At 38.6% G+C, this 70,190-nt stretch overlaps 7 protein-coding genes across 8 annotated transcripts; 4 read left to right on the top strand and 3 right to left on the bottom strand.

Annotated features, from left to right (window-relative positions):
* The first annotated feature begins 2,231 nt into the window (after window positions 1-2,231).
* LOC146675280 (uncharacterized) lies at window positions 2,232-5,523 on the top strand. Its single transcript, XM_085400363.1, has 4 exons — window positions 2,232-2,896; window positions 3,101-3,249; window positions 3,407-3,460; window positions 3,624-5,523. The coding sequence occupies exons 1-4, from the start codon at window positions 2,806-2,808 to the stop codon at window positions 3,834-3,836; spliced, it is 507 nt and encodes a 168-aa protein (XP_085256489.1). The 5' UTR covers window positions 2,232-2,805; the 3' UTR covers window positions 3,837-5,523.
* Window positions 5,524-15,350: 9,827 nt separating this feature from the next.
* On the top strand, window positions 15,351-17,130 carry LOC146675279 (uncharacterized). 2 transcript variants are annotated; one of them, XM_085400367.1, is made up of 3 exons: window positions 15,351-15,721; window positions 15,808-15,925; window positions 16,057-17,124. In XM_085400367.1, the coding sequence occupies exons 1-3, from the start codon at window positions 15,620-15,622 to the stop codon at window positions 16,215-16,217; spliced, it is 381 nt and encodes a 126-aa protein (XP_085256493.1). In that variant the 5' UTR covers window positions 15,351-15,619; the 3' UTR covers window positions 16,218-17,124. The 2 variants fall into 2 exon arrangements, 1 of the variants encoding a protein (XP_085256493.1); XR_014910259.1 differs by having other exon boundaries at window positions 15,831-17,130.
* Window positions 17,131-17,749: 619 nt separating this feature from the next.
* Window positions 17,750-20,685, top strand: LOC146675278 (uncharacterized). Its single transcript, XM_085400362.1, has 7 exons — window positions 17,750-17,978; window positions 18,590-18,624; window positions 18,760-18,896; window positions 19,050-19,097; window positions 19,499-19,576; window positions 19,720-19,773; window positions 19,863-20,685. Exons 3-7 carry the CDS (start codon window positions 18,762-18,764, stop codon window positions 20,058-20,060), a joined length of 513 nt encoding a protein of 170 aa, XP_085256488.1. The 5' UTR covers window positions 17,750-17,978; window positions 18,590-18,624; window positions 18,760-18,761; the 3' UTR covers window positions 20,061-20,685.
* Window positions 20,686-43,169: 22,484 nt separating this feature from the next.
* LOC146675277 (uncharacterized) lies at window positions 43,170-44,689 on the bottom strand. Its single transcript, XM_085400357.1, has 3 exons — window positions 44,482-44,689; window positions 44,055-44,337; window positions 43,170-43,927 (listed from the first exon to the last, which is right to left on the bottom strand). Exons 1-3 carry the CDS (start codon window positions 44,571-44,573, stop codon window positions 43,256-43,258), a joined length of 1,047 nt encoding a protein of 348 aa, XP_085256483.1. The 5' UTR covers window positions 44,574-44,689; the 3' UTR covers window positions 43,170-43,255.
* A 12,800-nt stretch (window positions 44,690-57,489) lies between these two features.
* Window positions 57,490-58,643, bottom strand: LOC146675276 (uncharacterized). Its single transcript, XM_085400366.1, has 5 exons — window positions 58,524-58,643; window positions 58,345-58,395; window positions 58,071-58,148; window positions 57,923-57,976; window positions 57,490-57,746 (listed from the first exon to the last, which is right to left on the bottom strand). Exons 1-5 carry the CDS (start codon window positions 58,641-58,643, stop codon window positions 57,558-57,560), a joined length of 492 nt encoding a protein of 163 aa, XP_085256492.1. The 3' UTR covers window positions 57,490-57,557.
* A 3,602-nt stretch (window positions 58,644-62,245) lies between these two features.
* LOC146675275 (uncharacterized) lies at window positions 62,246-63,420 on the bottom strand. The gene is made up of 4 exons (XM_085400365.1): window positions 63,350-63,420; window positions 63,110-63,245; window positions 62,928-62,981; window positions 62,246-62,750 (listed from the first exon to the last, which is right to left on the bottom strand). Exons 2-4 carry the CDS (start codon window positions 63,236-63,238, stop codon window positions 62,502-62,504), a joined length of 432 nt encoding a protein of 143 aa, XP_085256491.1. The 5' UTR covers window positions 63,239-63,245; window positions 63,350-63,420; the 3' UTR covers window positions 62,246-62,501.
* Window positions 63,421-66,143: 2,723 nt separating this feature from the next.
* LOC146675274 (uncharacterized) lies at window positions 66,144-67,086 on the top strand. Its single transcript, XM_085400364.1, has 3 exons — window positions 66,144-66,258; window positions 66,363-66,416; window positions 66,523-67,086. The coding sequence occupies exons 1-3, from the start codon at window positions 66,154-66,156 to the stop codon at window positions 66,808-66,810; spliced, it is 447 nt and encodes a 148-aa protein (XP_085256490.1). The 5' UTR covers window positions 66,144-66,153; the 3' UTR covers window positions 66,811-67,086.
* The last annotated feature ends 3,104 nt before the right edge of the window (window positions 67,087-70,190 follow it).

The following is a 70,190-nucleotide window of genomic DNA, read 5'->3' as shown; positions in this document are numbered from 1 at the left end:
TTTGCATTTAGACTGTTGCTGTTTAATTTTTTAAATTGTTACCTTGTTATGTCATGAATAAGGTTTACCTGCCTGGGGGTTGATGGATCAGCTGGACAAAGGACCCCCTGAAGATCCTCTACCTAATCACATGAGCCAGTGAGTTTCGGGTGAGCTCATTGTGAAACCTAGCCCCACCCTATCATTTGATTTCCTGAGTGGGCGTTAAGGCGTCTGGGAAGGGATCTCAAAACTGAATTATAGATGGCAGATGCCTTCCATCTATATGCTGGCCCATGTCTACGGGACTGATTTCTGCTAATAATGCCCATTGTATGGACTGATAACATCCAAAGCAAGTGAAAGTCACCCAATCGCTAGCTGTACCATTACCCAGCATACATCATCCCTCCATCAATGCAATAAACGATACAAAAAAATAGCCTGTATTTAATTTATCTACTGTATCTGCTGTTTCTCATGTAGTTGTTTACATTATATAATTCATCGTGTTCAGTATATATCACTACAATGTGATTTCGGAAATATATAAATATACGGACAACAGGCTCTTCCGCGGCAATCTCTTGTAATCAAAAAACAACGTTTAGGGAGCTCTATAGTATTCAATAAGAAGACCCTGCACGTCAATTCTTGATATGAGGGGGGTACCCGACGCGTCGATAAGTGAAGCAGAGGGACCCTGACCATGCGTCACACATTTGACGAGTTAGGAGTGAGAACGTGTTGTATATATAGTTAAATTTATATCGTCTATTTTTATAGTCAGTGATAATTATACTTTCATTTTATTTTAGTTTAAAATTTATTTCTTTATTCTTTTTCATCACAACTACTGAAATTTACACCCTTTTTCAGACATACATATTTTATTAATATTTGTCCTGACACTTACTTCTGATAAGCATGCCTTTTTGGTTTTAGACGGAGATGGTAATGTACATATTGTATCACTTTATACACACAGTATCTGATCTAATCTAGCCAGTATTTGTATCACTATGAGAGCTGCATAAAGCCTTGGCTTGTGATCAAAACTTGACAGACCGGCTGTTCAACAAGGCAATACTGTGACTGTTCAAATATGTCAGCCCAAAAGAGTAAAGCATTGCATGTTGTTATAAATGTGTCCATCAATTTCAGTTTCATTTTTGGAATGTACTGTAGTATTTGTACTTACAGCAAATGAAGAGTTGTTTGTTTCCTATAAAAACAAGTGTAGAAGAAAAAGACAATTTAATACAGTTAATCGCTGTTGTGTAAATATCCACTTGTAATTTCTTTTTATATTGGAGTCTTTTTCTGCTCGGTGTGCTACATAATTTAGGCATGAAATTCTTTTGTTAGTACATAGTGATAAACAGCAGCCTTGGGGGAAAATCCTAAGGTTAAGGAATAAACTCAAAAACAAGTATTCCTTAAATCATATATTTTCTGTCCTCTTTGGTTGTGTGGTTCAGTGGCAGATGTTCAATAAATAAGATAGAAAGACACCATTAGAGTCTCTCAGTCCTTATTTGTTGTAGATTTCCAAAATATTTATTGGCTTTGTTGGCAGGATCATTCCTTGTGACTCCTTCTGGGTTACGTGTCAGACAGTGATCTGATATGAAGTCCAGTGCTGGCGGTCAGGTTGAGGTGACTGCAGTGGTCCAGTGTGGAGTCCTAGCCAACACTAGTGTCACCTATGGGTTTCCACCACCCTCTGTCATTGTTTATCACCTGCCATCTCAGGCTCCTCGTCACTGTCGTCAGTCCCAAGCCTCTACAGGGTCTCCACCATTTGCTTCAGCAGGTTTATGCTCGGTAACTCTCTGCTCTTAAGGTTGAATCCTTCTGAATCAACTGACTTTTGATTTTTGGAGTGTTTCTCACTTTGATGGACAGTTCAGGAAAGTGTGATCTCAAAAGGTATTGTCATTAGTTTGAGGATCCCATGCACAATATGTGCATACCCATATGGAAAAGATATATATAAATCGTATAAAGTTTGTATCTGTCTTGTGTGAAACTTGTATGAAAAGCATACAAGAGTGAAAACAGATATAAGATCCCTTAAAAAAGTATATAAATGAAACTTGTATGTTTTGGATACTTACTAAAACAATATATGAAAGTAATGAGAAAGTGGTCACTTTCATGAGTAACTCATATAAGCCTTATATGATTCACTATATCAAGTAGGCCACATCTTATCCAAGTCTTTTATAAGTTTTTTTCTATTTCTTTTCCATATGGGTATGGTGTGACCCTTTTTTTCACCTTCTACGTTCTACTGTTTTAGGGTTTTATGTATAGTGACAATTTTTTTATAAGCAGAAAGGGACTTCTGAGTATCTTTGTATTTTAATCAACAATGTCATTTTTCTTTTTGTGATATCTCCAGTCATTTTTATTACTAAAACCAAGTGAGTCACTTGGGGCGAGGGCATATCCAAAGTGAAAGAGTGAATGAGGAAAAACCAGTTGTGCAATCAAGCAGGGATGCCAGGAATCTGCACCTGTCAGTAACTGGTTGAATGAGTTGGAATGCCACACACTCAGAAGACCTAAAAAATACTGTATACTTATCTATTTAAAAAAAAAATCCAAGTTGTGACTGAGGCATTTTCACGTGTCTCAAGTGACACTACTGATGTAATATTCCTGTAAAGTGAAACACGCAAATATCTGTGAAACAAAAATGAAAGCCTGAGGTATGAAGGTGAGCTAAACACCTCAGCCTACATATCGGGAACAACAAGGAAACACACCTTAAAACCCACATTCATACATGCAGACGCATACGTGGCAGAGTTGAGCAAAATGGGAGGTGGAAACAGGAGAATGTATAAAAGCGCACTGCGATGTCCCATCTCTTCATGTGTTCATTCACCAGCTTCTTTTTACATCACAGGTAAGTTCAGAAATTAAAACTCATATCAAAGATGATTCTAAGAAATTGAACAAATTTATTCAAAACTGTTAAAATGTGTTGTATTGCAGTTCTTGTTGTACATTTTTAAATTTAACATTATAATGACATTTGAATATAAAAATCTTCAGTTTGTAACCTTACTATTTAACTTACTGTGCTTTACACTGTACAATTTCATCTTAGAGGCAGATTTACTCCAAACAGTGATGGCAGCAGTTCTAGCCTCAAGCAGGGGACTGACTGTTTCCAGCAGCACCAAAGGCCTGTTCCTCATCTTCACCCTGTTGTCTCTGATTTGTCTTTCAAGTGCCTTGATAGACAAGGACCAACTGGTAAACTGTCTTTTACGATCTCTTCACTGTAATTTCCAAGTTGATAGACTATAACTTAATTTTTTTTTGTGCATTTGTTGCATTATGCATTATATTAACTTCAGCCATACGAATCTCCCAAACTGTAACCATGTCAATGTTTACTTTGGTTTTTCAGGAAAAATTCAAAGACAGCTATCAGAAATCACACCAGCAGCTAGAAAAACTGAAGGTCAGTACATGTTTCTCACATACTTAACAAACATTGTCTAATTATACTGGTGCATTAGGAGCTGTAATAAGTGACTCAAGTACATATATGACAAAATATAATGTGGCAAGAGTAAACTGAGTTTGTGGAATGTTATGAAATTAATTAAATGTTCTCCTATCAGATTGTGTTGAAACAACTTGTGACTGACTCCAAACAAAAAGTGACTGTGTTCAAACAACAAACGGACTTCATTACAGAGATGCTGAAGGAAACCGAGGCTTACATTGATAGAGAGGAAGAGCAGTTGGGAAGAAAAATAGAAGAAATTGAAAAAGATCTACAAAAACAGAAGAAATTTATTGAATTCCTTGAGGAACAGCAAACTGAACTGTAACATCCGTCTCAGTGATTTCCTTTTTCTCTGATGTTGCATCTGTTTAGTTCCCTTATCATACAGTACTTGTTTAAGTTTGGTTGAACTTTTTTAAAAGTGTCCCCCTTCTTTACAATTTTACATAAACTAGGAGTTTACTATTAGCTATCATTTTCAGGAGGATTTTATATGTTAATGATAAATAGGGCTGTGCGATATGACCAAAATCTCATATCCCAACATGAGAATTCTATTGTCCCGATAACGATATAAATCACAAAAATGTAACATTTTCTGTCAATTCTGTGAATCTCGGGCAGCTCGTCTGGCGGGAAGTGTTTCCAGCTGCGCGTCATGTAGCTGGAGTCGAGTGTTTTAACCGATGCGTGAAACTATACATTTAGCCCTTCAAATCAGCTGTGATGGATCATGGACACATCTAAAACCTCCAGGAGGCCTGGAGTTGCCTACCCCTGGGGCCCGTTCTTCGTACGTCGCTTACTACATCCAAGACCAAATCATCGCGCTAACCGTGAGTTCGCTAATCCGGTTCTCCGAACACACCTGCTGTTGACGATTAGTACAGTTGGATGAAGTAATGTGAGATCACTGGGTGTCGTAAAAGGGGCTACGCATCGATAGTAGAAACATTGATCGGCAACCCTTTGATTGGTCGGCGAAAATGTCGAAGGAGCGCGTTCGGTATTTTTCGGCAGCAGAGCAAGAACTCTTGAGTGAGGGATTTCAGGAGTTTCAGAGTTTAATCAGAACGCAAGGGAACACTGCAAAGGCTGCAAAAGCAAGGAGAGAGGGCTGGCAGAAAGTTGCTGACAAATTAAACTCGTAAGTAATTTCATATCACACTATATTATCCAATATTATATTACATTATATTATATTATATTATGTTATATTATATCCCCTTTCACATTGGAGCCACAACAGGACCCACTAGAACATGGGAACAAGTAAAAGTGAAATATAAGAATATTCTACAGAATGGTAATATTTATCACTTATATTGCTTTTCGTCTCTTGGAAAGAGACCCTGGAATAATCTGTTTGTTTGTTCATAACAGCAACCAAGAAAAGGGCAGAGCAGAAGAAGACAGGTGGTGGTCCTGCACCCCTCGTCAACAAGTTGGTTAAGTAAATAATACCCTCACGGGAAAATCGATATCTCTCTATGAGCACACTGTCGCGCTGAGCTAAAGGATCCTGTCTATCCCGCAATATACGCTGAATTCTGAGGACTCTCCTTATCAATCTTGCACCTTCCGCAATGGGTGGCTCGCGTATACGGACAGGACATGGCTGCGACAGGCTTCCCAAATCCACCTTCGCTTTTATAGCCGTGGTCTCCCATCTTGATTGCACAAAGTAATTTACTATTACTACTCTAAAATATGAATTACATCTGAAATAATCAAATACATGTAATAGAATGTTAATAGTACATTTCCCTTTTTTAGGATATGACCTGTATGTATCTGTGTGAAATCAATAAAAGGATCAAGTGCTGCATTATCTTTAGTTACATTGATAATATTTATTTATGGTGAAACAGTGGTGGAATATCGCTGTTGCTTTCATATAAATGAAGCAGACATACCTGCGTGGCCGCGATCTAATCCTGTTTACATAAAGTAAACCTGCTCCCGAGCAGGTTTACGCTTACGGCTCTGTTGCTATGACAGCAAGTCCCGGATGAGCTTCGGGGAACTGAACGATCCAGGATCACACGAAATCGTCAACAATCAAATCCAGCTTACTTAGCGAGGTACGAAGAACGGGCCCCTGGTCTAACATTATTTAATCCTTGCATCCATGACTTTGCCCATGGTGTGTTTGATCTTGGCAGCTTGTTCACCCCTAGGTGGCACTATGTCCTTCACTGCCACCATCCTCGTTCCCTGCTTGCATCTATGTTCCTTCTATCACAACTCTGGGATTTTGTCGGGAGAATGCAAAGCTGCAGAAACACTGAACTCTTTTAAGTCTAAAATTAAAACTCATTATTTAGACTTGCTTATGAGTTACTGATCCTATTATGGCTCTCTACCTGTTTGTTTTAATTTTTTCATATAAATTATTGTCTTGATTATTGTTTTATTGTAAATGCTTTTTTGTAAATGTTTTCTTGTATTTTACTTTTATGGTGTTTTATGTGTTTTATTTTAATCATGTAAAGCACCTTGAATTGCCTTGTGCTGAAAGTGTGCTATACAAATAAAACTGCCTTGCCTTTGTTATTCTATTAAAATTTTTCTGAGGGCTTTGTTGTCCTCTCGCTTGACTTTGAATTCAAGGATTCAGACAGACATTTCACTGCTTCTTACAAAGTATTTACAAACATGCTGCTTTAATTACACATGCTCATAACAAACCTAAACGTGGGATGAATTATATGAGGTATACCAACATGTGTGTAACTTATTTCAAGTGTTATAATATTTTTCAATGGGAGTTTGATTATAAGATATACTTCAAAACACTCACATAACTTTACTCCAGTGATTGCCTTTTCTGTGAGTGAGGCACTCTATATAATTACTTCCCAATGATTTAGTAGATATATGAATTAAACAATGATGAACAATAATTATTTCCCAAACATTACACACAAATACTAGGAAACTGACTGTGACACACACACACCTACACACACACCTAGTTATTGGTTTTTAAAGTTATTTGTTAATCAAATGTGAAACCCTGAGCTTCAAAGGCAAATATGGAAGAAGTCTTATACATAGATACGAGAAAACATAGTGCAACACACCTAGAAACAAATTACCCAAGCACACACACAGGAGAGCCAGTATTGGAGTGCCAGTGTAATCTATTAAAGCATATTGTGATGCCACCTCTTCATTTTTTAAAAATGTATTACATTCCTTCTTGAGTGATTTTGCACTAATATTCGAGTCAACAAATACTGTGATTTACAACAAAAACCAAAAAAAGCTGCTGATTTTTTAATTTAATTATTTGTATGTATGTGTAGTTCTATTTATATGTATTATATTAAAACTTATGTGATGTGTATGTTTAAAATAACTCATTACTGACAGGCAGAGGTAAGAAGTAACAAAGTACAAATATTTTGTCTGTAATTGAGTAGTTATTTTTTTAGCAACTTTTTACTTTTACTCCCCTCATTTCAAAATAAATCTCTGTATGTTCTACTCCTTACATTTACAAAACAAAAAACTTTTTGAAAGCAATTTCACCACCATCATGTGTCAAATAAATTTCTCAGCTTCAACAATAAGTTGATTCTTCAGATGATGTGGCAGCAGTAAATGGGCTAGGGTGTTTTTTAAGCATTCGCGTTTTGCATTTTCACATAGAATTCCTGTGAAGTAAAACAGGCAAATATCTGTGAAACAAAAGTGAAAGCCTGACGTAAAAATGCAAGCAAAAATAATAGTTTTATCACCTCAGTTGACATAATACGAACAACACTGGAACACACCCACACACATGGAGGAAATGGGAGGTGGAAACAGCAGTGTATATTTAAAAGGACAAAGGAGCTCTGGTCATTTATTCATTCACCAGATTCTTTTCACGTTACAGGTAAGTCTGAAAATTAAAACTGATCATCTCATAGTTTATTTTAAGACTTTTAGAAAATGATTTGAAAATTTTACAAAATGTGTTGCAGTTCAGTAGTTTCAGCATTTCTTTGTAAGTTGTGTGTTCTTTACACATCTTGATGTTTTAAATCTTTTGATTTAAAATAATAATGAAGCTAGAATTTAAAACTCTCCAGTCTGGAAACGTATTATTCACCTCTTTTTCCTAACACTTGTACATTTTCTTTTTAGAAACAGATTTAAACAGAACAGTGATGGCAGCAGCAGCTTTAGCCTCAAGCAGTGGAGTGACTGTTTCCCGCACCACCAAAGGCCTGTTTCTCATGTTCACCCTGCTGTGTCTGGTTTGCCTTTCAAGTGCCCTGATAGACAAGGACCAACTGGTACATTCAACATTGCTCAGTCAGCAATTTTACACTTAAGGACCACTAGTTTTTGCTTAATATTCAGTGACTTTATTGAAGTAATTTGCAAGTCAACAGACTTTGCGAGTGACCACAAATACGTTTTCTTATGAAATGTGTTGGGTTTTTTTCATTTCTTTATATGTTATTCAGACTTTTTGACATTTCTATCTGATTATAACAAAAGAAACAGTACAAAAATAAGCAAAACAACAACACAAAACTGTTATATTTCAGACAGAAATGGTGTAGGCCATTTGTGCACCAAAGCAGCAATGTAACAGAAAACAGTGTTTCATAATAACACTAATATCATTAGTATTTGTTACATTATGCAGTATTTTATAACTTCAGCCATACATCTATTGAACAATAACCATCTCAATGGTCACTTTGGATTTTCAGGAACAACTCAGAGAAACCTATCAGAAAACACGACAACAAATAGAAAAACTGAAGGTCAGTACATGTTTCTCACATACTTGCCAAACATTGTCTAAGAGTAGTGGTGTATTAGAGAGCTGTAAAAGTGATTTGTTTACATATTAAAAAAATTATAATGTGGCAGTAGTAAACTGAATTTGTGTAATGTTATTAAAGTGATTAAATGTTGTCCTATTAGGCTGAGCATGAGGAAGAGGTGGCCTCCACTACAGAGCTGATGAATGAATACATGAGCTTTATGGACCCGATGATCGCACTGATGAAGAAAACCATGCAAGCATCACATGATGCTGATTTTCTTGAGGAACAGGAAGCTGATTTGTAACTTAAATGTCAGTCTTTTTTCTTTTTCTCTCCTTTTCTCTAATAGAATCTATTTAGTTCCCCTGTCATATAGTACTTTGTAAAACTATGGTTTAACTTTTTCTGTCATCCTTCATTACAGTTTGACATAAAGTAACCTAGGATTTTGCTATTAGCTACAACTGTTCAGAGGATATTATGGGAGTACATCTGTGGTACTCCCATCTTTTTCTGACATGTCTTGTTTTCAGAAGTGGAAGCAATGTTTATATAAATTGACACATAATAAAGACATATACCGAATTTTAGTATTGTTTGTTGTCAAAATATCTACAGTGGTGTGAAAAAGTGTTTGTCCCCTTCCTCATTTACTAGTGTTTTAGCACATTAGAATATTTGTCACACTTAACTGTAGCTGTTTCAGATCATCAAAAAAAAAAAAAAAATTAGACAAATGCCACTTGAATAAATGGTCAAATGATTTAAATGATGACTCCTTTAATTAAGGAAGAAAAGTAATCCAAACCAGCCTGGTCCTGTGTGAAAAAGTAATTGCCCGTCTTGTTAAATCGTGATTTAACTGTGATTAAATTAGTTTAGTTTCACTAAACATACTCAGGCCTGATTGCTGGCAGACCAGTTGAATCAAGAAATCATTTGAACAGTACTACTCTGATAAAGTGAAGCAGGCTAAAAGATCCCAAAAAGTACCGCATCGTGCCATGATCTAAAGAAACAAACTTCACACGTCTCATGTCAGAGTTCATGATTCAGGAATAAGAAACAGACTAAAAAAACTCAAAAAAATGCAAAGGCTTGTGTCACATTTGTGAGACACTGTATCTCTCGCAAAAATAAACAACTTTTTCTTTTATGTAATATCCCTAGCAACTAAAATGCATGTAATCTATTTACAAATTATGTAACATATAATCCAAATTGTCCATTCATCCATTCGCTTCCACTTATCCTGTTCAGGGTTGCTGGAGCCTATCCCAGCTGTCATAGGGCAAGAGTCAGGGTACACCCTGGACAGGTCACCAGTCGAACACACAAAGACAGACAACTATTTGCACTCACTTTCAATTTAGATTAATCAATTAACCTATCCTCACTAAGCACACATCTTTGCACAGTGAGAGGAAGCTGGAGTAATCCCACACAAACACAAGGAGAACATGCAAATTCCACACAGAAAGACCCCAGCCTGATGGTGGAATTGAACTCGGGACCTTCTTGCTGTGCAGCAACAGTGCTAACCACCGTGCCACCCAAATTGCTTGTCCACTTTTGAAATATCTAAACAATGCATTTATCATTTAGTGCATTCTAAAGTTAACTTATACTAGTAGAGTTTTTTAAAAAGTTTATTTTTCCAAACCACGTGTGAAACCCTGTGCTTTGAGTTATTGTATGTCACTTGTTTTCCATGTTGAAACTATTTCAACTATTTCTGCCACTGTAACAAACACACACACGCGGGGGGGATTGAAGATCAGAACAGAAAAGAGAGTAAGGATGAGCCAGCACTGGAGGACCACTCACATTGTGTGTGCCATAGGTTTGAGTCAGTCTGCTATCATCTCTCATCTGTTATCTCAGGATGGTGGTGTATGAGAAGAGTCTGTTTGTTGTTTTCACAGAGTAGTTGAAGTTGACGGTAGTTGAAGTTATTTAATCAAATATTGATATCTAGTGTCACTGAATTTATGTAATTTTGCTACACAAAATATTGCAATTCTACATATTTGTAACCCTTCACCCTGTTATTTACATGTCATTATTTTTTTCTTTCTACTCTGTCTCCTTTTACTCTCTTTGATTCTTTTAATTTCTTTCTCTTCTTTCTTCTTGCTTTCCCCTCAAGCCTCAGTGGTCTGATCAGATTGCTTAAGCTAACATAGATTTAGATTTGCAATCTGTTGCGGATTTCAGTTTTTCAAAGACGTGTAAGACAATTTAAAGAAACCTTCATTTATTCACAGAACAGATGCATTTATCTAATCATGTACAGAATATCTTAACAATTTCTTAAAAAGAAGACAAACCCTATAATTTATACCAGTTTCTATTATCTAATATAGAAGACAAAACTTAGTTATTCATGTATAGACCATTTTCATAGCTGACATATAGAAAAGACAAAAACAGGAATGTATTTATGGTGTAGAGATTTCAGAAAAAAGATTCTGTTTGGGAGCAGTTCACTTTCATGCCTTACCAGGACAATTGAACCTATGCCAGGTCAAGATGTCTGTCATTAGTTTTGTCTGTCGTTGACATAACTAACAGAATATCAACATAAAGTAAATGTTTTTATTTTGTATTATTTTATTTTACATTTACATTATTTATATTTTCAAATATTGTGATAGTTGTATTTAAATTGTATGAATGTATTCACTACAAGTTTTCAAACCTCCAAAAATAATTCATAGTTTTAAAGGAAGTTCTAGTAAAAGGGGTGCAGCAAAACTCGTCCAAAACTCAAACATGGCAATGGTGGACAAGCGGGGCTAAAAACTTTTAAATATTACTGTTTCTGGGTCACAAAATAAACTTTTAAGTTATTTTCAAGCGAGAATGTAGCTGTGTAAGCTTCAAATATCTGCACGATTTACCAAGATATCATATATTTCCAAACGTGCTCCGACATTTTCGGAGACGTATGTGACCCACCAGCTCCACAGCAGATAGCGAGGGCGAGGATCACTAGAGCCGACGAGAACAGCGGACTCCCGGCACATCGTTTTCAACTACTCAGGTTAAACAAACCCCAAACCCCAGCAGCTGTCTATTGTATTGAGTGTCCATTAAAATAAAAATAAAAGTGTTCTAACATCTCACCTGCTTGTTTTTATTAAGACATACAAGTACACTATTTTTATTAATAGAGATTTCGCTATTGAGGTTAAACATGATTTATAAGTCACTTCTAAATGTTAATGTTAGGTTTATTTCAGTGTTTTATTTGTTCCTGAGTAAATCAGTTTGGCTGTGATTAAAGTTAAGCTTCATAACATATTTCTTACAGTTAAATTAAGAGGGGACAGCAGTAAAAACTCCGGACTTGTGACATCATCAAGTACGTTGGTGTTCCAATTATACAAATCGCGAGTCCGTGCTCGTGTTCTCGGTAAGTCCGTTCTCGCCGAGAACGCGAGTACGTACTTGCATACTTAGAATTGCGAAAGGGCCAGTGAGTGATTGAGTGATTCGTTTGCTCTATGATTCAGTACAGAACGGAGGGAGTGAGTAGCTCAAATGTGCTGTTAGCATGTTAGCAGAGCGATGCTACTGTGAACCAAGGAGCTATTGTCTTGATGTGAGCTTCTACTCAGGGTATTTTCTTCCAGTTCAGAGCAGAAGTTTTTTTGTTAAGATACTGGATGTTGTGTTTTTCTCCACAATTTTAATTATAAGCTAGGTATATTGCTGCTAACAGCAACAGGGATGAGTCAGTGAGTCAGTTGGGCTTGTGAATCATGATTCATGAGTCAGTAAAGTGATTCTCGAGTATTGAAAGATTTGTTCATGATTCGCGCATCACTAGTATACTGCATGATGCTGTAGATGCAGCAGCAGCAACAGTTGGAGATGTAGTAGACACACTGGCATCTTTATTACTATTCTGCCCCTCTGTTGTTGCTTTACTGGGTTCCTTTGGCTGGCGCATTTCTCAGGTTTCCCAATAGTGGGCAGTATTACCCCTTCAGTTTGTGGTTTCTTCTTTAGTTATTTGGTGTGCACTACACTACCCCCTTTGGTGATGTGTTGTAAGCAGCAGGCAAAGTTCACGCAGGCAGTGTGAGAAAATCAGTGTTGCCAACTCAGCGACTTTGTCGCTATATTTAGCGAGTTTTCAGACCCCTTAAAAAAAGACGTGAAAGCGCGTATCGCTTTTACTCTCAACAAGCAGCGGGTGCTGTAACGCAGTCAGTTCTTCTTTTACTCTTATGCTGTTTTGTGGATCACAAGGTTTAAAACTACTTATAAACACACACACACAAAGTAACTCCACCAGAGCGCCTATTTCGGGTCACTTTTGCCGGTCCAAGCCCGGGTAAAGGAGCAGGGTTGGAATTGTGACATTAAAAAAAACAATAATTGCTAAAAGAAATTTAATTTGTAGTTCTAAATAAACTCTAAATGCATTTAGGACGTTTTTTACTCACTTTATGTCTCTTCCACGATGTTATTTCTCTCTGCAACAACATAGGTTACAATTAGATTAGCATGACCAATTATGCAAATTAGGCGATGACGTCATTTAGCGACTTCTAGCGACTTTTAGGACAACCAATAGCAATTTTCCTTACTGAGGAGTTGGCAACACTGGAGAAAATGCATGGAGCAGAAAACAAGCTGCACAACTTTAAGCCCAGTTTACATCGTTGGGGAGTTTGTTGAGCCATAATCTGTAAGTAAGCAATGTCTAGCTTTATTTTCTGTATGATTTGTCACTTTCATGTTACTTAAAAGGTTATTTGAACGTATAAAGGAAAGATGTTTATGGTGAATGTAAAGCATAAGAAAAGCTATGTTGCTAACTTGTTTTTGGTTACAAAATATGTCAATACTTATGCTTACGTATTATTTTACTGTATGTTCACAGTCTTACAAATTAAAAGAGGAAAAAACGGTCTTCAGTTAAAGACACAAAGACAAAGCGATGTGTCTTGTTGTTCCTGGAACCATCTCCTCTTATGTTAAGCTCGCTGCATAGGGTGAATAGCCATACATTCACCTGAGGGCAGCAGAATTACTATCACACTCAACTGACTGCGTTTTATCTTCCCAATGCACTGATGGGTGGACAGTTCTCAGGTGCCTGTGCAGGCTGTTTGTGGAGCCGGCTCTATATGATAACCTTTTCTTGCAGACTGTACATTCTGCCTATGTATTGTCAATAAAATTGAAATGGTTCCAGATTTTGCTTCTTTTCTTGGTGTCAATCATTTTCTTTACTATATCTTTCTAATGTGATGATGTTGTCTTTTGGAAAAAATCAGAAACACAGCTCCAAATAACGTGAAGATTCATCAGCCAGATTAAGTGTTTACTGAAAATTGACAGGGATAGTGGACATCATCATCACAATTCCAATCAATCCTTTCCACACAGAGAAGCATAAACACACTCGACTATCATTAATCAAATATAACACGCATATACAAACACGATTTGTAATTCAGTTTACAATAGGGCTAATTCGCTCAGTCAGCAAGTGGCGGTATCCTCGTACACTGAGGAGTCTTCTGTTTTGTTTAACTGCCATTAAACAAAACAGAAGAAGAGAACATCTGCACATGCGCGGTACGGATAGTACGAGTAGACCTAATCCGTAACTATCTTTTTTTTGTCTACATTATATTGAAATGTTTCATTATTGCAAACGTTTTAAGAGATACTGTTAATGTCTTACCAGATAATCTGACCCGTAACTATCGTAAAATGCTTCGAGCGGAAGTAGATGCCTTTCGCACATGTGTAGCAGGTTTGCAGAGGTTGCTCTTTCTGAGCAACACTCTGCTGAGTGACCTCCGACCCGGAAGCTCCTCCTCGTGAGAGCTGTCCCTCCGACAGCTGATTCGGGCACTTCAGCTGTTTCTAATTAGACTCTAATAAGACTACTTAAGCCAGGGTTGAGTGATGGTCAGCGCTGGAGTATCGCACCAAGCCTGGTAGTGACTCAAGCATATAGTTGTGTCTGTCGCAAACAAAACGGCTCTTAGGGACAGATTTTGAAGTGAACAACGGGAGCCGGCTCCGTGTTTCCTTTTTTTTTTTTTTTCTTTCTCTCACCCTCTCTCTTTCTTACTTTTTTTTGCTTCACACCGCACGTGAGTCTTGTGTTTGCGCTGAGCAGAGGGTCGCAAACACAGCCTTATGTTTGCCCACTCGCAGTACCACAGAAACAGAGCAGGAGGGAGAGGGAGAGAAAGAGAGCCAGGGGCAACAACAAGAGACAACATCATCACATTAGAAAGTTATAGTAAAGAAAATGATTGACACCAAGAAAAGAAGCAAAATCTGGAACCATTTCAATTTTATTGACAATACATAGGCAGAATGTACAGTCTGCAAGAAAAGGTTATCATATAGAGCCGGCTCCACAAACAGCCTGCACAGGCACCTGAGAACTGTCCACCCATCAGTGCATTGGGAAGATAAAACGCAGTCAGTTGAGTTTGATAGTAATAAAGATGCCTATTGCAACTGTTGCTGCTGCTGCATCTACAGCATCTTGCGCTATATCACCACCACCACCTATACCAAACCAGAGCTCTATTAGTTTTTGCAGAGGTCTGTGACCTCAGCAAGACAGAACTCAATTGATGAAGACCTGGCAAAGATGATTGCACTTGATTTCAAACTATTTCAGCTCTGGGTGTTAAAGGATTCAGAAAGTTTATTCATGCACTGTGTAAGGAAGAGGACTCCCTTACTGCATTTATTTATATTGTATTGTCTGTATAGCACTTTAGAGCACACCTTTCACTTTATTAAAAGCACCTTATCAAGCACTTTATGAGCATTGCACTTTAAGCATGGATTTGCACACAAGAAGTTTAAATATTTATTGACTATTTATTGGGAATTTTAAAATCAGTTGGTAGCCTTGTTTCAGATCCTGCACAGCTGCTCCTCGTCAAGGAATGTGGTGGTTGTCTGTCAGGAGAGAAGAATGGTGATTGAGATTGTGATTAAGGTTTACCAATAAGGAAAACTAATGCAAATGTGTGTGTGAAATCTAGGGATAAAAGTAGTGATGTGACGTTCTGTATCGAGGCTTCGGAGCGTGTGTCGAGTAATGGAGGGGGCGTTTCCGCGAAGCGCGTATCGAGGCTTGCTTCATTTATGGGAGGAGCTGAAAATGATGACGTCCGAAGCCTCGCTGCCCGGCTGTACCACGTGACTGGTTCATGAAGTGGTTCGAACTTTGCCGCGAGATATGACAGCGATATAAACCCCTCAGACTTCATTCAAAAATGTGGGTGTTTGATGGAGAGTTGCGGTTAGTGAGAGTTTGGAGACCGTTTGGAGGTTTATGAGAGTGAGGAGAGAAAGTCAGGAGAGAATGGAGCCAGCTAAGAAGAGGAGGATGTCCTCCCCTGTGTGGGAACATTTTGATCTTATTCCTCCCAACAAGGTATGTAAATTTCTACAGAAGATGTATTTTCATGATACTGATGGTGCAATACAATTTATGTTGAGCTGTCTTGACTTTTGTACAAGGTGAAGTGTTTTCTATGTGCCAGGGAGCTGGGATATAACAACAACACCTCATCCATGCTTAGGCACTACAGAGCTTTGCATGAGAATAAGGGGAACACCGATTGTGGAGCAAGACCAGGTGAGCCATCAAATGCAATGATAATATAGGATGCAGTAATGTTACTAAATGATATAACAATATTATACAACTGTTATAAGTTACGTGTGTGATATTTATATTTGTGCTTTATCTTTATTGTCTTTCCTCAGGAGAACAATCTCAAATAGATGAAGACCTGGTTAGCATGGTGATTGAGGACTCCCAGCCATTTAGCATTGTGGAGGACAAAGGATTCAAAAGATTTGTTAAATCATTAAATCCTAGCTATGTTCTCCCCACTAAAAAGGTCATAAAAGCAGTGAAAATTTAGTTTTTACAGAATAAAATGTGAACAGGCAGGACTGAGGCTCAAAGCCTCAGTGTGTAGCTGTCCATACCTCAACGTTACAAAAGCACAACCACTGTCCACACCCCAACCACACCTCACCTCACAGTAAATGATCATTTCCATTTCAAGCATTTCCAAATAATCATTTCCCATACTGCCACTATAAATATACACAGTATACTGCCATCACTACAATATACATGTTTTACACACTCCTTTTGTTGTTGACATTTACAGGCTGTGTGCAAAATGCCACACTCTTCAAATTCATGCCAGCTATTATTTTTACGTCCAGTAGGTGTCCTGCTAGAGCAAATGAAGCTTCATGAAGCTTCGCGTTGGGGTGAACCAATTGGATGAAAAGCTTCAGTGCTTCATGGGGCTTCATCTGCCCATCACTAGATAAAAGTGGTGCAAATAAGTGTTTGTAAGTTAATGATTACTCACCTTTCTTGCCTGTGTCCTCTTCAAGGTGTTTGGGCAAATGTTTCCCCGGGGGTCCAGACACCATTTAAAGGTTCCGGGAGAGACCATTGGTAAAGAGAGTGTGGTGAATCTTTTTGTGCTTGGGTTTCTGGGTTTTTATAATATTGGGTTTGGTGTAACATTAAAGTGTGAAGTATTTATTAATATGTAAATGTGAAAATGTATTTATGTATTTATTTATTCTTATTGATATATTGTATACTGTGGTGGAAGGTTGGGATTTAAGAATTTACCTGAGAGTGGAATAATGGTTAAGTCTGTGACAGCTGAACATATTTAAGGCTGCCAGTTGTCATTAGAGGATGGATTTTTGTGCTGTGAAGAAGCTCGACAAGTTAATTGTTTTAAGGAGAGCTGTATAGCAAATAAATACTTTGTTCCACTACACTTGCCTTGGTCTGTCTCACTGTGTTTCCAGCCGCTAAGGGCTGCCCTGTTACACACTGAATCCTATGTATGCAATTACAAGCAGGAAAACACTCTCCCAAAAATCATCCCACGCCTATGTGACAGAGAACGTGCATCTTCTTTTTTGTTTTGCATATTGATTTATATTTTATTGTGTTGTGGTTTGCAGTGTTTTGTGTTGTTTTCCTTGAAATTTGTTTAAAAGGAAAAGGCTGAATTAAATTAGTTAAAATAGTTAAAAGTAGAAATGTAAATAGTTGTTTTTTGTATTTTATGTGTATTTTGTGTTTTTTGTACTTTATAATTTATTTTATACATTTTATGTGGAGTGAATGAGTAAAAGTATATAATAAACATAAATAAATAAAAAACTTTTTTTACATTAGTAATTCATTGTCTGCACAATTTTATATTGCTGTTGATAATAAATTAATTAAAGCAACAAAGTCGAAAGAGCCAGGTTAGGGTTTTCTTTTTTTGGATAGGCGAGCCGAAAGAGCCGGTTCTCTAAAAAGAGCTGGAATTCCCATCACTACAAGCGTATTGTTGGGTAATTGCTAGCGAGCTGAGCTGAGCTAACTGTGTTTGTGTTTGCTGTCTTCAGGAGGAAGGGCGAGACGGAGAGACTGGAGGAGAGATTCACGGAGTTTGGGGAATTTATTGTACACTGACGCATTGCCACACACCACGGGAAAAGGGAGTGCCACGAAGCAAGATTTGCACTGTGGATTGTTGTTTACTCATTTCTTCACAGTAAACAATAGCACTGATCTACTGTACCGAGGGGTCCGAGTCTGGGTCCGCTAACCACTTCTGACTAGTACAACACATCAGATCGTCGCAAAGCAGGTAAGATCAGTAACATAAAATATGATGCTTGCAAAGTGTAACATTAAAATTTGTTCCAGTGTGTGTATGTGTCAGTTTCTTATTTATGTTATTGACATGGTGTTTTCTTAACCTAATAGATTCTTTTAATCCTAACAGTGATGGCAGAAGCAGCTACCAAAACAACAGATCTTATTTGACTTGTAACTCATCAGTGACACCCTGGAAAATAGAATCAGCAAAATTCATGAACAAATATGTAATAATACATAAAGTTTTATATATGATCTTAATAGTTATTGTTTTGTAGGCTGTTTTGTTGTTTTTGATTTAGAAATTAATAATTTTACTACTATAAAAACTCATCATCTAAGTAGACAAACTATCTACTAATGTACATATATTATTTACTAAAACTAAAATGTTATAAAACTTATTGTTTGCAAGCTGCTGAAAATCTGGGACCAATAACTAATGGGTCTCTATTCCTATAAAGTGGACCAGAAAAAGGTTAGTTCAGTCAAAATGAAAGTAAAACTGCAGCTAATGCACGTGAGATGAAAGAAAGTGAAAGGACAACAGAGTATAACCTTTCAAACACGCCACCTCATTGTGTTTTCATTATTTACCAGCACAGAACATCAGATCGTCGTCCATTCCCAAACAGGTAAGATCAGTAACATAAAATATGATGTTTGCAAAGTGTAACATTAAAATTTGTTGCCGTATGTGTGTGTGTCAGTTTCTTATTAATGTTATTGACATGGTGTCTTAACCTAATGGGTTCTTTTAATTCTAACAGTGATGGCAGAAGCAGCTACCAGAACAAGAGGGCGAACTTGCTTCAGATTCATCAAGTGCTTGTTTGTCTTTATAATTCTGTTCATCTTATCTCTTCTGTGCCTTATTTTCATTGCAATCTGGGCCAAGGACCAAGTGGTAAATTCCTCCTTTGTCAATCTCTTGATGTGGTAGTAATTACAGGATTATTTGCACATACATGTAAATTCTTCCAGTAATTAAGAGCTCATTAAATGTTGGAATTGCTCCCTTTTTGTAATGGGTTATAAAAGCCACTGTTGTTCTCTCAAGTTTCAGCAAATACTGAAAAGAGTAAGCGAAGAAGTTGACAAACACAAGGTGGGTCAGTTTGCAAGTTTCTCACAAGGCTTTAAAAGTCTGTTATGTGTGTTGACAGAAAAAAAAACATTATTAAAAGTATTTTCTTTATTAATTATTAATAAACATATTATGAAGCCATCAAATTTAGGTTATTTGTGGGGTTATTTTTTGCTTGTGATAATTTTTATTTTTACCTACCTTTACCCTTACCATTACCTTCTTGGCTACTGTTAACTGAATGCTCAGACAATGCCATTGGTCAGTTGCAATGTTGGTCCTGGACAAATATATGTTGCAATGACAACAACACAGTAATATCAGATTATGCAAAAGTCATACAAGTACGGTATTTCTCTGTACTTACTACACTACTCAGTATAGTCGGGTAAATTTAATTGTACTATTTTTCTTTCCATTAGGAAGATGGCGTGTATAGAACAGCTGAAATCACAAAAATATTTGATCTCGCAAGTTCACTGGATAACAAGGAAAAACTGGTAAATTAAAATCTACCAATTTCTTAATATTGAATATATATATATATTGTAACATAAATATTACCTTCCTGTTTGATTTATGTTCCTTTTCTGTTGTTTATATTCTGTAACACATGCACTATGTTCTGTTCCTTTCCTTTCAGGAAATATTCAAGGAAACCCTTCAAACAGCGATAGAACAGGAAGAGAGACTGAAGGTGGGTCAGTCAGTCTCCAGTTTATTCCCAGAAAGTCTATAATATGAGTAGAAATACTATATGTGAAAAGTTTTATTTTTCTCCTTTAGGAAGAATCCAAGTACAGAGTGACAATGGCCTCAAAACAATTCAATGAAGAAATGAAGGAACTTTTTCCTCAATTGGTAGAAGCAATGCTATTATCATATGATTCTCCACCACTCCAGGAAATGGTTGACATTACATTTCACATGTTAAAAAAAACCAAAACTTACATAGTCAAGAAGCTGGATTTGCTGCAAGAATAGAGAAAGGAGTAAATGACAGGAGTAAATGATGAGCTTCAGAAAATTGTAAGAGAAACAATAAATTGAACTTGTTTCTCTTTTCATTTGTTGACCTATGTAACGTATATCATGTATTTGTGAAAGGACATAATCTGAATTGTTTTTGTGACTTTCTCTAATTGTATACTTCTTAACTGCGTAAGATCTTGTCCTATAATGTTCCCTGAGTGATATTATAAAGTGAAAAGCTTCACTCCTGGTGTGAGGCCGAAGCAAGAGCACAGTTGATGCATCAGTCTTGATGGAATAATGACTGCAGTACTGAAACCTGGATCCTTGTGTAGGCAGCACAACTTGTCAGTTTGTTGCAGTTATTTAGGTTCCAGTGTCGCACTTGTTTAGGCTGTGTTTAACTCACAAAGAGATCAGAAAACGGCGAACCTTCGTAGTGTATGATCAGTTTTCTGTTCTGAAGCTAAACCTGAGGTTTCCAAATCTAGCTTGTGCTTCCACATGTATGATCTGGTGTTGGCAGCATATAACCAATCACAGACATGAACAGGTCTACTGGCAAGTTGTAATAATAATATTTTGATAATATAATATTTTGATCATATTAGCTAATGTGATCAAAACAAAACAAAAATGTTTTGATCACATTACACAAGTATATTAAACACATAAACACAAATAGTACATTGTGTGAGTGTGTGTGTTTGTTGATGTTTAATTTACTTATTTACTTAGAAGCGTTTTTATGATTAGGAAAATACTGCTACAGTGTATACCATTACATATTAACATATATTAATTTAGGTAATAAAAATTCTTAGTGATTTATGTCAATAAAGGATTTGTAGCTGCGCAAAATGTGACATTTATGGGGAAATAAAGCGGTTGTGGCTACTTGGTTCTTATAAACTTGAACGGTACAGTTCTGTCATGAAAGTCCAATCAGTATCAAACAATTACAATTCAAGAAATATAATTATATTGTTTATAATGGCCTTTTTTCCATAAATTTAGCATAACATGGTCATTTTTAATGTGGTCATTATCTCATAATTATGACATAATTCATGAAATATATGAATGATTAATGGATTAAGTTATTTAGTTCAACACGAAGGTACTGACTAAGTCTCTGGCTTTATGTCATTGAAAGTTTAATGTATGGATGAACTGAGCCGTTGTAATCACTGATTAAAGAGGTTGAAATTTGAATAATACATAAACATATTTATGAAAATCTCAATCTAAACATTTGTGAATATTGTTTTGAGTGGTGAGTATGGTGTGCTCAATACACACCCATGCAGAGAGCTAATATTGAGTATGATGATGGAGGACAAGACACTGGGAATTTCCACAGACTGAGGCTTGTCTGTCAAGAATTCCAGCACCAGTGGTCTGAGTCCCAACAATAAAAGTGGCTAGTGTCTGTGGATTGATGGTATTACGCGAAATTAAAGTCCAGAAAGAGTAGTCAGACATATGCACTACAAATCAAAACTGTAGACACACCTTCTCATATAATGGTTTTTCTTTATTTTCATGACTGTTTACATTGTAGATTCTCACTTAAGGCATTATTACAATTTTTTTATTTACTACATAATTCCATATGTGTTTATTCATAGTTTTGACTCAAAACATGTTTTATATTTTAGATTATTCAAAATAGCATCCCTTTGCTTTGATTACTGCTTTGCACACTCTTGGCATTGTCTCTATGAGCTTCATGAGGTCATCACCTGAAATGGTTTTCCCACAGTCTTGAAGAAGTTCCCAGTTCCTGTTGAAAAATAAATGATGGTCCAACTAAAAGCAAACTGGATAGGATGGCATGTCGCTGCAGGATGCTGTGGTAGCCATGCAGGTTCAGTCTGCATTCAGTTTTAAATAAATCTCCAACAGTGTCACCAGCAAAGCACCACCACACCTTCACACCTCCTCCATGCTTCACGGTGGGAACCATGCATGTAGAGACCATCTATTCCCCTTTTCTGCATCGCACAAAGACACAGTGAGTGGAACCAACAATCGCAAATTTGGAGTCATTAGATTAAAGCACAGATTTCCACCGGTCTAATGTCCATTCCTTGTGTTTCTTGGCCCAAACAAATCTCTTCTGCTTGTTACTTTTCCTTAGTAGTGGTGTCTTAGCAGCTATTTGACCACAAAGGCCTGATTCCTCTGAACAGTTGATGTAGAGATGTGTCTGCTACTGGAACTCTGTGTGGCATTTATCTGGGCTCTAATCTGAGCTGCTGTTAACTTGTGATTTCTGAGGCTGGTGAATGATAAATGTATCCTCAGCAGCAGAGGTGACTCTTGGTCTTCCTTTCCTGGGTGGTCCTCATGTCAGCCAGTTCTGTCATAGCGCTTGATAGTTTTTGCGACTGCACTTGGGAACTAACTCAGAGTTTTAGCAATTTTCCAGACTGACTGACCTTCAGTTCTTAAAGTAATGATTCTTTTTACTGATGTGATTGGTTCTTACCATAATAAGAATTCTAACAGCTGTCAAATATGACTGTCAGCTGTGTACAGTGGCGGTCTTAGCCTGTTTGGTGCCCTGGGCGAACACCCCCACTGGCACCCCCCCACCCTGTTCCCCCGGTACCCTCCACCCCACACCCATTGTACATACATATAAAATATATTGTACTGTAAAAACTGTTGTTGGAACCATACTGAATTTAACCAGATAAACATAAACACACACACATAGATATATAGATATATATATGAAGAGAGAGAGAGTATGCATAGTATGCAAACGGCTTACAAACAGCCATCATAATTCATCAGACAATGAGAATAGGACAAATCAACAACTGACAATGACTAATTAATATTGTGCTGAACACAGTCCAAAAGATTCAGTAAGCTACATCAGTGTCCACTGTTTATTCTCATAGCCAAGTGGCTAACAAAAGTAAACTGACGTTTTCACTATCCCTACTAATTAATGTTATCTTGTTGTATCTCTGTTGTGATCAGTGCTATCCTCTATGCTGTTGAATGCTGTGGCAGCAGTTTGAGGGTCACAGATGCCAACAGACTAAATAAACTGATCCACAAGGCCAGTAATGTGTTGGGGGTGGAGCTGGACTTCCTTGGGGTGGTGTCTGAGAGGCAGATGTTGTCCAAGATAAGGAAAATCATGGAAAATACCTCCCACCCACTCCATGACGGACTGGCTAGTCGCGGGAGCACGTTCAGTGAGAGACTGAGATTACCAAAAGCACCACTGAACGACACAGGAAATCATTCCTGCCTGTGGCCATTTCCCCTTACAACTCCTCCTGTAAACACTGCAATAGTTAGACCCTTTTTACACACACTCTTTTCTACTCCGTAATAATCTTGTCAATGTTCTTGATATATATTTATAATCACCTCTGTTAATCCTTGATATTTATAATTGAGTGATCTATATATATTGGTGCTATTTCTTAAATGTGGAAAATCTGTAACATAATGTATTGTTTGTAGTTTAGTCTGTTACTGTTACTATTTTTACCATTTCTTCTTGGAGCAACTGTAACCCACATAATTTTCTTAGGGGTTAATGAAGGATTCTGATTCTGATTGTTTCAGGACACGTGACCTGCCATTATCCAATGACACATCTGCTTTCCAGTATCTTTTGCTCGTTTCTTTTCTTCTTCTTTTCTCTTTTTTTCTAAACTGAGCACCTGATGGCTTTGAACTTTTCTTGTCCTCCAGTATGAACACACATCCCCCAACCCGAGAACCACAACAACATAACCTAATAGATCTACACCCTAGTTCACAGATATGCTTTGTCTAGGATTCAAATAATTTACAACCTTTTTACAATTTACAAAGACTTGTTTTAAAAGTGGACAGTGAAGGGGCCTGTCTAACATGCAAGAGCAAGTTATTCCATAATTTAGGAGCAACAATAGACAAGGCCCTGTCACCTCTGAGCTTCCTCCTGGATCTTGGTACTTCCAGGATTCCAGGATTCATCCCTACACACCGACTGGGTGTGTAGGGATAAAGAAGCTCAGAGAGGTAAGGGAGGGCAAGTCTGTGAAGACATTTAAAAATAAACATAAGAATTTTAAAATGAACTCTAAAAGACATAGGCAACTAGTGCAATGAGGCCAGGACAAGGGTTGACCAACCTATAACAGCAAAACATGTGCAAGTAAGGGAAAAAGAGTTTAAGGTTGTTATGTTCTGCTGTTCACAATTAAACACGTATCCACGTCCTTCCTTCCTGATCATTTCTACGAGTCTAACAAAGAGTATCACAAAAAACATTTCAGGTGCCTACATCAAGCAGCGCATTGAGAGGTAGGGGTGGGGGAAAAATTGATACTGTGTAGTATCGTGATATTTTGTATTTTCTAATAATGTATTGATACAGGGACAGCAGAAATCAATATTTTATTACTGACTTCAGAGCATGTTGATCCTTTTTCTGAGCAAGAATCCTGACACTCCTTCACTGTCCAAATGTGTTTAACTTTTTTTTGCCAGCAATAAACATGACAGTTTACTTATTTTAATCTAAGACATGTTTTATTTTAATTATGTTTAAAAAAAATTTATTTAATGTAAAATTATATTTTGTTTTAATTTACTTTCAAATTCTTCAGTTGCTGAAGGAGCTGCATAGTTTTCACAAATTGCATAGTTCAGAATAGCTATAATTGTACCAGATGGTTGCATTCAGTTAAGTTGGACTAGACTGTAATACAAACCGTTCAGTTTGTCAACAATAAAACTGACTGAAATGAGAGAAAGACTGAGTGCGAGACTTTGATATTAGATAAAATGAATATTGATAAAGTTTACCTTTATGTACAGAATCTGAATATAACAAAATATTTTAAAAAATTGCAATAATATCGTATCGTGCGTTAAGTATTGTGATAATATTGTATCGTGGGATGTATTGTGATTTCCACCTCTATTGAGAGGAGGTCAAGGGTTTGCAGCGCTGTCAACAAAACTACTTGGCTGGCTACTTTGAGGAATTTTAAAATATAAGGCATATTTAGAGTTATTTATCGAATTGTTCTTTGCTACATAATTCCATATACTGTCATGGTCCTGGGTCGGTGACCCAGTGTTTTTGGTTATGTACTTTTACTTTTGATAGTTTTGTATTTTCTAGCGTTTAGTGGTGTTCCCTCTGGCTGGTGTCTTCCCTGCTTGTGCATTCCCTTAGTGTAGTAGGTCTCTGTGTTTAGTCTGTGTCTCTGAGTCTGTGTCATTACGTGTATGTGTTTCCTGTTTTACTTTGAAGGGCTCTGTCTTATGTCAGTGTGTTCTGTTTACGTTTCCCCTGCCTCGTCAGTTATCATGTATTCCAGGTGTGTTCCCCTCCTGTTTCCCATCCCCTGATTCCTGGCGTGTGTATTTATAGTGTGTTACCGTGTCCTCGTTGCTGGTTCGTCTGTGTTGTTTCCCCTCGGTCTCCCTGCGACTCTCCGTATGTATTTCCCCGGACCTCCCTGCATCTTTATTTCTGTTTTGTTAGTTTTACCCAGTTTAGGTTCTAGTTTTATGTTCCCAGTGCCATTGTGGTTTGTATTTCCTTTTGTTTAATAAATACTCACCTGCACCTGAGCTGCCGCATTTTGGGTCCTAATATATTCCACATGCCTGCCACACCGGACGTGACAGTACGAACCAGCCACCATGGACCCAGCGGCAGTAAACCCGTCCAAGGAGCTCCGGGACAACATTACGTATAATGTGGAGATTCTCCTTGGGCTTTGGCTAGAGAACCCTCCGGAGGAGCTTCGCCGCACCGTGGAAAGCCGGCTACTTGCCTACCATGGCTTCTGAAGTCGCTTCCTCCGACCATGGAGGCTTTTCTCCGGCACACACCTCACCTTCTCTCAGCCACTCCTGCCTCGCTGCCCGACTCACCGGATGTGATCTTGCCCGTCGGAGCCGTCTGCGGGGAGGAAACGTCGATCGCGCCACCGGTGCGGCACCCCACAGCCGGACGTTCGGACTTCCAATTCGCCGGCTGTGGTGAGTGAGGACTCTTTTCCGTTTTCGGACTGTGTGACTATTCATTCAGGGGCTGTGTTCTGTGCGGCAGATGATTATGTGAACAGCTTATCGCCTGCCCAGCAGCCGCTCTCAACTCAGTTAGCTGCCCAGCAGCCGCTCTCAGCTCAGTTAGCTGCCCTGCAGCCGCTCTCAGCTCAGTTAGCTGCCCAGCAGCCGCTCTCAGCTCAGTTAGCTGCCCTGCAGCCGCTCTCAGCTCAGTTAGCTGCCCAGCAGCCACTCTTAGCTCTGTCACCAGTGTCAGCAGCTCAATCGCTCTCCACTCAGTCTCCTGTTCCCCCAGGGACACCTGTAGTTCAGTCTCCAGTGTCTCCAGTGCCACTTTCAGTTCAGTCTCCAGTGTCTCCACTGTCACCCTCATTTCAGTCTCCAGTGTCACCCTCATTTCAGTCGCCAGTGTCACTTTCAGTTCAGTCTCCAGAGCCTCCAGTATCACTTTCAGTTCAGTCTCCAGAGCCTCCAGTGTCACTTTCAGTTCAGTCTCCAGTGCCTCCAGTGTCACTTTCAGTTCAGTCCCCAGCACCTCCAGTGTCGCCTGTAGTTCACGCTCCAGCGCCTCCAGTGTCGCCTGTAGTTCAGGCCCCAGCGCCTCCAGTGTCGCCTGTAGTTCAGGCCCCAGCGCCTCCAGTGTCGCCTGTAGTCCAGGCCCCTGCGCCTCCAGTGTCACCTGTAGTCCAGGCCCCTGCGCCTCCAGTGTCGGCTGTAGTCCAGGCCCCTGCGCCTCCAGTGTCACCTGTAGTTTAGGCCCCTGCACCTCCAGTGTCGCCTGTAGTCCAGGCCCCTGCGCCTCCAGTGTCGCCTGTAGTCCAGGCCCCTGCGCCTCCAGTGTCGCCTGTAGTCCAGGCCCCTGCACCTCCAGTGTCGCCTGTAGTTCAGCTTCCAGTATCGCCAGTTTCACTCATTCACTCCATACAGGGAGAACGACTTATTTCTACTCAAGGTGTTTTTCATGGTTTAGCCGCCATTGGCACAGTTTGCCACTCCAGGGCTTCCCCAGAGGCTAGGTCTCAGTCCCCAGGTGATTCTGGACCCCTGAAGTTTAAGCAGCCACCTGAGAACTGCACCATGTCAGCGTTGCCTGGGCAGAGCCAGAGCTCAGTGCATTGCCAGTCGCCTTTATGTCAGCTAGTGGACTCCATGCCTGCTGGCTTTGTGATGGCTTCTGCTGGGTGGTCCATGGGACTGCTCCGGCCTTCGTCTCGTGTCTCCGCTGGAGGGTCCGAGGGACTCCGGCTTCCACGCCGTCGCCTGTAGCGCCACCGTCTCCAGCTGGAGCGCCCTCATCATCCTCGCCTGCAGCGCCCTCATCATCCTCACCTGCAGTGCCCTCATCGTCTCCTGTCTCCGCTGGAGGGTCCGAGGGACTGCTCCGGCGCCACCGTCTCCGGCTTCCACGCCGTCGCCTGTAGCGCCACCGTCTCCAGCTGGAGCGCCCTCATCATCCTCGCCTGCAGCGCCCTCATCATCCTCGCCTGCAGTGCCCTCATCGTCTCCTGTCTCCGCTGGAGGGTCCGAGGGACCGCTCCGGCGCCACCGTCTCCGGCTTCCACGCCGCCGCCTGCAGCGCCACCGCCTCCGGCTGGAGCGCCATCACCTGCAGCGCCACCGTCTCCGGCTGGAGCGCCGTCACCTGCAGCGCCCTCATCATCCTCGCCTGCAGCGTCCTCATCATCCTCGCCTGCAGCGTCCTCATCATCCTCGCCAGCTGCAGCCTCAGTCTCGTCTGGTCCAGCCTCAGTGTCTTCAGTCTCGTCTGGTCCAGCCTCAGTGTCTTCAGTCTCGTCTGGTCCAGCCTCAGTGTCTTCAGTCTCGTCTGGTCCAGCCTCAGTGTCTTCAGTTTCGTCTGGTCCAGCCTCCGTGCCTTCACCCTCGCCTGGTCCAGCTTCTGCCTCTGGGTCTGCAGTTAACTGGCCACGTTCCAGGCTATTGGTCGGGCGCCATGGCCGTCATGGGCGGCCCCCAGACCCCCTTCGCCTGAGTCGCCGCCATTGCCGTCCGCACGGTCGGCCCCTTGAACTGCCACATCGCCGCCGTTGCCGTCCGCATGGTCGGCCCCCTGAACTGCTTCCTCATCGCTGCCGTTGCCGTCCGCACGGTCGGCCCCCTGAACTGCCTGCTCATCACTGCCGTTGCTGTCCGCACGGTCGGCCCCCTGAACTGTCTGCTCATCGCCGCCGTTGCCGTCCGCACGGTCGGCCCCCTGAACTGTTTCCACATCGCCGCCGTTGCCGTCCGCACAGTCGGCCCCGTGAACGGTCCGGACTCCTGTGTTGTCGGCCCCCGGGCTGGCCCCCAGAGGTGTTCTGTTTTGAACTTTGTTTTCTTGAGTTCTGGTGTGTGTGTGTGGTTTTTTTTTTTGGTTTTTTTTTGTTTTTTCCCTTTCTGATTTTGGACTCGTGTTTTGTTTTTTGTTTTGACTATCTAGTGCTCCTGTTTTTGTTTTGCCCCAAGCCCTCCTTCCTGGACCCCCGCCGCCCGCCCTGGTCAGGTTGTTTGCTGTTTTTTCTGGATGATTTTGTTGAGCTGTCTGGAGCCAGCCCTTGAGGGGGGGAGGGGGGGTACTGTCATGGTCCTGGGTCGGTGACCCAGTGTTTTTGGTTATGTACTTTTACTTTTGATAGTTTTGTATTTTCTAGCATTTAGTGGTGTTCCCTCTGGTTGATGTCTTCCCTGCTTGTGCATTCCCTTAGTGTAGTAAGTCTCTGTGTTTAGTCCGCGTCTCTGAGTCTGTGTCATTACGTGTATGTGTTTCCTGTTTTACTTTGAAGGGCTCTGTCTTATGTCAGTGTGTTCTGTTTACGTTTCCCCTGCCTTGTCAGTTATCATGTATTCCAGGTGTGTTCCCCTCCTGTTTCCCATCCCCTGATTCCTGGCATGTGTATTTATAGTGTGTGTTACCGTGTCCTCGTTGCTGGTTCGTCTGTGTTGTTTCCCCTCGGTCTCCCTGCGTCTCTCCGTATGTATTTCCCCGGACCTCCCTGCATCTTCGTTTCTGGTTTGTTTTGTTAGTTTTACCCAATTCAGGTTCTAGTTTTATACTCCCAGTGCCATTGTTGTTTGTATTTCCTTTTGTTTAATAAATACTCACCTGCATTAGAGCTGCCGCATTTTGGGTCCTAATATATTCCACACGTCTGCCACACCGGACGTGACATATACATTGCTTCATATAATTGATGTCTTCAGTATGTATCTACAGTATAGAAAGCAAAATTTATAAAAATCATTAAATAAGAAGGTGTGTCCGGACTGGACTTTTGACCGGTAGTGTATATCCCTTCCTTGAGAGCAGTGTGATGTGACGTGAAAGAAATAAAAGCTTGTTTGCAGTTATTTCTGCCAAGGGTGGCACAACAGTAAGGCTTAGGGGCGGTTACTTTTTCACACAGGGGCAGGAAGGTTTGGATAGCTTTTTTTTTTTCCATTAAGAAGTGAAGGTTTTATTTAGAAACAGCATTTCGTATTTACTCTGGTTATCTTTGTGTAATAATAACATAATGGTGATTCCTTACTGCTAGAGGTAACACAGTGTCCCACTGCAACCAGCAGCAACCACATGCAAGCACACACACACACACACACACACGCACACACACACACACACACACACAATGCTGAGGCTAATTATGGAAGTGGACACAGCTTTGAGAATAGGACAGAGGTGTAAATAATCAGGATATTCAGAAGGGGGAGGCAAGACTCAAAGCAAGACAGCAGAATAACAATAAACTCATTAACACTAAACAGTAGCCTAAAAATACTAAAATATAAAAAAAAAAACATTTGAGTATTACATATCAGTCTTCAACCTAAAATGTACATAATGTAATAATGTATTACTGCTATGTCCTCTGCTACTAATGTATAACACAGATGATTGATATCAACAGTCTTGTTGACTCTGTCAGTGCCCTGACTGCGTGTTATAAATCCTTCATATCTAATAAAAATAATGAATGTATAAATGCATTTTTTTACAATTAGTGTTGAGGGAATTTCCAACTTATTGGTTAAAAGTAACACACTCAAAGACAAGATAATGATCTACACCATAGGTGTCAAACTCTGGCCCGCGGGCCAAATTTGGCCCGCAGCCTAATTACATTTGGCCCGCGAAGCCATACCAAATTACTATTAGAGCTGGCCTACTGGTATTATACAGCTAATATATATATTGTTTAGTATTAAGCTTTGCTTGTTCCATATTCAGTTTTTCAGCAAAACGTGTTTGAGTCCATAAGAAAAGATTCATTCTTATATCTGGAGGAATAAATATATTTCAATAAATATTAATGTTAGCCCGCGACTTTATTCCAGTTTTGAATTTTGGCCCACTGTGTATTTGAGTTTGACACCCCTGATCTACACCAACACTAGATTTTACAAAATAAAAAGACCAACCATATATTTGTGTTCAAGTTTTAGTAGAAAATAATAAAAATAAGAAGAGGATACTGAAAGCATTCATATATATATATATATATATATATATATATATATATATATATATTTTTTTTTTTTTTTTTTTTTTTTTTTTTTTTTTTTTTTTTTTTTCAAAATGGGAGACGCCCCCAAGGGTGGTGGAGAATGACCGAGCTAAGATCCTGTGAGACTTCCAGATACAGACGGACAAAATGGTGGTGGCTAACCAACCGGACATAGTGATGGTAGACCAACTCAATCACTTCGGCCGTAGTGATTGATGTAGCGGTTCTGAATGACAGCAATATCAGGAAGAAGGAACACGAGAAGCTGGAGAAATACCAAGGGCTCAGAGAAGAGCTCGAGAGGATGTGGAGGGTGAAGGTAACGGTGGTCCCCGTAGTAATCGGAGCACTAGGTGCGGTGACTCCCAAGCTAGGCGAGTGGCTCCGGCAGATCCCGGGAACAACATTGGAGATCTCTGTCCAGAAGAGCGCAGTCCTGGGAACAGCTAAGATACAGCGCAGGACCCTCAAGCTTCCAGGCCCCTGGTAGAGGACCCGAGCTTGAAGGATAAACCGCCCGCAGGGGCGTGCTGGGTGTTCATATATATATATGGCGGATTCATTCACGTTAAAGCGTTAATTTTGACAGCACTAGTATATTTACATAGTGTTAAATATATGCTAATAATTATCATTTTTACACATCAACACAAATCCTTATGCTCACGAGGATACAATCATTGTTTAAGTTGTTTAGATTTATGAAAATAAGATCAAAAAACAAGAAAGCATCTTCTAAGCAACTGTCATAGTGATTGTGCTGTAGAAACAAGTGCAGGTGAAAATGGAGGGTACAAAGCTACAAGTGTGACTGCCTGTTAATCCCTTTGTTACCTGCTGTAGATCAACCTATAGTTGCTGAGCTGGAGTCAACATGCACTCCACTACATAATTCTGGATTGGCTAGCTTTTTGTTAGCATTCTGTCTGTGTACATGTTTTCAAACAGCTGAAGTTGTGGTAGCAATATTATAAAGATTGTTCCTATCTTGATGCAGTTTACATTTTACCATCATACATTGCTAGTAATGTCCATGTATCCACTTCTCAACCATTTTCCTTCGCCTGCACTTGAACTGATTGTAGCAGTGCAAGAAGAAAATAACATATTCATCCAATTTTTTTCTTTTAACATTTGATATGCAGATGTGGAGATTGCATGTATCCCTTTGGCTGTGTAGGTGTGCTCCGTGTATCCCAAATGGGTTATGGAAAGAGAACAAGAATGTGGAGCTGCTTAAACATTCTATTTGTATTGAAGTGAAAGTTATCTGTATTCATGTCAATATAAAATATTTACCAAAGTATCTGGGGGGCCTTACAAGGTTGCTGGCTTGCTTGGTTGAAAAGCTAACGTGTAGCCACCCAGGAGAAATAAAGAAAACCAAAGATCATGTGGATAACTATGACAATATGTGAACTGTCACAGTGTGACGATATATGATATAGCAAGATACATATTTATTTGTAAAAACAATTACAGTAACAGTTACAGTCACTGCAAGTCACCATAGGCTCTTTAATGGTTGGAACTTTACAACATACATTTATTGTTATTTGTAGTATGTAAAACTCAAGCAAGTAAAACATGTCCTCTTTCTTCAAATTTCAGAAAAACAAAGAACATGAGAAAGAAGCAAAAGAAATGGTGAGTCATTAGGTCTCATGTTGATCACGTTTTCAATAAAGTTTGGTCACACATACAGGCGATAAACAAAGAACTAAACTGTGAACTCAAAAAATTGGATTTCCTATTAGAATGTTTTTAGTGATGTGATACACTGCACATTGAGAGAACTGCAACTCATTTAAGTGTCGGGCTACAATATACACAATACAGTCAACAGAAATTGATGTGTTAAAAAATATTTTCTACAACAAGGAGGATACGAACACATGAGGAAAAAATTATTTAAAAGTATTTAAGCTCGACAGCAACTTTTTACAACAATGCTCCAGTTCATTGGATTTTCTGGGTATTCATTCTCTTGAAGTCCAACTGCAGCATCTAAATTCGGTTAAGATCTGGACTTTCCCTGGGAAATAAAAACATCTTGATTTTCTTTTCAGCCATTCTGTTGTAGCTTTGCTGGTGTGCTTTGGATCAGTGTCCTGTTGCATGACCCAATCAGATAGATGGCTTCTGGGATCCTTTAGAGGAATTCATGGTCAACTCTGGGGTGGCCAGGTCCTGTGGCTTCAAAATCAAGCCTAAAGAAACACCCCTCCACCATCGTGCTTGACAGTTGGTTTGAGGACTTTGATTTACCTTATTTTAAAACCTGACACAACCAGAAGATTTTTATTATGTTTTGATATGTACACATATTTACCATTTCTGCATATGTAGCCCTGAAATATGGTAGGCATACTGTCTGTAAAAAGGGTCTCAGAGCTGATGAGGGTGATACATTTAGGTCCATTCCTTTTCACAATTTATGATAATAAATACGATTGAAGATACAATAATTTATTTTATTGTTGACTCTGCTTAACTTGACATTCACAATACTTTAATGTTGTCCAAGCTGTGGTTAATAAGACAATTAATGATTATGAAAACCTTGGCTTTTTTCAATACATGACAAACTTCAAACATTGTGTGTAGGTTGAATGCGTCTAATGTTTGTTTGGTTCTTATGGTTTGGCGCCCTCTTGTGATCTCAGTCAGTATTCTGTGAGCTTTGTCATATCTGACTACCTCAATACAAGTGCTCAGTTAGACGTGCAGTTTTTATTCTAGTAATTCTTTTGGTCAATGTATGGACCAAAATTGGAAAATTATGCATAACATGTCAAAGTTAAAAATAACTTCCATGTTTATTAGAGCACCTTCTCAATCATCGTCACAGCTTTCTTTACTAACATGTTTTTAAAAAAAAACATTAACAACTTCTTCACACTCTTTCTTCCCGACATCACACATATTGTTCTAGGTGGTTAGTAAAATGAAACTCAATCACTTAAGTTTTTTTACTCGCTAACACTATCTGTGTTTCCACAATAAGGCAAATGTTGTTACAGAACTCGGAGCCAGCAGCAATTTGCAACAATTGCCAACTGCTGCCAAAAGATGGCAGCAAAATAAAGAATGGATACAAACAGGGAGAAGCTTTATGACAGCTGTCTGAGAGAAATATTGATTTACTTTGGTAGATTATTTTTTATGTATATTTTTAGATTTGACAAGGCAAGCACTGCTTGCTTTGCTTGTCCGGATGGAAGATAACTAGTTTGCTGCTGATTGAAGTGTGCAGCTTTTCTCTTTAATTTTCAATGGAACTCCAATTAAAGACCAGTTAAACAAATTAAGCAAAAAGATATAAACAAAAAATCATGGATTCCCATAACCTGACAGCATGTACACAGACATGTAAAGTCTCTGCTTGTCAGTGAATTCTGGTTGGAGTGATGAATCTGTGACATATCTGCTTTTCGCAGAGACATTGTGTTTTTGTGTGCATTAGTGATGGGAAGTTCAGCTCTTTCCAGAGAGCCGGTTCTTGTGGCACGGCTCCCAAAGAAGAGCTGGCTCTTTTGGCTCCCTAATGGCTTTTAAATTGCAGTCAGATGCTGCTTCGTTTACACGTGTCAGTAATATTTATGTGTTTTTGCGATGCACTTGCACTCTCCTCCTCACCATCTCACTTACTGACTGAGGGGTAGTGACGTGACGGGCGATCCTGAAATATTCCAATACCAGCATTTCATGTTGCAGGATCAATTCCCTTATGAAAATATCAATATTTAATTTGATTAAATTTGGTTTTAAACTCTGCAATTAGCGGGATAGTCGGCAATACCCTGTTAACAGGAACTACAATCGCCTTCCGCCTCTCATTCATGTGCGTGCTACGTACCAAAACCCGAGGCACAAAACATTAGACCACAAAACACACAATCTTGACTGGTTCACAGATCATAACTGCCTTTACTTTCAACATAGAAATTATTCTGTGTGCGATGTATGTGGGAAGCCAGTTAAATACTGTGGCAACACAACAAACCTCGTTAAAAAAAGTGGGGAGCAGGCTCTCACTCAATGGGAGTTGTCTCTTCTGATTCACTACAAAACATCGGCTGATGTTTTTGCGCATGACACATCAATAGTGTACATGCTGTCAGGATAACAAGGAAATCCATGCTTTATGTTCAGAGTCGTTTTAAGTGTGTTTGGTAGTTACAGAAATAGTTTTTCTACCTTGTAGCTGATTTAGTCTTGAATGGAGTGGTAGTAAATGTGTTGATGTACCATAAACTTCTGAACAATGTTTATTCAAAATCAAAATACTTTTTCATAGTTAGATCAAACAATATAACTTTAAACAGTGCGTTTTTTAATGTGGTGTACATCCAAAAGCACCTCCTCAAAATCAAATAGTTTTGGGGATTTCTGCTGTGATTAATGCACTTGTGTTTTCCTCTTTTGAAATCTCAACTATGAAAATACATGAAGAACTAAACCAAAGTTTTTTTGTAGATTGTTAGTGAGTTTCCCCATTTTCATTTGTTAGAGTCACAAATGCTTTTGTTTTGAAAGCAACTGAACACAAACATTTGTAGTACTCATAGTAACTAGCACATTTGGCACACTAGGACAACTACATTTCTAGCACTTCACCTGTAACCATGCCTCCTTATACTTTTCTGCTTTAGTGTCTTGAAAAGCACAGAATAATTAACAAATTGCAAGTCTTTTGCACACTCTCAATATATCCCAAAAAAGGCACAGATCTCACATTTCTCAGCTTAATCTAAGTGCTTATTTCCCCCGTGCACTAAATAGATGGGGATACGATGTTCTTTGAGATTGTATTGATAGGAAAATGAAACTGTCACTCAGGTCAAAAAAACAAAGCGGTTGTGACAGTTAATCATGTGAGTACATGATTAACCAAAGGTTGACAAGCTGAATGGGGTGGCTGTTATACCGGCAGGTATAGCTAAGTATTCAGTGTGTCAAACAGGGTGTGTTAAATGATGATATCTGCATATCTCAAACTTAGCAAACAGTTTGACAGGTTTTAGAGCAAAACTAATCAGTGATTTATTTTTCACTGTGATGATGCCCCCACATAATCTTTCATGAAAGACATAACAAATGTCAAAGTCTATTGTTATTTGACATTTTTACAAAGGTAAAAAAAAAGAAAAAAATCTAAATATTTGGATAACGTTAGTCAATACAGTGCAGGGTTTTACTCATTTATCATTCAAGAACAAGTACACCCGGAGAGGTGTAAAAGAGATCGACAATACATCTGCTAATGAGTCCCAACTTAGCCACCTGGCAGTTTCTGTGTAGAATTACTCCCCAAAGATTTGTGTCATCATACTAAGTCTCAGCTTCAAAAATGCCTCTGAAAGCCTCTTTGAAATTGGAAGACTCAGCCACGGTAAAAAAAACCAAAAAACAAATATACATTTAGCACTCATTTAATGGCTTTCTCAGAATGCAACTTTCTTAAGCTCCCTTCCTCAAACTCAAACAAAATATAATTCATCCACGTACCAACCAATCCCGCTGCCCCACAATGTATTATACCTTGGATCCCTCAGTGCTGAACATAAATAAGTCTCACAGGACAAAGCAGTAGTGATGTAGCTCACCAGAAAACCTGTGAGAATAGCTTCAAACCCTTCCAAAAATATAGCTGCAGCAGGTGAAGGTGAAGATTTAAACTGTTGCAGGATGTTGCTTATGCTTACTTACACTTAGCTGTCAGTTTTTAGGTTTGTTTTTTTTTCTTTTTTTCTGTGGATCTCAGTGCAGCTTTCATTGCTCTAATAGAATTCCTTGATTTCCTAAAAGCTGATTTATTGCCACAGTGTCCCCTGGGCCCTGTCTTTAGTTAAGTCATTTTATCATAATTATACTCGAACTGGAGTCCCAAAAGCACACAGGCTAAGGCTAAGAACAGATTTACAGTTTTTATTAACAAAACTGAATGAGTCGAATGATCAAATGAGCCCCTATGCAGCCAAGGTAGAGGATTAATCAGTGAAGTGGTGATTGGTTGGGAGAATTCCTTTCAGATGTCAAACTGAACACGGAATCTGATGTAGAATTGTCTTTTTCCAAGGGATGAATCAAGAGGAGATCTAATATAAAATCTAAAAATGTTATGAATCAAGAGGAGACAGCGAGGAGGTAACAGCTGAAACACCAAGGGTTTCCTAAGACGGAGGACAAGAGAGGAACAGGTCCAGGAATATTTTAACTGGAGTGAAAGTCTTGATGTGCTGCTAGCTGTGAAAATGGTCTGCATAATCAGCTGTACAATCTGACAGTTTGTCAGTCTGACTGTAGAAACAGTCCTTAAATACACAGAGGGTAATGAGCTGATCAAAAGCAGGGTTGTTGGGAACATATCTGGAGCAGAAACAGGACCTCAAACACATGTGAATCTTGTTTTCCTGTAAATGTGGTTTGTTTACAGGAAAGAGAAACAAGCAGTGAGTAAAGTTTTTCATGAAATGAAAGAATGCCACGCACAGCATGTGGTATACCCATTATCCCACTTTTTACACTGTCAGCGTCAGTCTGTTTTACTGCTTAAAGTATGGACACATTTTTTTTAGTAAACAGAAAATGTTTTCTAATTTCTGCATCTCGTGCAATATACTGTACATTCAACAACTTTTTATCTTTTATGCATCATCCCCAGCTGTCATCCAAAGCAATTTACATATTATGCAAAAGGTGAGCAGAAATGTTTGTGCACATTTGAAATATTTAAAAGTTTGAGGGGGTTTTGTAGTATGTTTTGTACACTTTTTTCCTCCTTTTTTCCTTTTTTCTACACTTTTTTTCACATGAAGATGTGTGTGCATCTTCTTGTGAAATAGGCTAAAATCTGTGAAACAAAAATGAAAGCCTGAGATAGCTAAGTGTTAATGCCTCTGCACACAGACCACACTGCAGCACACCCAACAGCACACACACACAGATGCAAACACACAAAGAAATCTATTTACTTTTCACTCCTTACATTTACAAACCATGCTTATTGCACTTATGTTTTAGAGTTATTATTTTACATCACTATAACCGTTCAGACATCAAACCAGTTTGAGCCGAAACAGTAACATATCTCATGTACTAATCACCAGGGCATGTCACGTAAAAAGAGATAAAAGAAAAAAACTGCGCTGTAGTCAGTGGGCCGATGTTTTTTTTTTTTCTTTTTTCACCACAGCACTGGAACAACTGCACGTGTCCATATGTTGCAGTTGCAGTACTTTAGCATCTAGCTAGCTTTCATTTTATAAGTGAGTTTTTAATAGTACAGCATATAAAGTGTGAAGTGGTATTCAGCAACAAGCCACCCCATATGGAAAAGAAATAGTAAAAACTTATATGTGATCACTCATGAAAGTGGCCACTTTCATGAGTAAATCATATAAGGCTTACATGATTTACTCATGAAAGTGGCCACTTTCTCATTACTTTCATACATTGTTTTAGTAAGTATCCAAAACATACAAGTTTCATTATATAATTTTTCAAGGGATCTTATATGTGTTTTCACTCTTATATGCTTTTCATATAAGTTTCATACAAGACAGATACAAACTTTATAAGAATTATATATATCTTTTCCATATGGGACATTTCCTGTGTCCGTGTTTTCACGACACATGTATAGCTGTCCATGGTTGCCGCAACCTGGTACTTGTAACATCTTCCGGCATTACCCCAGAGGGCACATTTTATGCAGAAAGTTAATGTCTTCTTAGAGAAAATCAAGTTTGATGTAGCCAGGGTAAATAAAGAATTTGATCAAGAAATTTCACACACTGAAAAGAAACTGAGAAGTAGGCCTTTATTAGGCTTTCATTGAATTCCTCTGGGAATAATTTCTCTGTAATTTCTCTCATTCAGTACTTGAGTACTGTGTCTCAATAATTTTGAATAGGACTGCCCTTTTACCTGCTTGACATAAAATAGTTTTTTACTATGACTATGACTTACACTGTCAGATGTGTTAATATACTGACAGCATCCAGTGACATAATTTGAGAAATATAAACACTATTTATTGCAAAAAATACAAAATAAAGACACTATACTTCTTTTCTGCTCTGCCAGTCATCTTAAACAATAGACCTCTTTACAGGCAGACATGTTGACTTTGCATATTTGCAAAAGCGCAGGTGCATTAACAATGCACCTTTTACATCCTGGTAAACCATGAAGCTAATAGGGGTTAGGTTTGTTGCTCACGTTCACCGGAAAGGAGACATGTCTATGCAAAAACACCTCTCCTCTCATGCAGGTGCACTTGGCCTCAACCCCTCCTTGCTGCTCTGTTCTGTTTAGCTGTCCTGCAGCACTGAGCAGACTCTCAGTGTAGGCTAGAGTGAGTGAGAAAACAGAGTAATGTGTAGAAGTACGTAGCAAAAGAAGAAGAAGGAAGGAAAGACATGGATTAGATCCATCCATCCATTTTCTATTGCTTACGGGGTTTCAGGTTGTGGAGGCAAGAGTCTAATCAGAGAACAAAACGTAATCTAAGTCAACAAAAATAACTAGTTTAACAATTTACTGGGTTCTGAAAAGTGGGTTTCTTAAACCAAAAAAATAAATAAGCAGCTCATTGCTTAATGTTCCCAAAAGTGTAGAGCTAAACATTTTCTTACACTCATCTCAAAATTAGTCAATAATAGAGCCCTCTAGGTTATCAGTGGTGAGGGATATTTATTTTTGTTCCTTTTGTTATATACGTTGTCTCAGCCCAGTGTAGTCAATACATTGCATATTTTATCATCTTACTAGTTTCACCCAATAAAAATTAGTTATGTCACTTTTTGTGACTAGTTCCTTTGTGTCATAATTGATGTAAGCTGGTGGTCTCTGGACTCTAGTTCAGGCAACTGCATAGAGAATGTCTTTACAGGAGGAAAGGGGGGGGGGGGGGGGGGGGGGGATAAATGAAATAGTCACCACCACAGGGCTTACAGTTTTTTCCGAATGCCTAAACCCTAACTGTGATTCCTGTAGCACAATTTCTAAAACTATTCAGACTTACAGCAAAACCACTCACTGAGTTTGCAAAACTAAAAGCACAAAAACTGCTTTGCACTCAGTTTGCAATTTTGTAACACACACTTTGCAAAACTGTAGGCACAATTCACTGCACAACACTCAATTACCAAATTTCCAACACACTCCTAGCAAAAGTATACACATGTGTGGCTATCATTAACACTAATTTGCCAACTGTCTGGCACACTTTCACATGTCAAAACTGTTTTAGATAAGTAGTCCACTTTGCAATCAGCCTAAGCACTATAAACAGGCCACAGGTAAGCTGTCTATGTGGAGTACAATGGAAGGAGCAGTAAGAGCGAGAAGAGTGAGAATCAGAGGAGGCCGAGCAAGAGGATGTGGAGGTGAAGAAGTCGGAGGAAGAGGACGTGGAGGAGCAAGAAGAGGACGAGGAGGGGAAAGAGGAAGGGTAAGAAGAGTACGAAACAGAATAACTGATGACACCAGAGCTACAATAGTGGACCATGTCATCAACCATGGGATGACCCTGAGGGAAGCTGGCCAACGTGTTCAGCCTAAACTGAGCCGCTACACTGTGGCAAGCATCATTAGGACATTCCGAAATGAGAATCGGTAAGTACTTTGTAGCACTGCCATACTCTAATGAGAAACACAACAGTACCATACATGCAAAAATACTGAAATTGTTACTTTACAGAATTGCTAGACGTCCAGATGTTGGGGGCAGAGGCAGAATGTTCACTCCAGAGCAGGAGACCCATATAGTGAACATGGTGATTGCCAATAATGCAATAAGACTGCGTGAAATACAGCAGCGCATAATGGATGATGACACCATCTTTCAAAATATACACAGTGCAAGCATTTCTGCACTAAGTCGTGTACTTGCGCGCCACAGAATAAGAATGAAGCAAATTTACAGAGTTCCTTTCGAGAGGAACACAGAACGTGTAAAGCAACTGCGATATGACTATGTGCAGGTAAGCTAGTGTCATTGGTTCTGAATTTGGAAGTGCATACTGTAGTGCTGTGCATGGGCCTGATGTGTTGCATTTGTTTTGTCTTGTCCAGAGAGTGATGGAACTAGAAGCAGATGCAATGGGACATGGGCTACTTTTTGTAGATGAGGCCGGTTTTAACCTCAGTAAAACCAGGAGACGTGGCAGGAACATTATTGGACACCGTGCCATCATCAATGTCCCAGGACAACGTGGTGGTAACATAACCATGTGTGCAGCTATAAGCCAAAATGGTGTTGTTCACCATCATGCAACCATAGGCCCATACAACACTGTACACATTATTGCATTCCTGGACACCTTGCATGACATGCTCACTGTTCAGAGACCAGAGCAGACCCGATATGTCATCATATGGGACAATGTTAGTTTCCATAGGGCTGCTTTGGTCCGCAACTGGTTTACAGACCATCCATCCTTCATGGCACTCAACCTCCCTCCATACTCTCCATTCTTGAATCCCATTGAGGAGTTCTTCTCTGCCTGGTGCTGGAAAGTGTATGACCGTCATCCTCATCAACAGGTAGCCCTTTTACAGGCAATGGAGGAGGCATGTGGAGATATTGACCAGGCATCATGTCAGGCCTGGATACGGCATGCAAGGAGATATTTTCCCCGGTGCCTTGGACTGAAGGATGTCGCATGCGATGTGGACGAAATTTTGTGGCCGGACCCAGAAAGACGACATGATGTAGGCTGATTGTCTTTTTTTTTCCTTTTATTTGTGGAATTCCTATTTTGTGTTCTGACTTTGTCTTGGTTTTGATGAGTGTGAATGAACACCAATACTTGACGTTTGGATCCTTGTATGTTTACATGACACTATGACAAAGGTGTGACCTCAAATTGACATCTGTACACAGAGAAAGCAACTGGCAGATGTGTTTTGTATTCATACCATCAGTGTGCAGTTGGCGCATTGTGTGCTTAGTAGATGATGGCTTGTGTGTACTGTTTGATACGAAAACACCATTTTTACAAAGGTGTGAGGGGTTAATCTAGCTGTGTTCGCTTTTGCAAGAGAACTAAAATGTTTTGATAATTGGGTGACAGGTTTTTTTATTTGTGTGTAGAGTTTTGCAAAATTAGCCAATAGTTACAAAAAATGTGCAGCGTTAAGCTGAGCAAAAGGGGAGGTGGAAAAATAAGTATGTGTGTAAAAGGACATTGTGATGTGACATTTTAGATTCAGTTCTATTTTAATTATTTCCTTTGTGATGCAATGTAACGCATTGATTTTATACTCTTTTTTCTTTTTTTTTTGAAATAACTCCGCTGGAATTTAAAGATGTTCAGCTGGAGTTTGTACATTTCCCATTCAACTCTTCATGCTTTACAATGTACATTTTCTTCTTAGAGACAGAACAGCGATGGCAGCAGTGACTGTTTCCAGTACCACCAAAGGCCTGTTCCTCATGTTCACCCTGCTGTGTCTGGTTTGTCTTTCAAGTGCCCTGGTAGACAAGGACCAACTGGTACATTCAACATAGATGAGAACCAACTGGTAAAGTGATTTTTTTTTTCTTAACCTTCAGAAATTTTGAGAGTCACTACAAATGCAGTTGCTGTTTTAATCTTTTCCTTTTGTGTTTACAGTTAGGCAAAAGAGTGCTGTGCAGTGGATTGTAGCTACAGGTTTGCAAAGTGTGTGTTACAAAATGGTAAACTAAGTTCAAAGCAGTGTTTGGGCTTTTAGTTTTGCAAACTCAGTGAATGTGTTAAGGGATTTTTAAGTTTTATTGTCATGAAATGCAACTGAGTGATATACTGATAAGTGTTTGATATTTCTGCTTATGCAAATGTCTTTCTATCATGAACTCTCTGAACAGTCACATCACAACACCACAATGAGTCATGAAGACAAGCTGTTATTGTTAGATTGTGTTTAATATTTCTGCTTATGCAAATGTCTTTCTATCATGAACTCTCTGAACAATCACATCACAACACCACAATGAGTTGTGAAAACAAGCTGTTGTTGTTAGATTAAGTTCCAGCAACTACATGTTCTCTCCCCACGAGTGAAGAGCGTGTAGCTAAGTTCCTGTTTTATCTTTCCTTTGCCATGTGACATCACTTTACTGAAGTGTATAAATAAAGATGCAAGACAAGTGTAGGGTTGTGACTCTCTCTGAGCTCTCACCCGTGCACGTTAACTGTTGAACTGTCTGAGTGTCATTTCTTCACCTGAGTGTTTGATAACTGTTCACCCCTAACAGAATGATTTCGCTATAAGTATTACAGTTTTTCTCGATTGCTAAAAAACATTTCTTGAAACTACGCCTCATATCCTCACAACAGTAAACACAAATCCATAACATCTCACTCAATTTCCCAAACATCCTATTTCCAGGTCAAAATGAAGCTCTACACCCAAAACTATTCACTCCTGCTGAAAAACCAAACTTTGCCCACAGACATCAAACACAAGCCCTCAAAAACACACACACTACAACAGAGTTTTGCACACTGGTACAATTAATTCAAAACAATAGTTCCAAAACAATTAGGTTGCTTATGGTTCTCCCCTTCAAAACCCTTGTCACATGATAAACACAAAAGACGCAACCAATGTATGTACAGTGGCACATTGTCATTCATGTACTATACAGTACAACACACACCAGAAACATTATCCCACCTCAGCATCTTGTCTTTGGTCTGGGTCAGGCCAGAGAATCTCATCCACATCACAGGCTATATTGGCCCCAGCCAGGCAGTGGGGGTAAAATCCTCTTGCATGCCTGATCCACCCCTGGCATGCATCTACTGATATGTCTAGGCAGGCCTCTTCCATGGCCTGAAGGAGGTGAACACGGACATAAGGTTCTCGGTCATACACTTTCCACCGCCATGCCGAAAATAACTCCTCTATCGGGTTTAGAAAGGGAGAGTATGCAGGCAGAAAGATATTAGAAAACCTTGGGTTATTGGTAAACCAGTCACGAACCAGAGCAGCGCGATGGAAGCTGACGTTATCCCACACAACAACGTAGTGAGGCTGCTCTGGCTGTGCTGGTTCCCTGTAGTCCAGCTGGAACATATGTTGTCTTAAACCATCAAGAAAAGCAAGGAGAAGCATAGTGTTATAGGGTCCTAGTACGGCATGGCGGTGGAGTACCCCTCGTTGGCTGATGGCTGCGCACATAGTGACATTCCCCCCACGCTGACCAGGGACATTTACAATAGCCTGATGGCCAATTATGTTCCTCCCCCTTTTCCTTCTTTTGGTCAGGTTAAAACCTGCCTCATCCACAAAGATTATTTCATGGGGAACAGGCCGTCCTTCAATCTCAAAGATTCTCTGCAAAACACATAACACAGTAGAGTCAATCGGTACCCTGAACCACAGTTCAAGAGTGCTGAAATGGCAGCATAAACTGCCATGCTGTGATGGTACACAATACTTTATACAGTATCAAAACTCATACCTGAACATATTCCACACGTTGGTTTTTCACTCTGTCAGAGTTTCGTTCGAAAGGGACTCGGTATGCCTGTTTCATCCGGAATTGATTCTTTCGGAGGATGCAGTCAATTGTGGAGAGGCTGATGGCATTTATGCCTCGAAAAAGATGATCATCCTCAATCACTCTCCTTTGAATCTCTTGCAGGCGGATTACATTATTTGCAATTACCATGTTTACAAGTTCCCTCTCTTGCTCCTCCGACAAAAGCCTTAACCTGCCTCCACCAGGTGGTCGTCTCTGTGTCCTACAAAAATAGAAGCACTCATTACTGTAACTGTCACACATTCATTTTACAGGCAAATAATGGAAACATACTGAAACTCAAGACACATAAGTTCAGTAACTTAAACGTTACTGTACAAAGCAGTCTTACTGCAAGTACACCTACCTGTTTTCCTCCCTGAAGGTTCTGATGATGGAGGCAACAGTGAAGCGACTCAAATTTGGTTGTACTCGTTGCCCAGCCTCCCTCATAGTCATCCCATGGACAAGGACATGGTCAACTAAAGTGGCTCGAATTTCATCCGAGACTGACTGTCTTCTTGCCCTTGCTCTTCCCCTTCCTTGTCGCCGTCGTTCTCCACCTCCACCTCCTTCACCACGTCCTCCTCCACCTCTCCCTCCTCCTCCACCACCTTCCTGTTGTCCTAGACCACCTCCTCCTCGTCTTCCACCACGTCCTCCTCTTTCACCACGTCCTCCTCCTTCACCATGTCCTCTTCCTCCACCACGTCCTCCTCCTTCAACACGTCCTCTTTCTCCACCACGTCCTCTTCCTTTGCATCTCTTTGGATCCATTGTTTCAAACCTGAATGAGCTGACTTTGGCCCTTTTATCTATCCATCGCAGGTTCTGATTGGTGTGTGCTAAATTTTGACTCCTAGTGTTTCCACCTGGTTAATTGTGTGCTAATTGAGCTCAAGCTATGCTGACTTAAGTTAACATTATTGCATGCTAGTACTTTCTAAATGACTACATGGTGTAAGCACTGTAAAATGTAGGGATTTGTGTGTAGAGTTTTGCAGTAACAGTTCACCAAATTTGAGTCATGTGTCAAAGCAGGGAATAGTGTTTATAGTTCAGGGAAATGGGTGAGCTTTTTGAACAATAGCGTTACGGTTTTGAAATTTTAGTTTAGAGGCCTGGTTATAGTGTTTAGGCAATCGAGAAAAACTGTAATAGTTTTAGAAATTGTGCTATAAGAATCACAGTTAGGGTTTAAGCATTCAGAAAAAACTGTAACAAAACCAAATGAGTTACTGCATCCCCTGTTAGCCTGAGGGAATATCCAAAGTGAAAGAATGAATAGCAAACTGATAATTGGTCAGGGAATCTGTTTCATATTTTGAGCTGAACATGTGAGTGAAGCAGTGGGGTAATTTTTCTTAAGGTGCCATGTATCTACATGTTGCTGATGACTTATTTCCATTAAGTGTCTTAGTAAGCCCTGACAAGGGAACCAGATGAACATATCAGGGTTTCACCAAATAATTAACTTTGCAACACATCACTCACACACACACACACACACACACATACATGCAGTTTTATTTAATATACAGAATAAGAAATTTTAAAACTCCCTGCATCAACTGCAGTATAAAAGGCATTTTTTTCTCTTTTGGCAATGTCCTAAATATTATTCATGACCTACAATGTTTTTCTTCTGCATAACTTTATGCAGTTCTTTGCCCCTCATAATGTCACGGTGACACTCACTGATAAATAAAATACTTTCACTTCACAGAAAACTATGAAAATAACGCATGCACGCAAACCCACAAAAAAAGAGAGTTGTGTAATCAAGCAGAGATGCCAGAAACCTGCACCTGCAGGGCTCTAGAGTGCGACCAATTTGGTCACAAATGCGACCAAATTTTTCAGTGGTGCGACTAAAAAAAATATTTGGTTGCACCTGTGCGACCAAATGTTCGGGTAGCAAAAAAAAAAAAATCTGCAACCTTCCCTGTGGTCAACAACAGACACACATTTTGCCCATATCGTGGACTAAACCAATCAGAGATAGTAAGGGGCGGGACCTCTCTGATTGCCCGTGGTCCAGTTGAAAGTGCAGGTGGAAGTGGGAGGTGAGTAGCTTGAATAAAGCGATATCAATTCATTAAATCCTGAATCGACTTTTAAACATAACTGTGTTTTGCCAGAAACGCCAGATTCTCAGATTAAAGCTCACAAAACCAGTTCAACAACAACCAAACAGCAAATGAGAGCAGGTACACGGATTCCACACAAAGACGTAAACACAGAGCGGACCGACGCATCAGAATTAACTTTGTCTTTCTCGGCTTTCTCACCCGACGGCCCGCAGACGGACACGCTGTCGGAGCTTAGCGAATCTGATGCGTCCGGTCCGCGCTGTGTTTACGTCTTTTTGCGCTGATTCTGAGCTGCAGGTTTTGTCTCTCTCCAACCAAAATTCACCGAGCTGAATTTTGCCGTTTTGCTTCCACGACTATTAAAATCACACTCCATGCACAGCTAGCTCTCTCTCTAGCTCTCTCTGTACTTCAAGAACAGTTTCCCGTCTCCAATCTCTGTTTTCTGTATTATTCATTCGCTTATTACCCACCAGTCTACCGTTGTTTACAGCGCTGTGGCTGCTGTCTTTTTCTTTTCTTTTTTTCACTTAAATGACCTCGGACAAGAAAGCCTATTTTTTCTGTTGTTCAATACTGAAGAAATTTAAACTTTATATGCAGAACATTGTAGAATATCTTTAAGGTTATCTGCTATAAAAAGCCAGACCAGGAAAATCTCCTTCATGTTTTTCTGTGTTTTATTCTTAGTTACTTTCACACAAAGGCATCTGCTGTGATGTTCACAATTCTGATGAAGTCAGTACTGATAAATGATCAGAATTATAATATTTCTGACTGTCTGAGGCTAAGTTGAATCGAATCGGGACTTTGAAAACCGGAAATCGAATGGATGACCTGTCAGTAACTGGTTGATTGAGTTGGAATGTCACGCACTCAGAAGACCTAAAAAATACTGTGACCACTGTGATTCACACACACATTCTCAACGGACAGTAGAATTGGGAAGAAAGAGACAGGTCTGAAGTAAAAGAGGAGGGAAACAAAAGACGAAGGCAGTCAACACTGAGTGTTGCCACGGCCATAAAAGCTCTTCCTTACAAAACCTTGTTTGTCATTGCCTGGGTTTTTCACCCAGCATTTTGGCCAGTATCTGGCCAATCCACCACCTTTCACTGTTCATACCGTTACCAAAACAAACAAACAAAGAAAAAACATAAACAATGTTTACTTTGGAATTTCAGGAAAAATTCAAAGAAAACTATCAGAAATCACACGAGCAGCTAGAAAAACTGAAGGTCGGTACATGTTTCTCACATACCTGTCAAACATTGTCTAAGAATACTGGTGCATTAGGAGCTGTAATAAGTGACTCGAGTACATGTATGACAAAATATAATGTGGCAAGAGTAAACTGAATTTGTGGAATGTTATGAAATTAATTAAATGTTCTCCCATCAGACTGAGTTCAAACAACAAGTGACTGAGATCAAACAACTAACGGACTTCAATACAGAGATGTTGAAGAAAATTGAGGCTTACATTGATAGGGTGAAAGAGCAGTTGGGAGGGGAAATAGAAGAAAATGTAAAGAAACTACAAAAACAGAATGAATTTATTGAATTCCTTGAGGAACTGCAAGCTGAATTGTAACTTCCGTCTCAGTGATTTCCTTTTTCTCTAATGTTGCATCTGTTTAGTTCCCTTATCATATAGTACTTGTTTAAGTTTGGTTTAACTTTTTTGAAGTGTCCCCCTTCTTTACAATTTTACATAAACTAGGATTTTACTGTTAGCTATCATTGCCCAGAGGATTTTATGTGTTAAAGATAATGTTCAGGGAATACATTTACAGAATTTCGATTTTTTTTTCAACCATTACTTAATTTCTGCGGTGGAAAAAATGTTTGTATGACCTGACACATAATAAAAACATTAACCTGCTACTGCTACTGTTTGTTGTCAGAATATCTATCTCAAAATATACAACTTTTTTTGCCATATCCCCAGCAGTCAGCCACAAAAGTGGATTAACTAAAATATACCTGACCCATTTACAAATGATGTAAAGATAAACAAACTTGTTCAGTTTTAAAATATATTTAAAGATTGCATTTAGAATTTAGTGCACTCTGCAGTGCTTCACTTTTTTTCTCCTCATGTTGTCATTAAGGCATTTGCATCTGTCTCACAGCGACACTGTGCATGTTCCTGTAAAGACAAACAGGCAAATGAAGTTATTTGTAAAACAAATATGAAAGCCTGAGCTTCAAAGTTAAGCTAAGATGAAAGTTTTACTGCATCTACACACATACAAACACAGTGCAACACACCTGCAAACAACCCACCCAAAAACACACACAAAAGATCTGAGCACTATTTTACCACAGACACTGGAAGACACTGTTCCCAGTTTAAGGAAATGCACTGCACTGGTTTGAATCATATCTATCTGACAAATTTCAGTTTGTAAATGTAAGTTGGGAGTCTGCTTCATGTACAAAAGTTAGTCATTGAGTTTCAAAGAATTCTGTGCTGGGAACAATTCTGTTCACATTAAACTTGTTTGCCTTAGGCAGTACTGTAAGAAAACACTGCATACATTTTCATCGCTACACAGAAGATAACCAGCTATATATATATCAAGGTAAGCATATGACACAAATCATTTAGTTTCAATATTGGCAGGATCAGGGAAATATCTGTGAAACAAAAGTGAAAGCTGAGTTACAACAATAAGCTCAGGTAAGTGTGACTGTTTCTGCACACCAGGAAACCAGGAAACAAACACACAGCAGCGTTAAGCTGAGCAAAAGGGGAGGTGGAAAAATAAGTATGTGTGTAAAAGGACATTGTGATGTGACATTTTAGATTCAGTTCTATTTTAATTATTTCCTTTGTGATGCAATGTAACGCATTGATTTTATACTCTTTTTTCTTTTTTCTTTTTTTTTTGAAATAACTCCGCTGGAATTTAAAGATGTTCAGCTGGAGTTTGTACATTTCCCATTCAACTCTTCATGCTTTACAATGTACATTTTCTTCTTAGAGACAGAACAGCGATGGCAGCAGTGACTGTTTCCAGTACCACCAAAGGCCTGTTCCTCATGTTCACCCTGCTGTGTCTGGTTTGTCTTTCAAGTGCCCTGGTAGACAAGGACCAACTGGTACATTCAACATAGATGAGAACCAACTGGTAAAGTGATTTTTTTTTTTCTTAACCTTCAGAAATTTTGAGAGTCACTACAAATGCAGTTGCTGTTTTAATCTTTTCCTTTTGTGTTTACAGTTAGGCAAAAGAGTGCTGTGCAGTGGATTGTAGCTACAGGTTTGCAAAGTGTGTGTTACAAAATGGTAAACTAAGTTCAAAGCAGTGTTTGTGCTTTTAGTTTTGCAAACTCAGTGAATGTGTTAAGGGATTTTTAAGTTTTATTGTCATGAAATGCAACTGAGTGATATACTGATAAGTGTTTGATATTTCTGCTTATGCAAATGTCTTTCTATCATGAACTCTCTGAACAGTCACATCACAACACCACAATGAGTCATGAAGACAAGCTGTTATTGTTAGATTGTGTTTAATATTTCTGCTTATGCAAATGTCTTTCTATCATGAACTCTCTGAACAATCACATCACAACACCACAATGAGTTGTGAAAACAAGCTGTTGTTGTTAGATTAAGTTCCAGCAACTACATGTTCTCTCCCCACGAGTGAAGAGCGTGTAGCTAAGTTCCTGTTTTATCTTTCCTTTGCCATGTGACATCACTTTACTGAAGTGTATAAATAAAGATGCAAGACAAGTGTAGGGTTGTGACTCTCTCTGAGCTCTCACCCGTGCACGTTAACTGTTGAACTGTCTGAGTGTCATTTCTTCACCTGAGTGTTTGATAACTGTTCACCCCTAACAGAATGGTTTTGCTATAAGTATTAATAGTTTCAGAAATTGTGCTATAAGAATCACAGTTAGGGTTTAAGCATTCAGAAAAAACTGTAACAAAACCAAATGAGTTACTGCATTCCCTGTTAGCCTGAGGGAATATCCAAAGTGAAAGAATGAATAGCAAACTGATAATTGGTCAGGGAATCTGTTTCATATTTTGAGCTGAACATGTGAGTGAAGCAGTGGGGTAATTTTTCTTAAGGTGCCATGTATCTACATGTTGCTGATGACTTATTTCCATTAAGTGTCTTAGTAAGCCCTGACAAGGGAACCAGATGAACATATCAGGGTTTCACCAAATAATTAACTTTGCAACACATCACTCACACACACACACACACACACATACATGCAGTTTTATTTAATATACAGAATAAGAAATTTTAAAACTCCCTGCATCAACTGCAGTATAAAAGGCATTTTTTTCTCTTTTGGCAATGTCCTAAATATTATTCATGACCTACAATGTTTTTCTTCTGCATAACTTTATGCAGTTCTTTGCCCCTCATAATGTCACGGTGACACTCACTGATAAATAAAATACTTTCACTTCACAGAAAACTATGAAAATAACGCATGCACGCAAACCCACAAAAAAAGAGAGTTGTGTAATCAAGCAGAGATGCCAGAAACCTGCACCTGCAGGGCTCTAGAGTGCGACCAATTTGGTCGCAAATGCGACCAAATTTTTCAGTGGTGCGACTAAAAAAAATATTTGGTTGCACCTGTGCGACCAAATGTTCGGGTAGCAAAAAAAAAAAATCTGCAACCTTCCCTGTGGTCAACAACAGACACACATTTTGCCCATATCGTGGACTAAACCAATCAGAGATAGTAAGGGGCGGGACCTCTCTGATTGCCCGTGGTCCAGTTGAAAGTGCAGGTGGAAGTGGGAGGTAAGTAGCTTGAATAAAGCGATATCAATTCATTAAATCCTGAATCGACTTTTAAACATAACTGTGTTTTGCCAGAAACGCCAGATTCTCAGATTAAAGCTCACAAAACCAGTTCAACAACAACCAAACAGCAAATGAGAGCAGGTACACGGACTCCACACAAAGACGTAAACACAGAGCGGACCCGACGCATCAGAATTAACTTTGTCTTTCTCGGCTTTCTCACCCGACGGCCCGCAGACGGACACGCTGTCGGAGCTTAGCGAATCTGATGCGTCCGGTCCGCGCTGTGTTTACGTCTTTTTGCGCTGATTCTGAGCTGCAGGTTTTGTCTCTCTCCAACCAAAATTCACCGAGCTGAATTTTGCCGTTTTGCTTCCACGACTATTAAAATCACACTCCATGCACAGCTAGCTCTCTCTCTAGCTCTCTCTGTACTTCAAGAACAGTTTCCCGTCTCCAATCTCTGTTTTCTGTATTATTCATTCGCTTATTACCCACCAGTCTACCGTTGTTTACAGCGCTGTGGCTGCTGTCTTTTTCTTTTCTTTTTTTCACTTAAATGACCTCGGACAAGAAAGCCTATTTTTTCTGTTGTTCAATACTGAAGAAATTTAAACTTTATATGCAGAACATTGTAGAATATCTTTAAGGTTATCTGCTATAAAAAGCCAGACCAGGAAAATCTCCTTCATGTTTTTCTGTGTTTTATTCTTAGTTACTTTCACACAAAGGCATCTGCTGTGATGTTCACAATTCTGATGAAGTCAGTACTGATAAATGATCAGAATTATAATATTTCTGACTGTCTGAGGCTAAGTTGAATCGAATCGGGACTTTGAAAACCGGAAATCGAATGGATGACCTGTCAGTAACTGGTTGATTGAGTTGGAATGTCACGCACTCAGAAGACCTAAAAAATACTGTGACCACTGTGATTCACACACACATTCTCAACGGACAGTAGAATTGGGAAGAAAGAGACAGGTCTGAAGTAAAAGAGGAGGGAAACAAAAGACGAAGGCAGTCAACACTGAGTGTTGCCACGGCCATAAAAGCTCTTCCTTACAAAACCTTGTTTGTCATTGCCTGGGTTTTTCACCCAGCATTTTGGCCAGTATCTGGCCAATCCACCACCTTTCACTGTTCATACCGTTACCAAAACAAACAAACAAAGAAAAAACATAAACAATGTTTACTTTGGAATTTCAGGAAAAATTCAAAGAAAACTATCAGAAATCACACGAGCAGCTAGAAAAACTGAAGGTCGGTACATGTTTCTCACATACCTGTCAAACATTGTCTAAGAATACTGGTGCATTAGGAGCTGTAATAAGTGACTCGAGTACATGTATGACAAAATATAATGTGGCAAGAGTAAACTGAATTTGTGGAATGTTATGAAATTAATTAAATGTTCTCCCATCAGACTGAGTTCAAACAACAAGTGACTGAGATCAAACAACTAACGGACTTCAATACAGAGATGTTGAAGAAAATTGAGGCTTACATTGATAGGGTGAAAGAGCAGTTGGGAGGGGAAATAGAAGAAAATGTAAAGAAACTACAAAAACAGAATGAATTTATTGAATTCCTTGAGGAACTGCAAGCTGAATTGTAACTTCCGTCTCAGTGATTTCCTTTTTCTCTAATGTTGCATCTGTTTAGTTCCCTTATCATATAGTACTTGTTTAAGTTTGGTTTAACTTTTTTGAAGTGTCCCCCTTCTTTACAATTTTACATAAACTAGGATTTTACTGTTAGCTATCATTGCCCAGAGGATTTTATGTGTTAAAGATAATGTTCAGGGAATACATTTACAGAATTTCGATTTTTTTTTCAACCATTACTTAATTTCTGCGGTGGAAAAAATGTTTGTATGACCTGACACATAATAAAAACATTAACCTGCTACTGCTACTGTTTGTTGTCAGAATATCTATCTCAAAATATACAACTTTTTTTGCCATATCCCCAGCAGTCAGCCACAAAAGTGGATTAACTAAAATTTACCTGACCCATTTACAAATGATGTAAAGATAAACAAACTTGTTCAGTTTTAAAATATATTTAAAGATTGCATTTAGAATTTAGTGCACTCTGCAGTGCTTCACTTTTTTTCTCCTCATGTTGTCATTAAGGCATTTGCATCTGTCTCACAGCGACACTGTGCATGTTCCTGTAAAGACAAACAGGCAAATGAAGTTATTTGTAAAACAAATATGAAAGCCTGAGCTTCAAAGTTAAGCTAAGATGAAAGTTTTACTGCATCTACACACATACAAACACAGTGCAACACACCTGCAAACAACCCACCCAAAAACACACACAAAAGATCTGAGCACTATTTTACCACAGACACTGGAAGACACTGTTCCCAGTTTAAGGAAATGCACTGCACTGGTTTGAATCATATCTATCTGACAAATTTCAGTTTGTAAATGTAAGTTGGGAGTCTGCTTCATGTACAAAAGTTAGTCATTGAGTTTCAAAGAATTCTGTGCTGGGAACAATTCTGTTCACATTAAACTTGTTTCCCTTAGGCAGTACTGTAAGAAAACACTGCATACATTTTCATCGCTACACAGAAGATAACCAGCTATATATATATCAAGGTAAGCATATGACACAAATCATTTAGTTTCAATATTGGCAGGATCAGGGAAATATCTGTGAAACAAAAGTGAAAGCTGAGTTACAACAATAAGCTCAGGTAAGTGTGACTGTTTCTGCACACCAGGAAACCAGGAAACAAACACACAGCAGCGTTAAGCTGAGCAAAAGGGGAGGTGGAAAAATAAGTATGTGTGTAAAAGGACATTGTGATGTGACATTTTAGATTCAGTTCTATTTTAATTATTTCCTTTGTGATGCAATGTAACGCATTGATTTTATACTCTTTTTTCTTTTTTCTTTTTTTTTTTTGAAATAACTCCGCTGGAATTTAAAGATGTTCAGCTGGAGTTTGTACATTTCCCATTCAACTCTTCATGCTTTACAATGTACATTTTCTTCTTAGAGACAGAACAGCGATGGCAGCAGTGACTGTTTCCAGCACCACCAAAGGCCTGTTCCTCATGTTCACCCTGCTGTGTCTGGTTTGTCTTTCAAGTGCCCTGGTAGACAAGGACCAACTGGTACATTCAACATAGATGAGAACCAACTGGTAAAGTGATTTTTTTTTCTTAACCTTCAGAAATTTTGAGAGTCACTACAAATGCAGTTGCTGTTTTAATCTTTTCCTTATGTCTCTCATTAATATCAACACTCTGACTTCTTAGACTGTAAGCTTTAGTTTATGCACAACCAAAGTTGTAGAAGCCATCACTCCAAATGTCTTATGATAACAAGAAAAAAAAAACATTTCACTACACGGCCTCATATATTTCTTCTGCGACTTCTTCTGAATTCTTTTTCTGCTGGTTTGAAACCGATAAACCATAAAAAGGAGGATTTAGTCATTTTATTTGCATCATGCAGCTTCAATCCTGTGTCAGTAAGATTGTACAGTACAGCATAATATCTGAGAAATGCTGGTCTAATTATGACCCAATTATGGTCAAATGAATTAGAGACTAACAATGTCTTCTATGTGAGAATGTCTCATGCTGACAGACCTGCAAACTGTTTTTCAGACTACTTGTAGCTGTCCTCGTATGTCAGATAATACATTTATATTTATGTCACACCTCTGTCTGCTTTCTCATTTGTATAATCCTTACTTACATTCTGATTAGATAATTTCAGTTTGTAAATTATCAGATTACATAATTGGAATACCATTCATCCATCCTCTTCCTCTTATCCAATTCAGGGTTGCACCAGGGTTTGAGCCCTAACAACAGCTAGAATAAAAGGCTTCTTTCCAACCTGAGCTGTTTCAGATGCTTTTTAAAATTCTGAGCTCTGACCTCAGTGTAAGGTGGCTGTGTCCTCACTGTGGCTGCTTCTTGAAAGCACTTCTGCTTCTTGTGTCCCCCCCTCCCCCCAGTGTTGACCTCTTCCCCTTAATATCATTCACTGTACCTTAGGAACAACAGAGGACAAACACTTGTCTTCCTTTAACCCTTTCACATATGAATTATGACAACCTCAATCAAATTTTTTTTTCTTAAGTATTTTTATTCATCTTTAGGCATGAAAACAAGATTTTTGAACTTTTTTTTAACATGTACTTTTCAAAGAGTTTTTTACATGTCCACTTAGGTGGACAACACTGGCTGACCAGTGGGTGGCAGGGTATGGAGTGACACATCAGTGTCCAATGTAGTGGTTTATGTGCAAGTATACTGTCAATAGAAAATTGTACTTAGTAGTCAGTATAATCTTTTAATAATATAAGTTTACTTGTGGTAGGATACTGCATGTAATCATTTGTGTTTAGAAGTATATAGTTGGTGGTATATTGAAAGAATGTCTCATCCTAGGAGGTCTGTAACATTCCAGGGTGTTCTGGCATTCACCCCCACATCCTAGGAGCATGGGAAAGGTCGTACCTTCTTTTATTGTTTTACGGTAGGATAAACGTAGCTGTGTCAGTTTTAGTCTAAGTGCCTTTTATACATTTAGATGAACTGTTGGATTTTCCAGACCAGCAGGTTTAGGGAAGTCGTTTATGGTGTCACACTTTGGCACACACACACACACACACACACACACACACACACACACACACACACACACACACACACACACACACACACACAAATACATATACACATCCACATTCCAATGTAAGGAACAAACACCCACTGATGTATAAATAAAGACCAGGGCAGTCACAGAGTCAGTCACAGAGCTGCGAGTCTCAGAGCCCTCACTCTCAGTGCGAGTGCTCTGTGCTGCCCTTGTATACAAGTAAAACTGTGTTTCTCCTCTCTGATTCTCAACTGAAAAAGTGTTTAAGAATACATCTCTTGACATATACCATCAACACTGACACAAATACAAGAAAACAGCCTTTGAATAGCTGTCTACTGTAGTGACTGCTATGTGTGAAAGGGTTAAGAAGTACATTCATAAAGAGGTAATCTATGGAAACACACTGGTTCACCCTCTGGTAGAGAAATCAGTCTCTCTGAAACATTTCCATAAACGAACGTATGGGGAATGAATGAAATGAGCTTTTTAGGTGAAACCAGTCCCACAGTGATGAATGAAACTTCTCTGGATTCTTCTGTGGAAGAAACTGCCAGATACCATCCTGGAAAATGTTTAACAAATACAAGACCACTATGTAAATGACAGTTATGTTAAAAGCACATATTAAGTATTGTTGCTCACCTTTGTTTCTAATAATGTCACTTTTTTTAAAAATCGTATCCTGTCAGCTCTCATGGGTGAAATTTGTCTTCGAGGGTCTGGGAGCAGAAAAAACTTTTAAGGACCTTTGATTTCTAATTCAGTTCTTCTTTAAACTATTAAGGATGAAGCAACAATGCTCCTCTGAAATCTGTGTTAAACAACAACAAACTTAAATTACATATTTATTATAGATACATTGAAGCTAATCAGGATATTTACTGTGAATCTGCGAATAATCATTTTACTCGTAACTTAATTAACTAGCAAATGAATTAGTCATGAAGAAGCTAATATTTGCAGTTAATAAAAGGACAGGTAATGTTTTGTTGCAGGGAGAGAGTGCGAACAGTTGTCTGTGTACATGTGTTAGCCCTGCAACAGACTGGTGACCAGACTCTTGTCGATTGTAATGGAGTCAACTGGATCTGCTCTCCCTTCCCAGTGCATGCACCTGCCGCAGGGAAAGCAAATTCTGCTGGGGAAACCAGTGAGAGTAGATTCTGGAGTCTTTCCATGCTCTTGTTAGTGATCCTCAATCTGAATGAGTCATAACAACCTTCAGAAGAAACTAGCAGCTGTAGAAGGCCACTACAGGCCGATATCTATTAGCTGATTTCCACTAATAACACCCATTATCCACTGTTGGGCTGGACAGAGGTAAAATAGCAGGAAAGTGAGTAAATAAATAGATAAAAATAAAATGAAGAAATATTTGATTATCTAAATACTTTGGACATATAAACAAATATCTAAAAATGGATTAATGATTCCATCATTTATGCTTGACCTGAAGGACTTATGATCAAACCATAGGAAGCAAAAAACCCTGTCATCATCTTTGTTGTCAGTAAATAGGGGATTATGATACAGTTTCTACATATATCATCTCTGATTTTTTTCGTTTTTACTTTAGGGTTTGACAAAGGAAGCACAAGAAAAATTCTTTACATAGCACATTTATTTAGAATGCATAGAAACGTATAATGTCTAAATAAAAGAATCACTGGCCAAGATCAGTAAAACAAAAGAACTCCCCAGTTTACTACAACTTTGTGCCAAATTAATATAAAGAAGTCACATATGTATAACTTGAAGGAAATGTATGTATTTTTTTTATGATTTAGAAACAACAAAAAATGGTTTTCATAAAAACTAAATATGCGCAAACTAGAACAGACATAGAGACAGAAATGTAAGCAGTTCAATTTGTTGTTTCTTCTACAGTTTTATGAAGCTGCCCATCACACCCAGTTTCTTTCCTGTTCTCTATTCTTGTAGCAAAGTCATCTTCTTGTCCATGTAAGTTCGGAAGTTCTTCATAAAGTGCAAACCAACCTTAATTACTTCCTTCACTGGTGGATAATCAGCTGATAACATATCCAGTTCCCACTGACGGATGTATTTCTCAAACAGTTCATCCAATACTGTTGCTGCCATTTTGTACTTGTATCCTGCCTGAATGAGAAAAATAAACATTTTAGCACAAATGATATAACATTTCATTCCATTTGTTGTCCATTTGCAGTGTATCAGATGCCTGAAGGTATGCTGATGTTACTGTAGGCTTCGAGTTATTAGTTTTATGAATTAAAGACTTTCTCAGTCAACATGTGAGTAACTGACAGACCCACCTTCAGCGTTTCCTCTTGTTTTACAGCGCTGCGTAGGGTTTCCTGGAATAGTTCCTGAATATTTTCCAGAAAAAAGGAGAGCACGGTGAGTGTGACAGCTGCTGAAGAACACAATGAAAACCACAGCAATTATTAAATATTAATTTACCAGTTGGTCCTTGTGGGTCAGTGAACTTGAAAGATCAAATAGTTTTGTGATTGTTTCCTTTCTATATTTGTCTTCTGCCTAACAGAAAACAATAAGAACATTTAAATTTACCATATTATTCTACACTGTATGTAATGCATTTGCTATACTTGCAAGACTTGCCATATATCACTGTAGATAGTGTAAAGTAAAATGGATTTATTAAGGTATTTTTTAACCCTTCTTTTCTGCCTACACACAGCAGATTTTAAAACTTGGAGACTGACTGACCCACCTTCCATCTGTCTGCTTCTTTTATGACTCTCTTCATCTGCTCAAGCATCATCTGTGTGACCCATTGCAAATAAAGAAAAAAATTCAGCAGCTAATTGTGATGACTTAGACTGTACATATACACATAAGTGTGTAATTGTTGAGTCATAGAAGGGAATTCAGCAAAAGTCAATTCATCACCTGGCCTTGGGTATAGAGGGAACTTGCGACTGAAACAAGGCACAGCAGAGAGAAGATGAGTAATAAGCCTTTGTTGGCTATAGCTGGCCCCCTGGTTCTGGAAAAGGCTGCTGCTGCCATCGCTCTTAGAAGTGGAACAAGCTTTAGAGTTAATAAGTTTATGAATATATATATATATATATATATATATATATATATATATATATATATATATATATATATATTCATAAACTTATTCCGTAAATATAAATCAATATAAATCATATTATTGTGCATGATTACTCCTCTTACCTGCTGTGCGAATGTAAGAAGAGCTGCTGTACCGTACAGGTGGAGAATGAAACTAAAATGAGATGACATGCCACAGATGCTTTATATACAGTGTCTCTTAACTCATTTGCATCTCGTGAATGTGAGCAGCCCTTTCACTTTTGTTTTCAACAAAGTAGTGTTTGTCTAGTCCTGTTTATAAGAATAGAAACCCATCAGTTATTGTTGTGAAATAACATATTATAATAAAAAAAAATTCTTTTTCTTTTTTCTTTTTTTTTCTTTTTTTCTTCTCTGTTCTCTTCTCTCTTTCTCTGCCTCAATCTTTCCATCCCCTACCTTCTCTGCCTTGATCTCTGGCTCAGATCAGTTCAGCAGGATGCCTGCTGCACGCCGCTGGTGATACTGTAAATGTGGAGGAGGAGAGCTCTTGTCTCTGCATATTCTGAACAATTTTTTCTACTCCATGCTCTAGTGAGCTTTTAGGTTGACATCACAACATGGGCGGTTGCCCATTGCGGCATCGTGGTGGGAGCGGCATCATGGCATGGCATGCATCTGCCTCTACTCTTGCACCATTGAAAATTGTTGTGTTGATCATTCAAGTTTATAGAACTCACTTCATATCTTTTGTTAGTTTTTATGGATCTTCAGCATGGTAATGGGGGCTAGCCCCAAATACTTTTTCTAGTTTGAATAAATAATATCATACTAATTGCTCTTTTTGCTTGTGTACTTTTTTTTAAATTTTATGATATATATATGTATATGTATATATATATACGTATATATATATACATATATATATATATATATATATGTACATATATATATACATATATATATATGTATATATATATATGTATATATATATACATATATATATATATATATATATATGTACATATATATATACATATATATATATATATATATATCATAAAATTTAAAAAAAAGTACACAAGCAAAAAGAGCAATTAGTATGATATTATTTATTCAAACTAGAAAAAGTATTTGGGGCTAGCCCCCATTACCATGCTGAAGATCCATAAAAACTAACAAAAGATATGAAGTGAGTTCTATAAACTTGAATGATCAACACAACAATTTTCAATGGTGCAAGAGTAGAGGCAGATGCATGCCTATACAGTGGCCTCCATGTCTGGGGCAAAGACATCACTAGAATCCAATACAAAGACAAAAATGCAAAATCTATTTGCAAAACATGGGAATGATATTTGTCTTTTACTGTCAACATGTCATGCCAGTATTGCTGACAGCACCTCTGTGTTTAAAAAACAACGTAAGTGGACAAAACATAATGTTGCAGAGTTTCAGCAAAGAAAACAAATCACAATTCAGTAATGGTAAAAGCAAAACAAATACATGTCCCATCCAGCTCTTTAATCAAAATAGTAACAACAATGAAAAACAATGATACCAAAGTCTAAAGCATAGCTAAAAGTTCTGCTTCCATTGAGTTTTAGGTTGTCCTTCATTTCTTTCAAATTCTTTTTCCTTTCTTTCTAACAGCATCTTGGATTTCTCAATGAAGTGAATCAAGTTATTTGTGAAATCCATCAGTGGTGGAAAATCCTCTGAAAATGATGATGTCTTTATTAGTTCCTGGATGGACTGAAGAAACTGTAGTTTTTCATCAGCTTCTCCTAAGCCGGCCTTGATTTTCTGAAATTTGAAAAAACAGGATGCATCAGTTGCCTAAGAACTACATATTAACAACTGTAAGTGAAGGAAAAAGTTATAGTAACTTATAGTGACTTTAATTTTACATTCAAATATTCCTCAGTTGTCTGTGAATTTGCCTCATAAACCAGGGACAGCAGCAAGAAGATGATTACAGCTTTGGTGTTTCTGACACCAGTCAGTCCTCTGCTTTTGGAGACGCCTGCTGCTGCCATCACTGGTGAAATAAAATCTTCTGGAGAGAAAATGACAGGAAATAAATGAAATGATGAATGAAGAATTAAATCTATGTTTCCTGTTTTATGTTATTAATATATTGTATAAAAAGTATTAACTATAAACCATCTTATGATGCAGTTTTGCTGATCTTACCTGCCTGCTGAAAGGAGAAAGAGCGGCTGCACGGTACAGGTGTAGACTGAAAATACAAGGGACTCAAACACTACAAATACTTTAAGTGAACTGTGCTTTCTCTTTCATTTCACAGATGTAATATGATCCACTTTATGGAAATTAAGGCTCATCAGACTGTTAAACAGCTGAAGAATATTCCATATATTAACAGCAGCCACGACAGAAGCATGTGGCAGAAAAGGGAGGAGTTTAGGCATGTTACTCACTGTACCGTTTGTGTACATGAACAGGAAAATCTAGATGGTTTTCCTGGGATTATTTTACAAACTGCCCTGAGACTGGGTTTGTTTAACACATGGACTGCTTATAAGGACAAATAAATGTTTTTTTACACATTGTAAAAGACTATACAAATGAACAGAAAGCAAATGTAATCCAGTGTTAGAGCCAGCATCACTTTTGTTAAAAATGAGACCAGTTCATATTCCACTTTTCCAATAATTCCAGTTTTCAGTTTTTCATTTAATATTCAAATAATCTTTATCATATGATCAATAGTATATCTTAACACTAAAATGGACACTACTTATATTGCAACATTAGCATGAAGTAATATATTTATAACCTGGTAACTATCTATGGAGATACTAGTGTTCATAATGTGATGCAAACACTGAAAACAAAAGTATAAGAAGTACAAGTTTTTGCATCAAATAGATGCAAAAACTTGTGTTTCTGTGTTTCTCACATGTTATCATTTGATAATGATTGCATGTGTTGTAGGTTTGCACACTGCCAATTTCAGCAGTCAGCCACAGCTGTCGTCTTTTCTTGTGAATTTCACAGTTTTTAAAAATATGCATTTATAACAACTTTAATGTCTTTATTCGCAGACAATGATTCTTCAGATATCCTTTAAAATAGTTCATTTTACTAATTGTACTTGACAAAGAAATGTACATCTTTGGTGGTTGATGTTTCATAAAAATCAAAGATTTAGTCTACAATATTCCTGTGCTTTTAGTCCGGTAGCATTAAAGAGAACTTGACCAGATAGTTCATTATCCTCATCACCTCATTGAGGTATAACTAGAAAACATAGCCTGGCCCTTTTATTTCAGAATGGCAGTGAAAGAGAGGATATATAAAATATAGAGTATATTAACGAGTTAGTCAAAAGCAGCTAAACAGCTGATTGATATTCTCTCCTTTGTGGGTTATAGAATTTAAATTTTGTGAGTCAGCAAACAATGGACACCAATCAGCCACAGTTGCTGTACTTCCTTCTGGGAAAAAGGGAAAAAAAAAAAAAAAAAGCAAAGGATAACAGTTTTATTAACAATTTTTATTCACATTAAAGTATTTTATATAAATCGATAATAACTATCAACTACTTCACACACAAAATCCCCATGATCATTGGTTTGTACTTTCATTACAACTTTTTTATAATGAAGATAATGAGAGGAAAAAAAAACTTGACAAGTTATTTTTTCAGGTCAAACACAAGTTTACAGTTAGCTTTATTCAACAATTTAAAATATCAAGGCCACTCTCAAGGCAAAAACTGAAACTGAAACTGCACGGTACAAAGGAGAAGATTTACAAACACAATACACACAATATAAGAGACGGATGTAGACTAATGTGTTACAATTCATCTTTATGTTTCTCTAGGTGTGTTAGCCGCTCCATCACAACATTTAGTTTCTCGTCATAGTCCTGGATTTCTCCAGCTGTCGTCTCAAGGTATTTGTCTATGTACACGTCATTCATTAAACCCAACACTGGTGGAAAATCTCCCATTGTTGTATTTAGAGTTTCAGACAAAATGTCCATTAAGTGCATAAAATCATCATAGAATAGTGGGATATAGAATCTGTCTAACTTGAGAATATCCTGGAGGAGAAAATGAAACGAGACAAATGTGTAAAAATACTTTTATATTCTTTTTTTTTTTTGGGGGGGGGGGGGGGAGCTTTGGTTGTTTAATAGATTTATAAATATTTATATTAGCAGTTATAGACATTCCACATTACTCATTCATGAGCACAACATGGACAGAGACAGACTCACCTTCCTTGTCACTGCTGCTTGTTGTAACTTCTGAATGTTTTCTTTCAGTTCTTCCTGCAAATCCAGATAGAGAATGTCCACAAGCAGCCATGTGAAACATGTGAAGGCAAACAGTGTAACAAAATAAAACTACAACTGGCAGATCAAAAAATATAGATATAAATATATCACAATCATTTTACCAGTTGGTCCTTCTTTATCAGTGAACTTGAAAGGTTGACCAGAACCAACAGGGTGAAAATGATGAATAAACCCCTGGTAGTTGTGACACCAGTCACTCCTTTGCTTCTGGATAAGTTCACAGCTGCCATCACTGTTCTGGGAAAAAAAAAACAAAGCATAAAGTACATTTATAAATTTCCTTCTTAAATCTTTAAAGTGAAATGTTTTAATTTGAATGGAAATGTTGTATAAAAATCTACCTGCAATATCCTCTTATAGTACAGTGTTGCTGGGGTTTTTCCACCTGCTACAGGGGAACTGATGAATGATAATACAAAGGGCTCACACCACAAAATGCTTTATATGCTTCTAGTGTCCCCTCCCCCCTTCCCCATGACACAGCTTACCTGTGCGTGACTTGGCTTGTCTGTGGGTGTGTCTGTGTGCCTATGTTCTCTAGAAGTGGTAATATTCACTTTTGTTTTACAGGAAAACGCGAACTTCATTTCCACAAAGTTTAGTGCATGCAATGCCGTTATTTACCTTGAATTCTTAATAAAATGCTTCACATTCCTTAAATCTGTCTTTTGTTATTTTCTTTTATATGCACAGTGGGTTTGTCAAGGTTTTAATTTTAACACTAGCCAAAGTCATGTTTTCCTGTTCAGTGTGAGTTTCTTGTGTTCATGGTTAGTAGTTATACATTGGATTTTCCCCTGTCTTTATTTTGATGGTCATCTTTTGTGTCTTCGGTTGACTTTTGTCTTCCCCTTGTGATTGTCTGCATTTATATCCATTTCCCCTCTTCCTATCTGTGTGTGTGTGTGTGTGTGTGTGTGTGTGTGTGTGTGTGTGTGTGTGTGTGTGTGTGTGTGTGTGTGTGTGTGTGTGTGTGTGTGTGTGTAAATAGCCCTGTTTTCCTCGCTTTTGTTTTTGTGAACTTATAGTAGCTCGCTCTAACAAATGTGATTTCATTTTTATTTGTTTAAATCATATCACCAGTGATTTCTGTCCTACCTTAATTTTCAGGAGAAATGTCTTCTTTAGATTCAATACCAAAGGTCAGTGTTCTGTTATATTTAATATAAAATGTGATTACTTTAAAAAGATATAATTCTTAAATATGCTCTAGTTGTGCAGCAATGCCTGCATGTGGGTGCACTGGCAAATTTAATGTCAGTTGGCCTTCGTCACCATGTACGTCCACATTTAGTGCAATTTATATTCTATCATAAGCGGTGCGAGGATGTACAAACCTGCTGACATTGGAGTTGTACAGAACGCACTGTGAGATCTAACTCTGTAGAAGAGAACAAAGATGGTTCATAATCCACAGAAGCTTTTAACGGAGACTGACCTGTAGCCAAAGAGGTTAAAAAGTTGTCAGCAACCAATCCAGGGCAACTGAGTAGGCCAAGTGGAAGGGTTATAGGTTGGGGCTGCAGGGCGGCCTCAAGCTCTTGTCTAAGCCTCTCTGTGTGCCCATTGGTTTGGAAGTTGAATCCACAGCTCAGGCAGACTTTGGTTCCTAAGGAAGAACAGGAAAAAACCTTCCAGGCTTGGGGGACAAATTGAGGCCCCCTGTCAGAAACTATTTCTGTACGGATTCTGCGGAGTCTGAAAACATGGTTTACTAAGATTTTAGCAGTTTCAGAAGCAGTGGGAAGTTTATTGAGAGCAATGAAGCGGGCAGCCTTCGGGGATCTGTCTATAACCAAGAGGATGACAGTCTTACTTGAATGTGGGTAGACGGTTTCAGCAACGTGGCAGCTCGAGATGTGCTGCTCTTTCTCCGGGCGCAGATGGAACAGGCCGTGAGATAGTTCCTCACATCTTTCTCCAGATTGTCCCACCAAAAATAGCATCTAAGTAGAGAAATAGCTCTGCTTACCCCCGGGTGGCAGGCAAACTGTGCAGTGTGCCCCCAATGGATGACGGCAGAACAGGTTCCCTAGGTACATGGGAATATTTTTTCCTTTTTAGTTTAAGAAGCACACTTTCTGAACCCTTTATAACTTAGACGTGTGTCGCTCAAGCTAGCAGCGCCCCATGAGAAACAGGACGAATGTTTACATGTTCACGGGAGTTTGCACCCTTGGCAAGTGGACTGAGGTATGTGATGCAATGTGATCTGATGTTATACGTTTACTTAACTGTGAAACACCTTGATGCCGATTAAGCAGCCTTTGTTTTTGCTTTATTTAAGCAGTGACTGTAAATCTCAGAATTACTTAATTTTTTTCTTTAAATTTACCTGATTTAGTTTAAGCGCATTTGTTGATATTGCTTATTGTTAAGGTTCAAGGGGACTGTACAGGTATCAATTTTTTCTTATTTTATAGTTTTCACGGTGCTCAACGATGTCCAGAGAATGAGCCGTGTTTGGTGAGGAAATAAATGGCTGCACCCGTTAGAGACTCTTCTGTTGTTCTTGATGCCAAGGGCTGCTACACCTGTCATTCACAGCCACACTCACACCAGATGGCAACGAGTGGAGGAGAGCAAAAGAAACAAGCACTCACACAATGAGAGTTGCCAAGGCCATAAATCCTCACCTTTATGAATCTTGTTTTCCTGTAAATGTAGTTTCATTTTCCTGAAAAAAAAAAAACAAGCAATAAGTAAAGTTTCTCATGAAATGAAAGAATGCCACACACAGGATGTGTAATACCCATTATCCCACTTTTTACACTGACAGTGACACACACAGAAACAGTTGCGCAAAATGGGAGGTGTAACCACAAGCATGTATAAAAGAACTTTGTGATGTGCCGTATTTTCATTCCTTCATTCATCAGCTTCTTTTGACATCACAGGTAAGTAAATCACTGTAACATGGTTTATACAGACTTCACATTTTTTTTTATATAGAAATTAAAATGTTTCAGATTGATTTGTAATTTGAGTTTTTCAGTTGTGATTCTTTGTGAATCCTTAAAGTTGCACTTTTTTGAATGATAACTCCACTGAATAATGAAGACAGTCAGCTGCAGTTTGTAAACCTTCAATTCAAATTTTAACGCTGTACAACTTTGACTTAGAGACAGAGTTACTAAGAACAGCAATGGCATCAGTGACTGTTTGCAGCACCACCAAAGGCTTGTTCCTCATCTTCACCCTGCTGTCTCTGGTTTGCCTTTCAAGTGCACTGATAGACAAGGACCAGCTGGTAAATTGTTTTTTCTTAAGCTTCAGTAATTTTGCGAGTCACCACAAACAAAGTTGCTGGTGTAATTTAAATTCTTTTAATAACTGTATATGCTGGATTTTCAGAAACAACTCAAAGAAAACTATCAGAACATAAAACAAGAGACGGACAGACTGAAGGTCAGTACATGTTCAGAGAACTGCGGACATATATGACCAAATATAACGTTACAACATAGTAAACTGCATTCATGTAATATGAAACTGTTACATTTTATCCCATCAGGCTGAGCGTGAGGAAGGAGTGAACTTCGGTTCTGAACTGTTGAGTGAATGCTTGAGCCTTATGGACCAGTTGATCGCACTGGTGAAGAAATCTGCAAAAGTTTTACCTGATGGTTTTCCTCGAGTTGATACATTTATGGAGTACATTAAGAATTCCGTCAAGGAAAGTAAGGCTAACATTGACAGGGAGAATGAGGAGTTGGGTGAGAAAATAGAGGAAACTGAAAAGAAACTGGGACAACTGAAAAGAATGATTGAAGTGCTCGAGGAAAAGCAAGCTGAATTGTAAATTTCATGTCAGTCATTTAATTTTTCTCTAATAATGCATCTTTTATATCTGTGGTTAGTTTCTATTTCATATAGTACAGCTTCTCTTAACTTCAGTTTAACTTTTTTTAGAGCTGTCATTCTTCTTTACTATCTGATATAAAAAAAAAAACATTTCACTATCAGCTACCATTGTGCGCAGACTCATATGTGCTGATGACAACTTTTAAGAATACATTTCCAGAAGTTACTTATTTTTCTGCCATTACTTAAATATAGAAGTGGAAACAATGTTTATGTAAACTGCAAACTGCCACACAATAAAGACATTTACCTACTACTGTTATTGTTTCTATTCTTCAGCAATAAGATGACAGATTAATAACCTGCTCACATTCTTGTGAAATGCAAGTATGCCCTCACCAGAAAGTTTATGCTGATGTTTATCATATAAATGATATTATTATTATTATTATTATTATTATTCTTGTTGTTGTGAATGTTTTCATCATTTATTTATTCATTTATTTTTTATGGTAATTTGCAGCATTCATATTTTTGCATTGAATTGGGCTAACCACATCTGCGTGTCAATAGCACAGACATCTTTATTATGAAAGCCATAATACTGGCGTTATTTGTCCATGATGTACATTCATAAGCATCATGTTCCATCTATATTTATACACAGCAAAATCTCCAGTTTTAAATTAACACTAGAGAGTGTCTATATGGGTCCACTGGAAAATAACTCAAAATGTTAGAAATATTCCAGTGTTAGAAAACCAGCACTGCTTAGTGTTAGCCATTGTTAATCTTCAAAACTGACTGGGTTACTTTTAAACATATAACACTGTCAAAAGTGTTAATTTAACACTCAACAGTGTTGTATTTAACACTCAGAGGTGTGGACCCATATAGACACTCTCTAGTGTTAATTTAACACTGGAGATTTTGCTGTGTACCTTTACTGGTTTCCTGTATTAATGGCTTTTATACATTTCACGTATTTGTGTAGCCAGACTTTACTCTCAGTAGTAGCATCATTAGCGGATCACGCAGAGCTCAGGCTTGCTTTCCTGAGTGTAACCAAGGGTTATTTTATTGCCAATGGTATTTTATTTTTATTTTATTTTAAATGTTACTGTGTGTTGAGTGTTGAGTTTACCAATGTACCGTGAACGCACCGCAGCGCTGATAATGAGAAGTCCCTGCTCAGGGTGAGATGATTTTTTACTTCATTGCATCTGTCTGCACGGAGCAAGAGGCACAGGCTGTTGTAGAATTTTCAGTACTGTAACATTTTGAGCCACACTATTTACTATAAAGTCATTGGTTAAAGCTAAGAAATGGCTCTAGTTGCATCTTTAGCAGGCCAGTGAAAGATCTGGAGAAAATAAGAGCTTTGTTAGATACAGATAAATAGATTACATTACTTCGTTATTCTTTAAACCAGATGAAGAGATCTTTTATCTAGTTTTGTATTTCTCCATAATGTGTAATTTATATTGACCCTAAAATATTAAAGAAAAAAACTCAGTGGCAGTGTTTTCCCTTTTAACAGGAAGAACCCTCCAGCAGAGTCTTGCTCAGGGACAGGCAGCAATCTCCTGCAAGATGTTAGGGGTGAGGAGAAAAAGAAAAGAGCAGAGGATAAAAGACCCTATGGGAAAGAGCCAGAGTTCAATAATAGCAACTAATGATTCAATGCACAGGTGGGTTTTTTTTATGGTGGTAATGTGTTATGAGGTCTTTAATATAAGATGAGACCTGTTTATTCAAGACCTTGTATGTGAGGAGAATGACTCTAAATTTTAGAGATATTAGAGGTTTCTGATGGTCCTCAGGTCCAGTCAGTGATGAGTTTGATTATATGCAGGTTTGACAGCGAAGGTAGAAACCAGAGACCCCACAAGTAGACAGAACTCTTAACCCTGCTCACCTTAAACACAGGAGAAAAGTGAGTTGCAACACAAAAAAATATTGTCACAACAAATCACGCTGACAGCTTTCACCTTTAAAATGGTATGTAAATAGTTTACATAGATTTGAGTTATTTCATTCCAGTACCTGAAGTTTGGGATTATAGAAGAAAAATAAAATTATTGATTCTATTGAAATTGATGCAGATTTTGTGTGTTGATGATTTAAAAGCAGGCCTGCAAGATTGGAAATAAAAGCGCTATAAAATACTTTAATTGAGAGCAAATATAAGGTGAGCTTCTCTAGATTACAACGGGCTTCTGAGGAAATTCACCTACCTAGGACGCTGACCATATTAAATGGTAAGTCCTGTTTTTAAAAGGATTGTAGCGATTCAATCCATTTCAAAAGCAACAAGAATTGTTTTTATTTTTGGAATGATGTAATATTGCTGTCAGTGGATATTTAAATTCATGCGCGGTTTTCCACTATCAGCAATGATTGGTACGATTGCATGTGACTGGATAAATGCATGTGATTGGACTGTGGCTGGACTGATGATGTGGACTAAGTGTGACTGACTTGAAATTGAGAAGACGGTAACTATTTTAGGATTAATCAATGCTAATGCCTAATAAACCCTAAACAGTGAAAAAAGGGTGGATGTGTGTGTTTTTGTTTGCTTGTTTTTGCAGGAGCAGGAGGATGACAGAGACCAGAGGAGGGGGAGACTGGAGGTCCACATGAGTGTGGGCGGGCCTTGCAGACCTAACCCTTTAGATAGCACTTTTCTGTGTTACTGATTTTGTGTGGAGAAAACTGTGTTTTCCTGGCTGCTTGTTGGTTACAGTAACACGCTGTATTGTTGGCAAATGTTAAATGCTGCAGGAGGAAAATGTGTATTCAATGTGAAACACATACTGTGTTAAAATCAGTATCACTCCTTTCACAGACAAGGAGGGTTGACCACATGATTTACAGCAACACCTCTGGAATCTGTTGATCCAGGCCCGACCTGCCAGGACAAACCGCTGGCTAATGTTTTTTTTCCCTCTCTAAGGGTTCTGGCATCACACAGGCAGACATGAGTGAAATGAAGACGGTTGTGCAGTGATTACAGAACATCTTAGTGTGGGGCTCATTATCATATCGTTATTCATTTTAAGGTGTTGAGCTCAAAGTGTGAAAACAAGTGAGTGACATTACTTAAGATAAGTTACTGGTTACAGTAGTTTTAATTAAACACATGGGATGATCCATGGTTTGGGCAAATTATGGTAACAGTAGTGTTTTAATGATTTGGGGAAATAAACTGCATATGGCACACTTTTGTCTGTGGTATTGGATGCCTTATTGCGCTTATAACCTACAGTCTTTATCTATCATAAAAATTTGCTTCACGATCTGAAACACGTAAGTGTGTCAAATATGCAAATAGCTAAGAAATCAGGATGGGCTAAATCGTTTCTTACTGCACTT

Source organism: Rhamphochromis longiceps, linkage group LG3, assembly GCF_057381845.1.
Source record: "Rhamphochromis longiceps isolate RC_006_pf linkage group LG3, R_longiceps_female_GT1.1, whole genome shotgun sequence".
Classification (NCBI taxonomy): Eukaryota; Metazoa; Chordata; class Actinopteri; order Cichliformes; family Cichlidae; genus Rhamphochromis; species Rhamphochromis longiceps.
This window is presented reverse-complemented; position numbering and strand designations above follow the sequence as displayed.

Excerpts from the sequence above, each read along its gene's own strand:
- LOC146675280 (XM_085400363.1), top strand. The coding sequence starts at position 2,806 with ATGGGAGGTGGAAACAGGAGAATGTATAAAAGCGCACTGCGATGTCCC. Across the intron at positions 2,897-3,100 it reads AGCTTCTTTTTACATCACAG|AGGCAGATTTACTCCAAACA; the intron begins GTAAGTTCAGAA and ends ATTTCATCTTAG. Across the intron at positions 3,461-3,623 it reads AGCAGCTAGAAAAACTGAAG|ATTGTGTTGAAACAACTTGT; the intron begins GTCAGTACATGT and ends TTCTCCTATCAG.
- LOC146675274 (XM_085400364.1), top strand. The coding sequence starts at position 66,154 with ATGGCATCAGTGACTGTTTGCAGCACCACCAAAGGCTTGTTCCTCATC. Across the intron at positions 66,259-66,362 it reads TGATAGACAAGGACCAGCTG|AAACAACTCAAAGAAAACTA; the intron begins GTAAATTGTTTT and ends CTGGATTTTCAG. Across the intron at positions 66,417-66,522 it reads AAGAGACGGACAGACTGAAG|GCTGAGCGTGAGGAAGGAGT; the intron begins GTCAGTACATGT and ends TTATCCCATCAG.
- LOC146675275 (XM_085400365.1), bottom strand. The coding sequence starts at position 63,238 with ATGGCAGCTGTGAACTTATCCAGAAGCAAAGGAGTGACTGGTGTCACA. Across the intron at positions 62,982-63,109 it reads TGATAAAGAAGGACCAACTG|GAAGAACTGAAAGAAAACAT; the intron begins GTAAAATGATTG and ends CTGGATTTGCAG. Across the intron at positions 62,751-62,927 it reads AAGCAGCAGTGACAAGGAAG|GATATTCTCAAGTTAGACAG; the intron begins GTGAGTCTGTCT and ends TTTCTCCTCCAG.
- LOC146675278 (XM_085400362.1), top strand. The coding sequence starts at position 18,762 with ATGGCAGAAGCAGCTACCAGAACAAGAGGGCGAACTTGCTTCAGATTC. Across the intron at positions 19,098-19,498 it reads AAGAAGTTGACAAACACAAG|GAAGATGGCGTGTATAGAAC; the intron begins GTGGGTCAGTTT and ends TCTTTCCATTAG. Across the intron at positions 19,577-19,719 it reads TGGATAACAAGGAAAAACTG|GAAATATTCAAGGAAACCCT; the intron begins GTAAATTAAAAT and ends CTTTCCTTTCAG.
- LOC146675277 (XM_085400357.1), bottom strand. The coding sequence starts at position 44,573 with ATGACTATGAGGGAGGCTGGGCAACGAGTACAACCAAATTTGAGTCGC. Across the intron at positions 44,338-44,481 it reads ACCTTCAGGGAGGAAAACAG|GACACAGAGACGACCACCTG; the intron begins GTAGGTGTACTT and ends CTATTTTTGTAG. Across the intron at positions 43,928-44,054 it reads AACGTGTGGAATATGTTCAG|AGAATCTTTGAGATTGAAGG; the intron begins GTATGAGTTTTG and ends TGTGTTTTGCAG.
- LOC146675279 (XM_085400367.1), top strand. The coding sequence starts at position 15,620 with ATGAGAGTGAGGAGAGAAAGTCAGGAGAGAATGGAGCCAGCTAAGAAG. Across the intron at positions 15,722-15,807 it reads ATCTTATTCCTCCCAACAAG|GTGAAGTGTTTTCTATGTGC; the intron begins GTATGTAAATTT and ends CTTTTGTACAAG. Across the intron at positions 15,926-16,056 it reads CGATTGTGGAGCAAGACCAG|GAGAACAATCTCAAATAGAT; the intron begins GTGAGCCATCAA and ends GTCTTTCCTCAG.
- LOC146675276 (XM_085400366.1), bottom strand. The coding sequence starts at position 58,643 with ATGGCAGCAGCAGCCTTTTCCAGAACCAGGGGGCCAGCTATAGCCAAC. Across the intron at positions 58,149-58,344 it reads AAGAAGCAGACAGATGGAAG|GCAGAAGACAAATATAGAAA; the intron begins GTGGGTCAGTCA and ends GTTTTCTGTTAG. Across the intron at positions 57,747-57,922 it reads AACAAGAGGAAACGCTGAAG|GCAGGATACAAGTACAAAAT; the intron begins GTGGGTCTGTCA and ends TTTCTCATTCAG.